General features: G+C 44.5%; 1 protein-coding gene across 1 annotated transcript; it reads left to right on the forward strand.

Annotated features, from left to right (window-relative positions):
• Nucleotides 1-7,265: 7,265 nt before the first annotated feature.
• KCNH1 (potassium voltage-gated channel subfamily H member 1) lies at nt 7,266-53,813 on the forward strand. Its single transcript, XM_059724255.1, has 3 exons — nt 7,266-7,320; nt 48,502-48,701; nt 53,352-53,813. Exons 1-3 carry the CDS (start codon nt 7,266-7,268, stop codon nt 53,622-53,624), a joined length of 528 nt encoding a protein of 175 aa, XP_059580238.1. The 3' UTR covers nt 53,625-53,813.
• Nucleotides 53,814-72,089: the final 18,276 nt, after the last annotated feature.

Raw genomic sequence — 72,089 nt, forward strand, 5'->3', positions numbered from 1 at the left:
AAGAGGAACTATTACTGCCTAAACCAGCAGGTAGCTGCTTTTGGAGCTGCAGTCAAACAGATTCAGCTCGGGTCCAAAGTGGGCCAGTGTCCTGACACAGCCAATTGTCACCATGATTTTTTCCTGCCCTGCCTCCCAGCTGTGGCCCTGGTATAACTCCTTGCTGCCTGTTCCTGGAGTGACTCCCCAGCCACCAACATGTCATTTAAAGGCCTGTCTGCTGGCTAAATGTAGCATCTCCTCAGGTGGAATGTTGCTTTAACCATGGTTTGTTTAAACTGGAAATAAGTCACCCCTTCTGCCCTGCAACAATTGCACTGACTTTTTAAACTTATAGCAGGTTGAATTTGTTTCTTTAATATTTACAAAACACTTCCTCTCTCTGTGTTAACAATATTGAAGGAGCAGGTTTTTGATGCCTAGTATATGGTACCCTTGTCCTACACTCCCAGACAATCCTGGGTGATAGCTACCAACAAACAACTTGAATCATATCTGTTTCTCAGCTGGTTTGAAGCGATGTAGATCCATTTAATAGAATCATGGAAAGATACAGCTAGAAGGAACCTGAAGGGGTCACCTAGTCCCTCTTCTCTGGCACTCCCTCACAGTCAGGGATGATTGTCTTCCGTGATTATCTTAACTGTGTGTCCAAAGATGGCTGATGAGGCCTATCTGGGATTGACTGACTCTACTGCAGCTTGGACGTGTGTTTCCGTGCGAGGTGGGTGGCTCTGGATTCTTGATTTGGTCTGTGACATGCTGTTTCTGCCACTCCCACTTTTCCATCCCCTGTTGTTGTCATGAAGTTTCAAAGTACTGAGATCCCTGCAGCAGACTTTTCCTCCATTTGCAGCGTTATAGGCAATAGTCTCCCGTGAGTTGACATCAATGTCGCATTTTTTTAAGTTGGCCTTGAGGAATTCCCTGAAGCACTCTCTCTGCCCTCCTCTTGAACATATGCCTGGGCTAACCTGGGAGAATAAAACTTACTTCTGGAGTCAGACATCTGGGTGACATGGCTGGCCATGGCTTGCATACCATCATAGAGCAGGCAGAGAATGGTGACAAATTTTGGTGGGCATCTGTACTTCAGAAGGATTCTCCATAATGCTTCTTGGCTGACAGAGTTGAAAGTTTTTGTGGGGTCAAAGAAGGCCACGTAGAGAGGCTTATATTGTTCCCAACATTTTTCCTGCAGCTGGTGAGCTGTGAAGATCATGTCGGTTGTGCCTCTTGATGCCCTAAACCGACACTGAAATTCTAGGAGGAGCTCTTCAGCAAGTGGAAGGAGACAGTTCAGAAGGGTTCTTGCAATGATCTTTCCTGTGGTGGACAGCAGAGTCTCGATTTGAAAAAGTGTTCAAAATGCCCCTCTATGTGACATTGGTCAGGCTGCAGTTGGAGTACTGTGTCCAGTTCTGGGCGCCGCACTTCAGGAGGGATGTGGACAACATAGAGAGGGTCCAGGGGAGGACCCTCGCATGATCAGGGGACAGCAGGGCAGGCCCTACAAGGAGAGGCTACAGGACCCGAACCTGTTCAGCCTTCGCAAGAGAAGGCTGAGGGGGGATCTGGTGGCCATCTATAAACTGGCCAAGGGGGACCAGCAGGCAGTGGGAGAGTCCCTGTTCCTCAGAGCACTACTGGGAGTAACAAGGAATAATGGTAAGTTGACTGAGAGTAGATTCAGGCTAGACATCAGGAAGCACTACTTCACAGTCAGGGCAGCTAGGATCTGGAACCAACTTCCAAGGGAAGTGGTGCTCACTCCTACTCTGGGGGTCTTTTAAAGGAGGCTAGATAGACATCTTGCTGGGGTTGTTTGACCCCAGCATTCTTTCCTGCCCATGGCAGGGGGTCAGACTTGATGATCTGCTCAGGTCCCTTCTGACCCTACCAACTATGAAACTATGAAATTATGTTCCTTCCAATAGGCAGTGATAGCTCCCCTTTCCTTAAATCATGTCTCCTCCATCATTGGGTCTCAAGGGGGTTGGTCACTGAGTGCTTAGACCGTAGATGGCTTTGATGGCACTGAAGAAGCCACGCATATCATGGACATCCTGCCCTCCAATCAAGGAAGGATCATCCCAGTGCAAACCATCTCAGACAAATGTTTGTCTAACCCAGTAGCTGACAACCTTTATGGGCTGGAACAGTCTGGCTCTGGGTTGACGTGGACTGGATGGCTTTGGTGCATCAGCAGCAGGGGCCTTTCCCTGCACCCTCGCCATGACCAGGCAGTTGAGTTGCACCTGTGCTGCCCCCACTTCTACCAGCTCCCCTGCTGCAGTGTGGGTCCTTATCTGTGCTCCAAAGAATGTTAAAATACTGATCAGAGCAGGGACTGAAACCTAGGCTTGTCCACTCCAAGGAGTGCTCTAGCCACCAGACTTTAAGTATTCAGTTTTGTATTCATTTTCTGTCCTACTGAATGCACAATAGCTCTATGAAATGTGGAAGTGGGAGATATGAGGTTCAAATTCCAACCTCCCTCACCTCGGTTGTATTCTAATACCTTTGAGTTATTGTGTAAAAAGTGGTCCGGATACTGCCACCGCTTCTTCCAGCTGTTTGGGCAGAGCTTAATCTATTGCATGTGTTTGAAGAATGCCTACTTGATCAGGCTTTCTGAGCAAGTTAGATAAAGAAATGCCTGGTTTGTGGAACCTGGGGGGGCTAGGAAACTTGTCTATCTTTGCATACCTTCAGCATTATGTGATAACTGAAGTGAGAGAGTTAAGGATGACAATTTTGGACACAAAGGGCGCTTCCCAACAAGCATGCACATGCAGGGGCTCACGTTTCCTGCAGTACAAATGGTGGAACAAACATGTCCTTGGGCACAGATGTCACACTATTTGTCCCCAGGCATGCCCCTGCACGCGTGCTCTGGCACAAGGCAAAGTGACTCAGGTAGGGTAGGGGAGGCTAGGGCCAGTACCTGTGCTGGCCCTAGCAGCCTTATTTGGGGTCCTCGGGATCTCCCAGGGCAGCAGCAGTGCCAAGCCAGCTGCTCGGAGCCTGGCCAGCAGCTAGAGCATGGCTATGCCTGTCCAGGCTGCCTCTCTGGTGGTGCATGCTGCTGTCACATGCACCACACTGTTTTTTTAGCAGTGGGATCTCCCAGTGTCAAAAACCCCTCACTACACTGCAAATTAGCAGCATGGCAAATGGGTGCACATGCACCATGTACAATTTGTAGCATCTCAAACTGCTTTGAGGTGCCACAAACTGCACATGTGCAGTTGTGGGGATGTGCCCTAGGGCTCAGATTCACAAGGTATGTAAACACCTACATTTTATACATTTCAGTGTTGAATACTTTTTTGCTTTCCCCTTAGATGATTGCAGGATCAGTGAGGAAGGACTTTGGCACCTAATAATCTTGTGGATTTAGTCTAAGTGATTTGTGGTGGACTAGCTCTTTAGGCAGAACCCAGTGCTTGTACTTGCTTTTCTGGCTATCCTATCAGTGTTTGGCTTAGCCTGAGCTCTGTTACTATGAGTTTGGAGAAATGGAAAGGTGGAGTGGGAGGGTGTTTATGTAACTACACCTGTTTGCAGACAGACAAGTGCATTGCACTTTATTCAGGTATATAGTGCTTATCACTCATTTAAAATGCTCCCTTTAGTCTGTGCCCCTCCCACCTGCCAAGTGTTCTCTGCTTTTCAAACCCTACCTAATTATTGGGGCACAAATCCCCTTCCTTTGTGATCGTGCTCCTCTCCAAAAATACCAGGGACAATGCTGTGTTTTGTCAGTCATGGGCACCGTGGCTTTAGCTCTGCAGGTTTGGTGATATGCGAGTAATTGGTGATGTCTGTGCTTCAGTTAACCTCATTATTCATAGATTCATAGATGCTAGGGTCGGAAGGGACCTCAACAGATCATCGAGTCTGACCCCCTGCCTAGGCAGTAAAGGGCGCTGGGGTCAGATGACCCCAGCCAGATGCCTATCTAACCTCCTTTTGAAGACCCCCAGGGTAGGGGAGAGCACCACCTCCCTTGGGAGCCCATTCCAGACCTTGGCTACTCTAACTGTGAAGTTCTTCCTAATGTCCAATCTAAATCTGCTCTCTGCTAGCTTATGGCTATTATTTTTTGTAACTCCCAAGGGCACCTTGGTGAGTAGAGCCTCACCAATTCCCTTCTGCACCCCCATGATGAATTTATAGACAGCCACAAGGTTGCCTCTGAACCTTCTCTTGCGGATGCTGAAGTGGTCCAGGTCCCTCAGTCTCTCCTCAGAGGGCTTCTCCTGTAAGTCCCTAACCATATGGGTGGCCCACCTCTGGACCCACTCAAGTCTATCAACATCCTTCTTGAAGTGTGGTGCCCAAAACAGGATGCAGTGCTCCAACTGCAGTCTGACCAATGCCTCATGGAGGGAAATTATGTTCTTTGTCACTGTGAGATTTTAGCCTTTGGTAGCACCTCTGTCTCTTCTGAAGTGACATACAACAGTTTAGTCTCCCAAGGGCTGAAATGGATTAGTTCAATCCAAATTTTTGGACTTAAATGATGGGTGAAACTACATGGCCTATGATATACAGAGGAGCAGGTTGTTTAAGTCAACGCTCTCTTCTGGCCTTAAGTTCTGTGGGAAATGTGGACCAGTCTACAACTGACTGGGAATATGAAGCAACCAACATGCATCTTCCCTTCTGAGGCTATTGTCAGAGCTGATTTGAGTTAGTGCCTCGGCACAGTGGAACTTTCTAGCACAAGGCACGGTAAGGCAGGGGAAGTCTCGGCATTGTGAAGAGTTCTGGCGTGGATAGAGTTCCCGCCGATAAAATGCAGATTTGCATAATGTGATTGGCTGATGCTAAATTATTCCCATGTGGCGGCTGGCAATTGGCTCGGTAGCTGTATAAAAGGTTAGGGGCGTTTCCGCCCTAGTTGGAGAACTCCACGATTCCCCCTGGAGTGGAACTCCGGCAGCTTGATCACCTGCCAACGACTCCCTGTTGGCAAAGCCTTGCGACGTATCCTCCATGTTGCATGCCCGAGTTAGACCCAAGCTACCCGGTCTACAAGAGCTCCTCAATTACTGATTAGAAAATAGAATTGTTGCAACTATGATTGCCTGCGCTGTATACGACTCTACAGTGTAAGTAAAACTACCTCTGTTTTCCAATTGATACGTGTCTCGTTTGTGCCTAATTCCGCTCTGGTGATAGAGAGTGCCCATCTTCCCGTCACGGGATCGCAGCCACAACCCCAGCTAGCATTCCCAAGGACTCCTGGTCCTCGATTCCCCCTCGGCCCCCACATGGCGTCACGAACAGGATCAGCGGGATCGGGATTAGGATTGACAGGATCGGAGTCAGGATTTGGGGAAGATCTAATGGAGCAGGAGCTAGTGAGAAGTTGCCCCTGGCGTAGCGGGAGACGCCACATGGCCAGCTCCGAGGAACTAGGTGCCCACATCACGTATCACCAGGTGGGTGGAGTGGGTGAAAGGTTTATCGATGGCTACCTTTCACTGAAGTTAAAAGGAGAAGAGGTATCGGAAGTATGGGAGGCACATCTGCACCCCGAGGCGTTCGGGTATGTGATGGGCAGTGAGAGAGTGCAGTTCAGGCCCCGGGAGAGAGGGAACACCGTGCCCCTCGCCAGATGGGAATTGGGCGATGTGAACCCGGCTCTCAGCCAGGAGTTCGCTCGCTGCGTGCAGCTCGCACGGGAGGGTGAGGAGCCAATGACGGCTGATCGGTTTAATCCCCCGCTGGCGCTTGGGTTGAGAGGCCATACGAGTGTAGCCCCGAGGGATAAGAGGGAGAGAGTATTGGATGTGTTGCTTCGCGCTGTGACAACTTTGCTGCGGAGGAATGCAGACCTGGAAGCCCGACTGCTTGCAGCCGTTCCAGTGGCACGAGAAGCAGCAGAGGAGAGAAGCCCCGAGTTGACGCCACTCAAAGATGGCGTCGAGGAAGGAGCGAGCTGCCTGGAACCGGAAGAGAAGGGAGGAGCTTTGGGGGAATCGGCGGGAACCCGTCCGGCGACCCCGCCCACCTACGCAACGTCGCTTCCGGCAGTCCCGCCTCCTTTCCACGGGGAGGGGGCAGTGAGCGGAGAACATCCGCCCCTCTCCACAGATGCAGTGGCAGCTTCGACAGCAGCTACGTGTTCTGCTGCAGCAAGTAGCCGAGTGTGGGAGACAATCCACACCACCCATCACACTAGGACCTGGACTGAGCTATAGGAACTGTGTAAAGAGTCGAAGATTAAGCCCGATGAGACCTTGGCTGTATGGTTAGGACGTCTGGTCATGGAGTTTGGATTCAACCTGCTTGATCTAGAAGAGGTTAGTTTCTTCACTCAACAAGCCTCGTGGAGTGGAGGACATGCCACCAATATAGAGTGGCTAACGTATAACACTCACTGGCCTGTTCCGCTCCCAGCACTTGTCGTGGGTCAAGTGGATCACAAGCCCCACGTCTGGCACGAGGGTTGTCCGGTGAGGATCAGTGCAGAGCAGATCCTACTGGCAGTGATAGGAAGCTCGTACAGTTCCTGGAGCCCCAGGGAGCACGCGCTGGGACTGACACCGACCCAGCAGTGGAGACTGTGGCCGCATCGCCACCTGCGAAACCCTGGAACTGTTCCAGTAACTTTTGACAGCATAGAGGCTTGTGCTGAGGTGTATGGAGGGAGGAACGATGTGTGTTGGTCCACCGTCCTTCGAGCCCTCCTCAACCCGTTAGCCGGCCAACTGGCCTGCAGCCTTTTGCGACAGCTTCCGCGAGTCCAAGCGCTCATGAAGTCAGACACAGGGACTTTGAATGACCCAGAGCAAGTGTGGCAACCGCCGCAGAGGACGAAAGAGGAGAGGATTATGTTTGGTTTCCTATTGCACCACTTCAGACTCACGAAGCAACAGCTGCGGATCCTGGGAGATGAGGGTCAATGGCAGTTGGCCCTTGAGTTGGGTTTCCAGTATCCGAAGGATCTAGACGGTGACTCCAGAGCGTCCTCATTGTGTTAGGCGTCATTCGTGACGGTGCACTTGGGGGCGTGCAAGAGCCATCCGGAGCTGAGTCAAGTTCAAGCACCTGTGTCACGTGCTTGAAGGAGAGTGGGGAACCAAAAAAGAGATTTGATTACCTCTCCATATGCATAGTGTTATATAAGTTGATTAACAGTGTCTAAGAATTCCTTTTTCTACAGTTGTTACCCGAGGTTCGAGATACATGTCAGAAGCGGATCCAGAGAGAGAAAGAGACGCAGAGGTTGTCTGATGTGTGATTCCGCCATGACACCTATTGAACTCCTCGTCATTGAACTCTTTGTAACCATTATATTGATGTGTATGTGTGTGTATGTGTGTTGGTTATTATTTGGTTCAGTCCGTAGAGAACGAACTACTGTCATTGTATACTTTTTAAAAAGGAGCGATAACTTGGATGGTGTGCACGTGCTTCAAGTCCCAACTGTGTCTTCGGCAAGGGGGCATGTCAGAGCTGATTTGAGTTAGTGCCTTGACACAGTGGAACTTTCTAGCACAAGGTGGCATGGTAAGGCAGGGGAAGTCTCGGCATGGTGAAGAGTTCCGGTGTGGATAGAGTTCCCGCCGATAAAATGCAGATTTGCATAATGTGATTGGCTGATGCTAAATTATTCCCACGTGGCGGCTGGCAATTGGCTCGCTAGCCGTATAAAAGGTAAGGGGCGTTTCCACCCTAGTTGGAGAACTCTGCAATTCCCCCTGGAGTGGAACTCCAGCAGTTTGATCACCTGCCAACGACTCCCCGTCGGCGAAGCCTTGCGACGTATCCTCCGTGTTGCATGCCCGAGTTAGACCCAAGCTACCCGGTCTACAAGACCTCCTCGATTACTGATTAGAAAATAGAATTGTTGCAACTACGATTGCCTGCGCTGTATACGACTCTACAGTGTAAGTAAAGCTACCTCTGTTTTCCAATTGATATGTGTCTCGTTTGTGCCTAATTCCGCTCTGGTGATAGAGAGTACCCACCTTCCCGTCACGGGATCGCAGCCGCAACCCCAGCTAGCGTTCCCGAGGCCTCCTGATCCTCGATTCCCCCTCAGCCCCAACAGCTATGATGCCACACCAAAATCAAATATATGCAGCAGAAATAATTTAGTTTTCTGGCATAGCTTCTGTAACAGGAGGGACGTCAGGGTCGCCGTGCTCTCCCCTGTCGCCTCCTTTACCATGCCAAGCTGTCGTCTTGCACCCTCTGATTCTTGCCCACCACGTCTTTGATTTTATTTATTTTTATAGGGAGGCTGCCTTCCTTTTTCTTGGTCATGGTTCTCTTGTCCCAGGTGTTCCGTACGCCCCCAGGCCTATGGGCTATCCGTGGCTCCTACCACCCCAATACCACGCCCCAAGCCTCGCAGATGGAAAAGATGATGTTCTGTCTGGGTCTACACCCCCTCTGGCACTCGGGCCCTTCGTGGCCCTGTCTCTCTCTGGGGCCTTCTCGGCCATGCGGCCCTCTCTCCGGGCTCATCGTACCACTACCCCCTCTTTTGGGGTTTCTCAGCTGCCCCTCTCTGGAGCTGGGGTCTGTACACCACAAACACTGTGTCCTCACTGGGGCTGGGGTCCTCACACTACCGTGAGTCCCTCTATGAGGCCTCCTCCATCCCCTTATAGCCTCACCCAAACCACCGGTGTAATCAATAACAAACATACACAGTAACATAAACACCAGCCTCTTGGCAACAATTTAAAAATAAGCCACTAGCTATAACTATGCTCAGGCCTACCAGGTTTTCTATCCTACCGCGGTGACCAACACTGCTCTGGCATTCAGGCTTCTCTCTTTTCTGGCAGGGAACTCCTTCATCCTTAGCTGCTGATAGGACACTGCCTCTGGCCTCCTGGCTATGCTTTATATAGGAGCCAGGCCCTGCCCCTTCTCATCAGCTGGCTCGGCAGGTGTGGGTCATTATTCCCCACTAGTTGCCTCAGCAACTGGCACCTGAGGGATTATCCTGGCTCTCTCAGTAGCAGGCACCTTAGTGCCCTGCTACAGCTTCATTAAAAACAGAATGTTCTGTGTAACATAGACACTAGCTGGGCACGTCCATACATGCAAACGTATGTGCTGGGACATGCAATTTGTTGTGGAGCGAATTGTGCTGCTAGGGGCAAAATAACTCTGCCTGGCTCCTCCCTGATCTGTAGCCAGGGGGAGCTAGAGCCCAGGGCCAGCACCTGTGCTGGCCCCAGCAGTATAAAAACCTGCCCTGGCCAGCAGCTCAGGGCTACTTGCCCTCAGGATCATCAGAGGCCTGGCCACTTGGTATCTGGGGACACTAGCCCTTTGTGTCAGCTAAACTGATGGTGGATGGGTCGGTATCGACCTGGAAGGGCGTGGGCAGTGGGGTCCCGCAGGGCTCGGTCCTTGGACCGATACTCTTCAATGTCTTCATCAGTGACTTGGATGAGGGAGTGAAGTGTACTCTGTCCAAGTTTGCGGATGATACAAAACTGTGGGGAGAAATGGACACACCAGAGGTCAGGAAACATCTACAAGCAGACCTGGACAGGTTGGACATATGGGCAGAAAACAATAGAATGCGATTTTACAAGGAGAAATGCAAAGTGCTGCACCTAGGGAGGAAAAATATCTAAACACCTACTGCCTAGGAAATGACCTGCTTGGCAGCACGGAAGTGAAAAGGGATCTCGGAGTCCTAGTGGACTCCAAGATGAACATGAGTTGTCAGTGTGACAAAGTCACCAGCAAAGCTAACTGCAGTTTATTCTGCATCAGCAAATGCATGACAAACAGAACCAGGGAGGTAATACTTTCCCTCTATCGGACACTGGTCAGACCGCAGTTGGAATACTGTGCGCAGTTTTGGGTGCCGCACTTCAAGAGGGGTGTGGATAACCTGGAGAGGGTCCAGAGAAGGGCCACTTGTATGGTTAAGGGCTTGCAGGCCAAGCCCTACGAGGAGAGACTAGGGCACCTGGACCTTTTCAGCCTCCGCAAGAGAAGGTTGAGAGGCGACCTTGTGGCTGCCTATAAATTCATCATGGGAGCGCAGAAGGGAATTGGTGAGGCTCTACTCACCAAGGCGCCCCTGGGGGTCACAAGAAATAATGGCCATAAACTAGCAGAGAGCAGATTTAGACTGGACATTAGGAAGAACTTCTTCACAGTTAGAGTGGCCAAAATCTGGAATGGGCTCCCAAGGGAGGTGGTGCTCTCCCCTACCCTGGGGGTCTTCAAGAGGAGGTTAGATAGGAATCTGGCTGGGGTCATCTGAACTCAGCACACTTTCCTTCCTAGGCAGGGGGTCGGACTCGATGATCTATTGGGGTCCCTTCTAACTCTAACATCTATGAATCTATGAAACTGCTGAAGCAGCACCTCAAATTCACTTTTTAAAATACCCCCAAATCCACATTTTCCTACAATTAGAATGAAAGAGAGAGAAAGAGAAGGATTGATCAAATGGACAATGTTTTATTGCTATATTTACAATCTTAAAGAAATTATGGTTTTGATTACAATAATTAAACTCTTGTCCAGGAAAGCAGCTGTTTAATCATTTGCCTTCAGGCCCCTCAGTGGGGGTCATTCCCAAACCTGCTTTATTGGTTTGAGAGAAAGGGTGGTAAATTTGTGATAGTCACCAAAAAGACTTTTGCCTTCATTTTAAACTTTCTTTAAAATTAAGTTGTAAAGAGAGAGAGAGAACCCCTCCCCCAATCTACTGTAGAGTTCTAAATACTATTGATCAGTCTGTGATGTTGCTATTGTTAGAAGCTGCTGAAGGTGTAAATCTCCAGGGTTGGCAGGGAAGGATAATCAATTTTTCTTTTCATTGCAGACATACAAGCTACATTAGGGGTAATGGGTGGTATGGAAGATGTGCATGCTTTCTGAAAAGAAAACAAACTTCTTGGCACTTCTTCCTTGTAAATGCATAAGTTATTCTGGGAAGAACTTGACTCCCCCCCCTCTTCCCCCTCACCCCCCTTTCCATGAGTGCATGGCTTTCACCAAAGTTAGGAACACATGTCTGTGGACAAATATACCATTTAAACTGCTTTAAAGGGAGGGAGAGCTGCCCCTTGACATTGTGCATCACCTTTTACAATGTAATTGTTATATCTACAAGCCCCTGTTGCTGTACAGGTTAGCTAAACCACTCTACCTTTGACCCTCAATGAATCAGGGTTAGAATTGCAATGGTTTTGCTATACTAGTGTCACTGTAGGAGGTTGCAGATGTAACCTTACAACATAAGAGCTTTATATCAGTATAATTTGACATTGATACATTTATCAATCTGTTTAAATCCAAAAGGGAAAACAACATTTGGAAAGCCTGCACAGAGGGTCAGTGCTCTTTATGAACTACATATTCCAACTCTGAGTAACTTGTACACTAACAGGACACAAGATGGAGACAGGGTTAGGCCAGTGAAAGCACCACTGTGTGGCTCTATTGGGTATTCCCTGCCACTCTCATGAAGAGGAGTGTGGGTATGATGCTGATAGATGTAACGTTTGTATCTACATAAAATTATACCAGTATAAGGTGTTACCCTGTAAGTGTTAGGTCTGCAACCTCCTGTAATGATTAAAGTGTAGCAAAACCATTGCAGCTTGGACCCCATTTCATCCAGGGTTAAAGTTACAGTGATTTAGCTCGTGTCAGTATAAGAGCATGCTGATGGAATAGCTGATGCATGCTTTTGAGTGGCGGCTTTCCTCCCTTTTTAAAGTGGCTGAAAGTTACATTTTTCTATAGCCAGAAGCTAGTCAAATCTGCTGTACCATACAGAGGGGCTCTGCTGCTTCTCGTAATAGTGAGGGGAAATATTCCTTCCCTCCAACCTGAAGTAAAGCAGGTTAGATAAAGCACTGGAACAGGTTACCCAGAGAAGCTATGGAATCTCCATCCTTGGAGCTTATTAAGACCTAGCTAGACAAAACCTTGGCTGGGATGATATAGTTTGGGATGGTCCTGCTTTGAGCAGGGGGTTGGACTAAATTACCTCTCGAGGTCTCTTCCAACCCTAATTTTCTGTGATTCTACAGTTCTAAGTACATCTCCAACACCCAGCTGTGCACTAGTAAGAACATTTGGGGCAGTTGGAGTACAGAGACATTTTAAGCCTGCTCTATATAGCTCATTAGAGATACAGCATATCTTGCAGTAGGAGACCTTTCTGTTGTGCAGTGTTTTCCTGAAGCAACAATAGAAAGAACCCAAAGTTACAGTACAATATGATTTTACTTGTTACACACCTATGTTATTCTAAACAAATAGGCTTCTGTTTTTCTTTTTGTTGGGTGCTTAAGACAAGTTTTGCTCTACAGCAAATGCATTTGAAAAGGAGCTTTTTATTGGTCAGGTTCAGAGTTCAGCTCTTCCTCAAGCAGAAACCAGCCCCTGATGCCCAAAGCAAAAGACAATGGAGCACTACTTTCTTCCCTTGCAAGCAGAGAGTTTTGATGCAGTCAGCTGCAGTAGATTATAGGATTGTGAGCTCTGTCCCAGTCTGATAAGAGTATAAAAGAATAAATAAATTCACATATTTTATTTCATAAGACCTCAGACCACTGATTCTGCATTTGAGCACCTTGGTATATGACATTTATAAATCTTTTATAGGTAACGTTCTGTATATATAAAGGGCTTCATCTATCTGTCTGTGTGCCTGTCTATCCACAGTGCTTTTGGCCAACTGCTATTTTATTGCCAAGAGGGCAGGCAGCAATTGGCTGCGCAGGCCAAAGTTTGAACCACTGCTGGGGAAGTTTGTGGTGGTGGTAAACATGCCCCGACCTCCTGAGCAGTGGGGCTTCCCCATGCCTCCCTGCCTGAGGGCAAAGGGGGAGGCGGTCATGATGGCTGTGCCACATTGCCGCCTGTCCCCAATATCTCCCAGAACAGCTGGCAGGGAGGGAGAGGAGCAGGGTAGGAGGAGGCAAAGTGGGGGGGGTCATGATGGTGGCTGTTGTCAGGGCTGGGCAGCAAGAAGGGAGGGAGGGAAGGGGAGGTGGTGGGGAGGGAGGAGGCTTTGTGGGCCCAGGTGGGTGTGGGGTGGGGGGAGGTGAAGGCAGGGGTCATGGTGGCAGCTGTTGTAAGGGCTGTTGTCACGGTGGTGCCCCCCCCAGCCCTGACAACAGCTGGCAGGAAGGGGGAGGCAGGAGGGAAGGAGGGGAGTGGGGGGGGAGGGGAAGTCCTGGTGCGAAGTAGAAGCAGGTGTGGGGAAGGAGCCCCTGCACTGGAGGCTGGAGAAGGAGGAGGCGGTGGAGGGAGTCTTTACATGGCTGGCCCTGAAGGGTGAGCAGAGGGCAAAGGGGGGGGGGGGCTATGTAAACACTCCCTCAAATCTGTCATTCTTCACGGGCAATTAGCTAGTTATTACATATATGTTTTGCAACAGATTTCTCAATGCTTGAAGCATCAAAGCTTGATCTTAATGTTTGCAATAAGTCAATAATGTCAAGTGGTGGAAAGATTGGTGTTGGGGTGAGCTTGAGGAAGTTACATGGAGACTAGACCTACTCTGATGCATTGTGCAAAGAGTAGCACAGAAACTCTACCTAGAGGTCAAGATGAGTAGAAGGCCAAGAGAGGCCAAGTGAGTTGCCTGCCCATACACTATGCCTCCAGTGGGAAGTAGATTTTTGGGTTGGAGGGGCTATCAAGCTCCCTTAAATATTAGTAGCACATACTAGAACGTAGATAATGAGGACTTATTATGTGACAGTGGTAAGGATAGGGTCTGAGGTTGGTTTGACTTTTAAATTGCCAATTTGAGTTATGATTTAAATCTGCAAGATTTAACTAGTCAATTTTAACCTTGTCTCATCCTTGTATTATTCTGTAATTTTCATAATGCAATGTTGATTCTCATTGACTAGTGTCCAAACAAGTTGATCTACACATGAAATAATCTTTGGGTCTTGTTACACAGTAATTTTAGGCAGCCCCTGGAGTTCTTAACCTCTGTATTGTGTGCACATTAATACCTAAAACTAGTAGTAAGCACTCATTTGGTGGCTTAAAATGATGCCACTCCAGGGTAGGATTATCTCTGATCCATGTTACCCAATTCCTAATACACTAAAGTGTAGCCACTCTAGAATACACTTTACTGTAAACACCCTGCCTGCCACACCTTCTCTGCTGGCCTGGATTGGGCTCACTGCCCTCCCGCACACTTCCCACCACCCCAGATCCCCATTCACAGCCCCCCACACCAGGAACGATGCGTGCCTTCTGAGGCTGGGGGGCATGGCAACCACCCGCAGGCAGCAGCGGTGGTGTTGGAGGTGGGAGCATGGTGGTGGGTAGCGGGGACTGCCCACAGGCGGCTGTGGTGACATCAGTGGCAAGGGTGGGCCAAGTGGGTACTGCCCGCAGGTGGCCATGGCAGTGTTGGTGAGGTGGGGGGGTGGCAAGTGATGGGCAGAGAGTGAGGACTGCTTGCAGCCACCGTCCATACTGTCGGTGGCAGCGAACGGGAACTGCCCACAGCCACCGGTGGCCACGTCGGCAGCGGGGACAGTGACCGCCCGCAGAAGCCAGTGGCGGCTTTAGTAGCGGCCAATCTCAGGTGGGGCACGTGCCCCCCTGTGCCCCCCCATGTGTCGCCTATGCTCCCTACCTCTCTCTCCACTTACTTGTGGCTGCCCACACTGTCTGTCCTGGGGGAGCTGGCAAATAAGTGTCAACCTGCCTGCTTGGCTGTGGCCACTAGCCACAGTTGCTGCTGTCTGGGTGGGCTCAGCCCAGAGAGGCGCAGCAGCCCAGCAGTGGTGGTGGGGGCCAGGCACACAAGTTAACCCTTCTGTGCCTGCCCCCTTGAGACAGACAGCCACAAGTAAGTGCAAGAGCTCAGGGGTTGGCTGGGGGGTGGGGGAAGCCCTGGGCATGGGGAGGAACTAGGGAAGTCTCAGGGGGTGGGGGAAACCCAAAATGGTGGTAGGGAGGAGGATTCTGACCTCTCAGTCCTCCAGGCCCCCCCCCCCCCCCCCCCGGCTGGCCTGAACATCTGACTGTTCCAGACTGGAGCTAGCACTAACACTGATCAATGTTTGTGTGGCTCACTGTATAAGGTGAAATAAGGCCCTCCTTTGCTTACAGTTTGGCAAGACCAGGAAGGTGCACTACATCTGTACACATTTATTTAATCAGTTATCTAGCTTAACATACTTTTGAGAATCTTAATTTTCATATTTTGATAGGAAAAGAAATGCATGTCACCATTTTTAAATATTAAACTTTCAATCATGATTTGTGTCAAATGTCATTGGGATAAAGTGAGAAGTAAATAAAAATTCATACAAAAAGCATTTGAAATTTGTTTTTAATTAAATGCAAGCATTTGAAGTATGTGACAAAAACTTTTTTTTCTCATCAAAAGGTGTTTTGAATTAACGTAACCAAAGCTTTATTTTTTTGTTTGTGAACTGCTGGGTTCTTTTGTTTTCTGACTTTAGAACAAATAGATCTCCTTTCACATACCTCTCTCTTCCATTGATTGGGGGAAAAAACACACTCTTCTGCTTTTTCAGTCTATTTTCCAAGTTTGAATGAATAAGGTTGTGATCCATCTGATGAAGTGTGCAAGCTGCATATTCTGAGAGAATTCAATGTGCAGAAGTCAGCTTTTGAAATATGATTATTTATTTTTCTATTAATATTTTTATGTATGTATATTTTTCCCTCAGGAAAAATGTTATGCGCTTGATGTGTTTATAAATTAGTAGAAACAAATGCAGTGGTTTTTAATAGGAACGCTTTTAAAAACAATTCTCTTAGCTATGACGAGTGTAATTTTGCAATTAGTTTAGGGTCAAGCAAAGTGGCATTTTATTATGCAAGTACTTGAAATGCATATAGTCATAATGAAAGCTCTATAATAAAATCCTGATTTTGATATTAAAAAAAACAACTTAGGATAAAAATCTGGAAAGTTTAGTAAATCCTGAATGAATAGTGAGCTGAAATTCTTACCTGCCCTCTGTCTGGCTTTGTATGGCAGCATGGATAGTTCTTTTTTAGTGTTTGATCCAAGGCTCAGTGAAGTTAATGGGATTCTTCTGTTGATCATGTCTTCAAAGAGTGCAGAAGACAAGGTAATGCAAAGTTGCAGAACATTTGGGATATCTGTGGGCAGTTCCATAGCTGGTATAAACTGGGTTAGATGCACTGATCTCATTGGATCCAAGTTGTTTTACACTAGTGAAGGAGCTGGCCCTTTGTTTGCACTGAAATGAGTTAGTTGTGGGTTCTGTCAGATGGCAGTGCACAGTTTGGCGTGTTACCTGGGAGGGATGTGTGCTACTGAGTTCAGATTGGTGAAGTTATATGTGTGCAATAAGTTGTGACTCTGTCCACTAGAGTCTTTAGAACCAGATGTTCAGAGGTGGCATTTATTAGCCTGGAGCCCAGTGCTCAGAACTTCTAAGGAATCAAGCTCCAAGTGCATGGATTTCCCAGGGACCTCTGTGAGTGGTATGGTCACAAATTGACAACAGACAATAATGTACAGAAAGCTTTCTTTTTTTGAAGGTAGTTGTTGAAATTGCCCTAGAGCTTCAGAAAGAGCCAGAATTCTGGTGTTCTGACCTAAGTTTTAAAATCAAATCCACTCAGCATTTTATCGCTCTTTTGTTACTTTTGTGGCAAGCTTTGATCCAGTGCCATACTCTAAAGGTAGGGTTTGAGAGCAGAGAAAATACTTTTCTGCTAACTGTAGACTGGTGAAAGAAAGAAAAAGAAATTAGACAGGGTTCATGTTTCAAGAAAAGAGGGTTCTGCAGTAAATCTGCTAAAAATGAGAAGTAAGGTGAATTATTCCTTATTGCTGTGATTGTAGGTATGAGTCTAAGTACAAGTTACAAATTCCAGGGGGTGGTTTTTGTTTTAATGAAATACATTAGAAAATACAGCTATGTAGCATCCATTACTTTCTGACAAAGCTCCCAGCACATAACCACCATACGAGGGACAGTGGACTCTAGCTAACCTCATGCAACATTTTCTAATTATTGAATGATGGATATGCTTGAGTTGGAAAGAAAAATATGACCTGATTTGTCTGAAGTGAGCTGTGGGGGGAGTGGGAGCTGGAGTAGTGGAAAATGACCAGAAATGGATCCAAAAACATTGATGTATACATAAGTAACATACACAGAGTCACAGAGGCACACAAGAAGCTTGGGGCAGAAGAGCAGAAATTCTGTAGCAGGTGGGATTCAATTTAATTGCAGAGCCAGCTAAGGTCAAAGCAAACAGATCTGGAGCAAAGGGAGACAGAATCCTGGGCAGATGGAGAATCCTGACCTCAACTCGGAGAATGAAACAGAAGAAGGGCTTACTATTTTGGTCTGAATCTGTTCTCCTGTGTTTGATTGATTTATTTTAATTCAAGAGTAGTTGTATTTGGAAACCCCGTACAAAACCTATTTGTGTGTGTCGTATGCATGTTATATCATCATATACTTAAAGACAAAATTAAACCAGAAAGGTTACATCTTTGAGTTTGTGAGGACCTTTCAAGAGTTACCGAGGAGACTTGGGGAAGTGGCACGAGTTTCAAGGACCTCTTTAAGTCCACTGCCAGCAGAGGTGGCAGGTATTGGGTGCACAACTGAAGTGTGCATTTAGAGAGTTTGTCAAGCACCAGCAAGTGAAGACTCTGTGGGATTCAGCATTTGGATTCTGACATGCAGTGCTGTAATTAGGGTAGGGCAACTGAGACACTGACTCTGGGGGAAACAACATGGGGGTGGGGAGAGGGGAGTAGAAAGAAACCACTGCCACATGATTGTGCTAGCAACACAGTAGTAGTTGGAAGTTGCCACTGCTCCCAAGTGTCACAGCTGTCCCAGGTGCCTAGCTGCATTCTTACACCTCTGCCTGCATGGTAGGCTTTGTGTCTAGTAGAAAGAATGCAACTAGATCTGGAACTGTGTTGTGGACAAAGAGATTAAAGTGGGGGGGAGGGGGAAGATACCAAAGAAAAAGCAATAAAAGAAAGGTTACCCTACCAAGAAGGGTCCATGTCCTTCAGAATGAATGAGCATGGAGTTTTTTTATAGCTATGACTTATGAAATTTCTTTTTGAAAAGATGTTCAGATCCAGTATTGGGATCTACTCTCCTAGGGCCAGCTTCTCCACTGTCTTGTGTAATAATTTACACCAGTGTATAACATCACTGTGCCATCCTTTGTAGCATTTTGCATTCAGTCTTTGTAGGCATAATCAGGTGGAGTGTAAGCACTTCAGTTGAAATGTAACTGTCATTAATATAGGCTTCATTGGAGCTGCATTGGGGTGAATCTCATCTTCAGTGATTGGTGATGGACAGAAAGGGTTAATAATAAAAGAAGAAAACCCCTTTCAATTGTCTGGATTCTACCGTATTTCAGCCAATGGCAACATTTCTGTTGATGTCTGTGAAAAGAAGGTTGGGTTTTATAAAACACTGAATATTACTGGCTACAAAGAAGGCAAGATAAATTTGCACCTCATAGACTAAGTAAATTAGAGCTATATATAGCATAAGCTTTTATGAGCTGGAACTTACTTCAGATACAAAAGGCAGGAAGGGAAAGGGAGAAGGGGCAGTGCTGGGAGAGGCAAACAAACAACCGGTAAGAACAAAGGAGTCACACAAGGTAATCCAGGTAATGGGATAAGAATCCTTAGTCCCTGTTTAAAGCACACAATATAATTCAGTCTGTGGATGATTTCTTGTTCTGCAGTATCCCATTCAAGTTTTAAAGGCTTTAAATGTTTTCTATCTGAGAATAGCTACCCTGAGGCCAGCAATGGAAGGTTAAAGTGTTCTTCCACTGCTTGTGTGTCTTTCTCGAGCTGATGCCAGATTTGTGTTTGTTCATTCTTACAGGTAGGGAAAGCCTTCACTGTCCAACATAGATAGCAGAGGGGCAGTATGAGATGGTGTTGGTATATGTGATATTGGCACAGTTGCAGATGAAGGGAACCTTGGATGTTAAAATCCGTGTTATTCAATCCAGTGATGTTGCAGTCTATATTTGTGTGGGGTCACAGCAGGCTTCTGGGTTCATTGCACAGTCTGGTATGTCCATGAGAATGGAATTTAAGTGGCCTGTTGCTTGAGAGAAGTTCTCTCCCCCTTCCTTCCTGCCCCTTGTATTGAAATCATTCTCTCCATTCTATATATTGCTCTGTGTATGTCCTTTCATAGCATCTGATGAAAGGAACTCCAGGTCAAAAAAGCTTTATTCCCTCTCTCTCTCTCTCTCTCTCCATCTCTCCATCTACATGTGCAAATGCTGCTGGCTGGGATTATTCTAGAGTATACCCACCCTAGGCAGGCGTCTACACTTGCAGGGATTGGGGAGAAGATTTGCTGCTCCTGGCAGCAGTCTGCTCCCATCCCCTCCTCCTCTGCACCAGCCTCCTGCAGCAGCCAGGTGAAGCTCTAGCACCAGTGGGGCAGCTGGCAGTGAGCCCCTGGTTGAGCAGGGATTTCTCTGTCCAGATACTGCAAGCTCCATGGGGGGGATTGGGGCAGGGGGCTGGGACCTGCCCCTCCCCTACAGCTCTTTCCAAACACCTCAATTGCCCAATCAGGGCACAGTGCTGGATCTGTCCCTGACTGGGAGAGTTCCTGGCCAGCCCTGGGTTGTGTGCATAAGTCTGCATGTGCAGCCCAGAGCTGGCTGGGGACTGCCCAAAACAGGACAGAGCTTGTTCCCAGTCACCCCTCTGCTATTGCGGAGCAGGAGCTGGGAGCTCCCTGCTACTGGAGCAAAGGGACATTGTCCCTGCCTGGGCTCCAGTGGTGGAGCTTCCCCCTGCAGCAGGCAGCTCCTGGGGGCAGGGAGCAATCTTCTGCCCCTGGCTGACTGGGAGCAAATTTGCTCCCAGCTGGCCATCCGCACATGGTGTACTGCACAATACTTGCTCAGTAGTTAATTTGCTACTTGATTTTTCAGGTAGCAGGTTAACTGCTAAGTAGAAGAAATTACTGTGCAGTAAGGGTCATCACATGTAGATGGTGAGGTTTACTGTGCAATAATTAGGTTTAGTGCACAGTAAAGCATCTTGTATAGATGCACCCTATTAGGTGCAAACCTACCCTGCCTTCTGCTTGCCTTCAGACCAACATGGCTACCTATGTCTCATTGACTACAAAGCCTTGGATTATTTTATAGTTGGCTTGCTTCATGTCTAGATGGTCTGGCCTTTTTAGGTGGTCAGGGACCCCAGCTCTCCTGGTTTTAGTGGCACTGGAAGGTGTTTGACAGCTAGCAGTATCAAGCCCTAGCTTTATAAGAAATGTTTTTCAGAACTAAGAAGCTTCTTTAAACTCATGGAGCCTATGTGGTGAATAACTTTCTAGAAGGCTGAACAGCAGTGAGCTTAAGAATCAGAAACTGATTCCTTCCTATATGGAGAGCCTGTTCCCTTATGACTGGCTGTGACGATTACATAACTTCAGAGTAGAACAAAGTTGAATGGCATTTGCCTCAAGCATTCTTCTGCAGTGCTTTTTTAATGAGCTCCCACACTTCCAACACACAGCTTATTCAAAGCTTCTCTTAGTTCTTTGACTTTTAACATGTGTTGTGATTCTCTGGCATTGTGTGTGTCTGTCTGTGTGTGTACTAAACATTGGAATGAGGTTGGCAAATGTTTTACATTAATTATAGGGTAATTCTATTCTTATATTAGTCCAGTTAAAGCTGTGGATATCACTTTAAAAGGATAATGCAATATAGAATAAAACACCTGATGAGAACGCTAACTAAGTCAATGCATTCATGTGAAAGTGCATTCTCAACATAGCCCTTTATGGTTTGATCTGGTATTCCAGTTTTAAGGATGAGGAAACTAAGGCAGAGACTAGGCAAGTGAGTCTGTATCAGAGGTAGGTTTGTGTTTCATTTATGTGCTCAGATCCATTGTTGTGCTTTTCTTTGTCAGGATTTAGAAAGGGAATTAGGTGATTGAAATACAGTAGCAAATGGGAAAGAGCTGCTTATCTTAAGCCCATCAGGTATGCCCCATGCAGTAGAGAGATCCATGTGGTTGATCCACATTCATGAGTCTGCTTTATTTCTTTCACCTTCTCTATACTTGGTAACCTCTCTTTGCTTCAAATTCTAACTTTCCAAACCTGATTAACTTCAAACAACTAAGGGGTGAATTTTGTTTTTTCAGGTTCTCTCTCCCCTACAGCTTCCTTTTACCAGAGACATAGGAAGCGATAGTCCCAATATAGGAAGCAGATTTAAGGTCTTGTACCTTGCCATCCATCAAGGCTAAAAAATGAGTTAGAATAGGAACAGTCCCAAATGCAGTAGGACTAGGGCCAGGACACAGACAATATGCACAGAAAAGCCAATCTCAGTAGCAGAGCCTTGGAGGGGTGCTGTCCATGGTACCAAAAGGAATGGGTAGGCAGCATTGGTCTGGGCAGACTGGGAAAGGTATGAAGATGTTGCCAAGAGCTCTCTGACTGCTGGATCTATTACCCTGGAGTATTCCGCCATTCTGTAGCCTAACAGAAGTATTCTACCCCTCCTCATTGTCCCCTCCCCAACTGCTTATTTGAAAACCTATTTGCTTCAACTCTGCATGAGTGAAATGATTTAGATCTTAGTATTTCTGATGCATATCATTCTTCCTCTGTCATGATCTCAATTTATTTGGTGTTCAGGACCCTTGCCTTGATCTGGAACATTTGTTCATTTAATATTTATAGCTCATTCCTAAAACTTTTTCCCTTTGTAGCAGCTGAAAAACAGCTTTTCAGAAACTTTTGGCTTTTTAATAATAATAAAAAAACCAAAAACATTATGTGTTAGCCTTCTATGGAGGCAATATGTTGTTTGTACTATCATTACTTCAGCCAGTGAGTTTCTGTGCTTTGACCCACATAGTCTAAAGTGTCTATCATTGCTATCATAATGCTGGCATGCGTCTCAAGTAAAGCTTTTAAGGATGCTCATTAGTCACTGCACAGCCTAACCCTTCTATCTTATTGATTGATCTTAGTGAATGTGTTTCTTGCTCAAAAAGTTCCTTCATTAAGGAAGCTTCCAGTAAGATCCATTTGTCCTGAGGAAAAAGAGATTCATCCAGGGCCCATGCTATTTTGGTTTCCTTCTGAGAGATGCTTACCCAAATGCTTGAACAGAACAGGGGCTGGTTAGCTTCTAAACTCTCAGGAAATGATCCTGCATGGACAGCATGGAAGATCAGTCTGTTAAGACAGGCAAGGGAAACTTACTTTTGAGGCACTGGAAAAAGCAATAGAAGACCAATTGTTACCTCCCTAATACTGAAAATGCACTGGGTTCGGGGCCTGGAGGCATGGCTCAGACCCACTGTGTCACATCTCTTCCATTTGCTTTTGCTCCCCTCTTCCAGTCTCTGGCACAATACAAAACCTAGTGAAAGAATCTCTCCTTCAGAGAGATTACAGACACAATGGAACTTTGATGGTTGGCCCTTTTAGATATTAAAAATTTATTTAGGTAATACAGACTTATAAATAGGTTAGAAAATTTTCGTTATGCAACTTAACAGGCACACTTGTAGTAATACATGCAAGTTGGCTTATAGAACATAAGAGAATTAGGGGGTTTTGGAGGGTTATTTGACTTGAAGTTGAGCTTTATCTCTTCTCTTCTTTCTTCTTATCAGCAATGTAATTAGATACTGATTCTGTACAACTGATACATGACCCTACCTCTTCTTTAGCTCATTCCTTATACCCCTTTAGGTCCCATCTATTTGCCTGCATGAATTTTTGCTTTTCCTTGCTTCTGGTACATTGCCAGATACTGTTTTCCCCTATTAATCTTGTTGCTACCACGTGGTTTATTTTGATTCAGGTGATTTAGGCACCCACATGCCAACATGTGACATTGTATGTGTTAGCCATAGGTCCCATATGTTCCACATGATCCATATCTATTTTCTCTCCTTTTTTTACCCTTCTTCTGCCAGACTCTATGAACTGGCCTTACTTCCCCTTCTCACCTGCAGTCCCAGACCCCCTCTCATACTGTTTTCCAGCATTTTCTCCTACCTGTGTTTCTTGTCCTCCTACCATACAATTTAGCTTTGGCTGTCTTGTACCTGAGGCCAAGAAAGCCTGGCAGCCTCTTCAGAGTGACTGATTGAAATTTTGTAGGCTTTATGATGCAAAGAGACTTCTAAGTCCCTGAGTCCCCATAACATATCACTTAAAAGCAGGAGGCAGATGAATATTGAATAGAAAGGTTGAGGAGGTGGTGGCGGGAGACAGGTCTAAAAAGACGCCAAAGGAGGACTAGGAGAAGTATTAGAATAAAGGAACATATGATAGACTAGCTATAGAGAGTCAAAGAAATGGGAAGGTATATGGTGGGTAGAACCTCAGTAATAGGATCCAGAACCCCTAAATATCAGGGATCATATACAGCCTTGAAGGTATTTTTATTTAGGTGTAGGACATATACGCCCAAAAGATTTTGTTGCTTCGCACGTAGCATATTGATGTTGGAAGAAAAGGACATGCTTTGAATGAAAAAGAGCCTCAGGAATATCAAGTAATCTTGTGAGGAGATTCTTTTAATAATCCAGTGGCTACGTGTTGGTTGATTATAATGACAGATGAAAGCAAAGTATGCTGCCTAGAGTCATTAGTATTTGACAGCACATGTTAACTATTCAACAACAACTCAGTGTTGTTAGAAGGCATTGTATCCTTATTAGATGTGTTGCTAAAACTAGGACCTGAATATACAAGTTAGGAAGCACAATCTCTTAACAGCTCTTCAGTTTTATATATTCAGTCTTTAAAACACAAATGGGCAGATTTATTACCAAAAACTGTTAAGTACTACAGTGCATTTCTGCATTTTCATTGCTCTGTAATTTGAAAATTTCAGCCCTAGTCAATGACAGGAAATATATTTGCCAAAGACACTCGTTCATACATTTGTCAATTATTATAAAAAGAGTAATTTCTTGTCATGGCTTTTTTAATGGCTGTGAGAAACTTGGGATGATAGTATGGAATTCTGTTTATGGGATAATGTACATAGTGGAGAAATCCAGAGACAATACACAGCCTACATGGGTGATTAAATGCAGAAGCAAGGCAAGGACATTTGAAAACAGCAACATCTCCAATTGCCAGGTGTAGTCCATTGTCATGAATGTGGTTGCTGTTTTACTGAGAAAGAGATGTTTCCCCAATTACAGCCTAAAGTTTTCTTTAGCCATTGGGTTACAATTCAGTATTGCAGCAACAAACAGGTGGATTTGGATAGGCAGGCCTTGAAACTGTGAAATCTAGATTCCTTCTTTAAAAGCCAGGGAGGTCTGTTGTGCCCATCTAGCCTGACCTCCTCTATCACACAAGCCTTAATGTTTCATAAGGCAAATAAGTCTACTGATGGATCAAACTCTAAGCATCATATTTAGGGGCTACTGACATCTGTAGTATCCCTGCTCAGCTATTGCAAAACCCTGTAGGCACAGAAAATCCACCAAGGCCCAAATTCTATTTTTTGTATTAGGCATGTAAGTACACTTAGATGCTTATATGTCACCGTAATCCACCCTGCTTGATTTAAAAGGTAATAAATCTGCCCATTTGTGTTTTAAAGACTGAATATATGAAACTGAAGAGCTGTTAAGAGTGGGCCCTCCCGCTCCTTGCTGCTTCTTTGCGACTCAGTCTTAAGGGTAAAATGGCAGTGTGTTACAAAGGTAGTTTGGATTTTTCAGGAACGAATAGTGGAATACAATTGCACTTGGGTATCTAAGTCCACTTGGACACACAGGGCATGTCTACATGTGCATTTAAGTGCGCCTAAATTTAATGCTCATTAGCTTTAATGCAAATTAAGTGGTTTTAGGCAGGTGTCAACACGTGCAGGTGTTAAATTGCATTAACGCTGTGTGTGGACTTCAGGTATCAAATTTAGGTGCAAATAGTCTAAATTTGCCATTTTTAATAAGCATTAAGGGATTGCATGTATAGACGTGCGCCCTTAATACATATTACCTTTAAATGTGCATTAAGTGTCACATGTAGATACGTTCACAATGGAATAGGATCTTGGTCTAGGGCCCCCTCTACACATTACAGCTAATTGTGTAATTAACTGATCATTTATGCAATTACCTTGAGGTTAGCCACACATGTAAAGCAGCTATCATACAATAAAAAGCTCCAACCACCTATAAAATTAAACATTGAAAATGTGTATTGACTTTATAGCTGGCTGCTATCAAGTTTTAATTTGCTCATGTAGCAGGGTCTCCCCTGCAGCCACAGGCGACTGGCAGCGGGGCATGAGGAACATGTGCACCCCTGAGATTGGCCCCTGACTTGACGCCGCTCAGGATGGGGCAGATTTTTGTCGTGTGGGCTGGGGGTGTGTTGGGGGGGGGGGGGAGACACTAAGCTGTGGCAGAGAAGTATAGGAGTGGATATGGGGCTTTTGGCCTACCCCCGGGCCCGCCCACAAATTGTGTCCCCCCACACTTGGGAGGCACCAGTCACCCCTGGCTGCAGCTTGGAGCCCCATCAGCTGATGGAGCTCCCAGCTTCATGGATGCACTGTGGCCAGCATAAAACCTCTGGGCCTTGGGAATTACAGCTGCCACAATCCCTATGGCTCAGGGGTGTGTGGAACCCCAGGACCATGGGTATTGCAGCTGATGCGATCCCTAGGGCTTGGGGTGCATGAAACCTCCAGACCCTACGGTTGAGGGTATGTGAAACCCATGGACCTTGGGGATTGCAGCTGTTGCAATCCCTTGGGCTCAGGGGTATGTGAAACTCCCAGGGCCTGTGGATAACCACACGGTGATGACCCCTGCCTTGTGGGTGTGGGGAAACCCCTGGAGCTGGAGGACCGCACTACTGGGGGTGGGGGGAATTGCCCTGCAATGATCTTCTATCCCCAGGGGTTTCTTGTACCACCAGGGTGGAGATCTCTGCAATGGCATCCTCCCATCCTGGGGGTTTCACGTGGGGCACCCCTGCAGCTAGTAGCCCCTCGAATTGGGATGTGTGGGTCTCCCAGACATGGGAACTTGCTTCTTGCCAATGCAGGGAGAGCCCAGGATGAGGCTCCCCCTGCACTGGCAATAAGGTGCAATGGGATCTAAGGCGCAATCCTACACTTGTGCCTCCTGCCATGTGGCATGGCAGGAAATGCGGTTTAGATCCCATTGCACCTTTATCTGCACATACAAAGGGAGCCTACAGGCATCTTTACATGTGTTCCAGGGTGGGCGGGTGACACTTTAATTAAAGTGGTTCTCAGGAGCCGCTCTAATTAAAGCGCCCACAGTGTCTTGTGTATTCAGCATCCTGCACTTCAAAATGACAGCAGGGGTGCTTTAACTAAAGCTCATTTGACAAGCTTTAGTTAAAATGCTGCCACTGCCATTTTGAAGCATGGGAACACTGATTACACATGATGTGGAAGCTGCTGGAGCATGCTAATTAGATTAATTGATTCTGCTGTGATGCGTGCTAATTGGCATGCATTAACAGCCTCCCCCCCCCCCCAACTAACAGCTGTCCAGCACATTTATAGGTGGCCTAGGTGTCTACATTTTTTTTTCTGCCTACATCATAAAGCTGGAGCCCAAATCCATGCCTGAGGCCTGCTGGGATTTTCATTCTCCTTCTTGGGCTTCTTCTGTGGAGCTGCTGCGGTGAGTGATCTGAGAGCCTAATGGATGAGACTGTGCACAAAATATAGCTGCAGACAAGACTATTTGTTTGCCAATGTATATGCACATGTCCATTCTTCTTTACTTAGGAGTCCAGTGGTTAGGGCACTCACTTGGAGTTTTGGAGGAGTTGGATCCCTACCCCTTCTCCAAAGAGCATTTATTTATGTATTTATTCCTAATGGAACAGCTTCAACCCGAGGGAGTCCTGCCCCAATGGCCTGGTGATGAAGGAAACTCTCATGAGAGGTGGAAAATCTGGGTTCAGATCCCTGTTCCTTATCATGTAGAGTGGGGAAAAAGGGTCTTCTACATCCCTTCCCTGACTGACAGAACCTGTGCATGTTGGAAGTCCTCTTCTCTCGATATGACTACATCCAGATAAGGTGAAAGCATCGCATGCTATAACCAACAAAGCTTTGTCAGCACAACTTTGTAGTGCAGAGACCAAGACTAAGTCAGGGATGAAAGTTCTGTTTGGCAGCAGGATAGTGAAGAGTTTAAAAATTACAAATCAAAGTCTCTTTATGACTGTAACCCTTAGTGATTCCTTTATCAAGCTTCATGACTTCCAGTTGAACTAGAGCCTCTTATTTAGATCTACTCATTCCCTTTCTTGTATTAACTTCATTCCTATTTTCTCTTCCCAAATGGATAGTACAATTCTGGAAGTATGGTGAATACAAATTTCTTACATTATTACTTTGGCTATATGAATCTGCATGGTCATCCTTTTGTGACTTGCAATTGAAACAATTTTGTAACATACTAGGTTCACTTTTAATGACTTTGTGCATCATCCTAGGAATTAAGTTTCATCTTTACAGCATTTTAAAATAAGCCAGCCTCTCTCATATGGCATGTCTTTGTCTGTCTTTGTAATGATTTATTTTTAAGTTGGGCTCTGATCTTACAAACGCACATTCTTAACTTGTCTGCTGTAAGTTATTTCATGGACTTCGTGTTAAATAGTTAAGTCAACTCTAGGCTTAGACGATTGCGGGATTGGGGAGATGGGGGACAAAAATCTATTCATTACTTTCTAGGTGAGCAAACTATCCATCATCGCCACTGTTTTGTTTTTTTTATCTTTCAAAACCAAACCAGATTATTCCAATTGCTGGGTTTTTTTTCATATACCCCAAGACTCATTGCTAATTTGGCTTTCCCTCTTCAGTAGAACAAGCCACCAACCAACATGCCTGTCTGTCAATTCTTTCATCTCTTCCCATTTCACAATTCCTATACATAACATGCATCTATTGATTTTGTTTTGTAAGTACATCTCACAGTGATTTGTGTGGGAAGGTTGTGACTCAGACCCAAACATTCAAGTAACATTTATCCTTTTAATTACTATTGAGGAGCCTTAAAAATAGGAATATTTTTCTATTTCTATCAAGTTAATTGGCTTACCAGCTATATTAAAAATATTTCTTGATTGGGTGAAAAGTATTAAGTATTTTAACATTGATAATATGTTAAAATATTTAATACTTTTGGATTTCCATTTTGAATGTATTTATTGTGATTCTTCAGCCACTTAAACTCTTATTTCTACAGATATAGGCCTTGGTATCCTATAAGTATCTGGCAAAATAGAATTGTTTACCTTTTTCTTGTTTGCCACAGACTTAGAAAAAATGTGTACGTGCATGGCTAGATTTATAGGCATCTTGCAACCCCACTGTGTACAAAGTATCTGTGGCCCCAGAAGCATGCCTTACAAAGGCAGCCAGCAGCATGGTCCTTGTTAAATCCTAGATGTTTCAGAATTCCAGCTTTGCCTAGTTAAAGTTCAGACATTTTAAAGGCTTATTTCACTACCAAGGTGAGTTATGAATGAATGAATGATCACTCACTCACTCACTCACTCACTCACTCACTCACTCACTCACTCACTCACTCACTCACTCACTCACTCACTCACTCTATACTTAAATGCAATGGTGTTTTTAACTTGCTTTTCAGGAGACCTCAGCTGTATAGGCTGCATCAAGGCTAGGTATAGATGTTCTGCTTCTACCAGGAGAATCACTGTTCCCCTGGAAGAAACCAAAAATATACAGACATTCTGGCTTTTTTTCCTGGAGCAAAAATGGCTGCTCCAGGAGAAAAATAATCTGGCAACAACCAGGATTAAATCACCCCCAGGAGTGTGTCTCCTGGGAGACTGAATGTCTATACACTTTCCCCTTGTTTGACACCTCCTGGGAGGACTCCTCTGCCTTCCTGAGACCACAGTCACCCCAGTCTTGAGACGGCATGGGGGGCAGCTACTTCCCTCTGTCCTGTAGACTGGGAGGAGAAGAGAGCAGCAGCCACCACTCCCTGCTTCTTCCCCAAACTGGGAAGCTCCCTGTTTTGGGAAAAGATGGAGGGCTTTTCTGACTCTGACTTCTCCTTGCTGTCCCTGCCATCCAACTGAGTGGCAGGGCAGTGATTTAAGTCAGCAGCAGGGAGTGGGGATAGGGGACAGGCTGTTGTGCCACAGTGGCAGGCTTGGAAGACTTGATGCTGCTGTGAAATGCCCCAGAGTCATCCTGCACTGCTCTGGGTCAGTCCAGAACAGTGTGGGTGAGACAGGCTGCTATGCCCCTGCTGCAAGACTCCTGGGACACATTCAGATAAGCGCAGCTGTGTGGTGTGTGGCACCACAAACATGCCTGCAGGCAGCTCCGCATACCACACAGTCAGGTGTTCTCTTCACTGCAAGGGTGTGCTGACCATGTGTGTGCTGTTTCCTGTTTTTTGGGGTTTTTTCTGCTGTTTTTTCTGATCCTACCGTGCTGGCCCCAGCCTCTCCTACTGCCCCTGGAGTAATTTGCCGCACAAAAGCATACTTGTCACTGGTGTTCTCTGGGGACAAGTAGCTGTGGCGCAAGGTCTACCACTGCTACTTGTCCTTGGGGAACCAAACATCTGTGCTTGCCTGGACGTGGCTCTGGAGCCTTGTCACAGTGACTGAATGCTCCCTCCTCTCCCTGCACTCCTTTGGATCAATGGAGTGGAGTGCAAAGAGAAGGGGCCGATCTCCTGGGGGAAGAGAACTGGGAGGGTTCCCTCCACAGGAGACTGCCTTCTTCCTTCTAGCCAGCTGATTTGTGGCATGGGGGGGCATTTACCTGGGGTGGGAACCCTTCCAACCTGTCTCTGGCAGCTGCTGTTTTTCAGCAGTTGTCAACTGCCACTTAACAGCCTACACCCTTCCCAGGCAGGGGAGTGGGCATGCTGTCCATTAGTGAGCTCCCTTAAGGGTGGGGCTGGTCTAGGGAGCAGCCCTTGACTGCCCTGCAGCTGGCGAACTTGTTTGTAAAGCTCTCCAGCCATGTGGCTGGAGGAACATCTGTATAGTCCAGTTCCTTGGCTGTTTTTCTACTGGAAAAAAATACTTCCAGTAGAAATTAACACCTGTACACAGTCAACATACAACCCATCAGGAACTAAAATAACTCTCAAAAGGAGTTAACTAACATGACCTGAAGTTATTTGCACTCTGTAAAGTAGACATAGGCCTTGTCTCCACAGACTCCAGTGTGTCCTCTCCAGCAAGAATGTTGGTGTGCCATCAACTTACACGGTGTGATATGTGAATGGAGAAAAGATGCTTGAAATGTTTATGATGATGTAATTATGCAAAGTCAACATTATCTCTCTGGCCAGTGGCTGACTTCACCTTGTTTACCTCCTAGTAAAACTGCAAGGCTTTTTGTTCCCGCTGTGCTTGATTAATGTGCATTACCTATCCCACTATAAAAGTACATCTTTTTGGGTTAGTAAAGCCTAAAAAAGGACTTGGATGTTCCTAGCACAGAAGCAGCAGACTTATGTTTGTTCCTCTGGATATTCAAAGCTACTGTGTCCTCCTATTTAGTTAGTGCATTTCTGAGTTGGGGGTCTGAGCCTGAATAATGCTCAGTGTCTCTTAGGATTATGCCCTATGTGAGTGTTTATTAGGGGTTTCTTACCTGAAGATACTGACAACTGCAACTGAATGTAGGGTGTGCATCTGATCTTGCAGTTGGAGTGGAAGCAGCCCTCTATCTTGTAGGGATCACTTAACATTTAGCAGATTGGGCTATTAGATTTAGTAAATCTATTAGATTTAGTGGGTCATTTGTAAAAGGCTATAAATTAGCTCCTTTAGACTGAGACTGATGAAATAGACTGAGTCTGGACCAATTGACAGAGAGTAGAGTTGGTTATGTCTGTTTCTGCATGCTTTACTTTGCAGTGAATGCTGTTACGGTAGTCCAGACTGAGCAACTGTTATGACTCTGGCTATGGACTGCACACTGTCTCATTGCAGCAATAATGTAGAAAGGTACAAAATGTTTTCTAAACTTCATCCCCAAGAGATGGGGAACAAGTTGTATTGCCAGTATTCACTGTGCTGCCAGACACATTAGGACTCAGGGGACTTGTAACCACCACTTCAAACAATGCAGACCAGTAGCACCCCGAAAGAACACTGGCACTGTCTACTGACCATACTTTAAATGGAAAACTAAAGAATTAGAAAGAAAGGGAGTGTTAAAAGTATTTCAGGCCCACACATCTTTTCTGCCTGTCTCCTGCCAATATTTGCAGTATTGCGATTGCATTTTTTACTATTTGTGTTTTTAAAATGTTTTTCCCCCTTCAGTTGTTCTATGGAAAAGCTTTAACAAATCATAGGGGAAACTTACTTTTCAAAGTAAACAGTCAAACAGAGCATATGCAAGAAATTTTCAAATGCACAGAAAAATGGGCTTTTCTTTAAGTTTTCAGGTTGTTTGAATTGTAACTTTTTAGAATACTGCTTTAAATATATAAAGTAAAATTTTGACTTTTAAGTTAATGATGGTCTTCTATTTTAGCTTAACTTGTTGGGTATAGTATTTCGGAGCAAAAGCCTTATAATTGGCATGGGTCTTCCAAAACTAGCAGTATTTGGAAATTTAAATTTTACCTGAGTTATTGAAAATGGCTTATGTATTTATTCTGTATAAACTGTGTAAGAAAAAAGATGCCCTTAAATGACTTGGTCTTCATTTAAGTGGTGATCCTTTTATTAGTGCTGGGAAATGAAATGTAAATCTCTTTTAATATTCAAGACAACTTCATTTTTATTGTTCAGAAAATTCTACAAAACAGGTAAACAGTGGCCTTTTTTTCCTGAATCTTGGGGGATATAATTTGATCTTTTAGCATTTTAATAAAGTACTGGGAAGGATTTGTGTGCTATGTCTGACTGAACACTATGGCTTTAATCATCCTTTCATTTAAAGGATTTGTCTTTTCCACATAGTTTGTCACCTTACTTGGAATTTGGCCTGGGCAGACAGCTTAACAACTTCACTTAAGAAAAGGACTCAGGGGCTTTTAATGGCAATAAGTAGTTAGGACCCCCCCCCTCTTATTTTATATGAGATGTAAAAAAAAAATCTCCCCAATGGGTACTAAAAGCTCTCCTCCTGTTGTGCCCTCCTCTTTGGCTTTGCTCTTGCTCGGAGCCCTGACTGGCACAAGCAGTAAGTGGAGAACCACTTCATTTCACATAGTGCCAGTTGTGGAACCCTGACCTTCAGATTTTTGGCCCCTGTACAAAGTGCACCATACCCAACTGGGGAGCCCACCCAGGAGAGACCCCATCTGGGGCTTAGAGGCTGCAGACTAAGAGTGATAGCTAGAGAATGGAAGGGTTCTCAACTAGGAGAAATGGCAGGAGGGAGAGAAATATGGGAGGCATGAGTGATGGTATAGAGAAGCAAGATTGGTAGCTAAGTTTCCTCTTGTTGTAAAAGGGTGTAGAGCTGTAGTTGTACTCCAGTACTAGATACATTCTCATCCTGTGTGAGCTTAGTTTATTCAGTGGAGGTATAGACTGTAAATTAGGACATGTAAGGTAATCAGCCAATCCTGTAGACAGGAACACACAGATTTCACAGTTGGTCCTGGTCTTGGTCCTGGTCTATCTGTTGCCTATCAATATTCAAATTGATTTAATCTATAACCAAAAGCAGAGGGAAAATAATTATTTGGGGGGGTTGAGTGCATGTGCATGCGCATGTGCGCCCCCCCCAGCAGGTAAATTTGTGGGGGAAGGGCCATGGTGGGGGGTGAGGAAGTGGGGCTGCGGCTGGGGCTGGGGCAGGCCCTGCACAGCTGTGGTGGGGTGTGGGATGGAGCTGTGAGTGGCTTGTCTGGGGGGCGCCTGGTGTGGGGAGGGGGTGGCAGTTCCCATGGGGGACATGTGCCTGTGATCTGTGTGGGGAAAGGGTGGGCTGCTGCTGCAGGCTGGGGCTGGGGCTCCGCTGGGCTCTTCCCAGCAGGGGGTTGGGCCGCGCTGTGCTCAGGGTGAGCAGTGGCAGTGCTTGGAGGAGGGGTTGCGGGGGTTATGGCGAATTTTGGGGTGGCTGCAGCCCTCCCCATAGCTCCCCTCCCAGTGATGCTGTTGCCCACTCTGAGCACAGCATGGCCCAGCCCCCCACCTCTCGCTGGAAAGAGCCTGGAGATACCCTGGCCCCAGCCCACAGTGGCAGCCTGCCCTGCCCTATGCAGATCTGGGGTCACATGCCTTCCTGTCCCTCCCACGGTGCACCCTGGATGAGCCACTTGCAACTCAGTTCCACACCCCACCCTGGCTGTGCAGGGCCTGCCCCAGTCCCAGCCCACCCTCTCTCACCGCTGTGTGTGTGCCCCTCCCCAGCCCACCCCTGCTGCAGGTGCCGGAAGCCTGCAGCTGGGCTGCCTTGTGGCCCTACTGCTGCCCCATGTTGGGGGGGGGGCTAAGACCTGTTAGCCCCTCCTTCTGCCACCTGTGTCTAAAACAGAGTTTAGAATTCAATGAAAGAAGTATATGCTTACTGTTGCTTTGTGTGTCTAAGTATAGAATGATTTTCTGTTGTAAAACTTGATGATTCTGTATTGTAAAAATTGCACGCAGACTTTCCAAAGAATATCCTATAAATGCAACTTTTGATGTGGGGAGGAGGGAAGGGGAGCTGGGAGCAGAGTCTTTGATTTATTCACTTCTTACTGTCAGGCTGAAAAAATGAAATGAGATTTCATGGTCATAGGATCAGAGCATTTTGTTCCCTGTCCACCTGCAAAGAAGGACTTTGACAAGACTCTATGCATTGTTAGGGAGTGCTGCCTCTGGGGGCTGCCCCTTACCTCTGACTCTGGAGAAGATGTCTCTTCTTCTTCCACTCCATGTGTGTACTGAAGGGATCTGGCTGAATGGGGTTGTTTTTAGGTAGACCAGTTTCAGCAGGACATCATTTTACTAATGGCCCAAAGTCTCCCTCTCTACTTGTAGCAAGTGTTTTGATAGTGAAGGGTTGAAACAAGATGCAAGTCAATTTTATACAATATGCTATGTAGCAGTGGTGCTTAACCTCCAGCTCTCAGGCCAGATCCAGCCAGCAGATCCGTGTCATCCAGCCTGCAAAGATCCCCACAGGTCTGGAAATTTGGTGGCAGGGTTAATTGCCATTCTCCTGCTGCCAAGCTTCCAGGTGTGTGGGGAGCACCATGGGTTGGATGACATGGTCCTGTGCATTAGGTCACTAGTCTCTAGTGGGGCCAGTGCGTGGGGTTATTCAGCAGCCAGATCTGACGTGTGGGCATCAGCTGGCCCAGAGGGGGGGTGTCCCGATCTGGTACATGGGGTGGGGCCCAGATTGGTCCCCTGCCACTCATCTTCCTTACCACTGCTATGGAGAACTTTACTAATACATTCTGTTTTTATATGGAATAATGTCATATGCAAGCCCATGTTGAGTGACAGCACAAATTTACTGACATTACCCCCAGCTTGTACTTCCTCCCAGCCCTTGTCTGCAAATTTGTAATCCTGCTTCGTGCATCATGACTGAAATACAACTGAACCTGCAGTGGGCTCCTTGAGCACCACAGTCCACCCATGTGGAGCTCTGTGGAAAATGGAAGACTTAAGGCCTGATTCTGCACAGACTTATGCAGACATCTAACTTAATGCACTGTGAGCAGCACTGTTGAAGTCAATGAAATTAGTTACAGAGTATAAATTTAAGCATGTGTGTTAAGTCATTGGAAGGTTCAGTACTTAGCTTGTAAACTCTGAGGCAGAGACCATTTCTTCTAATATTGGTTTTGTAAGGTATCCAAGGGCACTTTCAGATGCTGTAAAATAAAGTTGTCCCTTTGGCCTGAGTAGTTTGCTGAAATTCAGGGTCTAACAGAGCTGTTTCCATTATGATGAGAAAGTCAGGTGTATTATTTGGTATAATCTGGTTTATTTAAAAGATAGGTATGTGCAATTCTGCCTCCCTGAACAACAGTGAAACTACTAATTGCAGAAATCCCCACATCTACTAGTCCAGTGAGCTTAGTGTCCAAGAAGCCTTTTCTCTTTTCTTCCTTTCAGGGCTACACTTGTAACTCCTCCTGGCTTTTCATGGTCAGTACATAGCCTGCAGACAATCTCCTAGCCCCACGAACCCTGAGTCCATAAAGCTTAGCTCTGACCTGCCATGTTGTCTTGCCTTGTGAGGTCCCCACACAGCCACTGACTAACAAAGAGATTTGATTAGTTCTTTCCTTGAGCCTGAAACAACTTCCTTGTCCCACCCACTGGTTTAAAGAATATCTGTGATTTATCTTTGGATCCAAGAGTTCCTGCTGCCAGCCATTAGCACCTTTCATCATAATAATGATTAATACTAAACTGCAGTTATCCAAACAAAGCAACATGATACATGCTGTGAGGCAGGATCTTTGCCATTTTAATTTCTCATATGCTTGCTTGTTCACAAAGCCCAGTCGTCTGCAATATTTCTTTGGTAGATTCAGCTGGGACTTGGTCATGGCAAAGTCTCTTGCAAAGTGCTGTGGGGTCTTTGATTATTGCAAATGATCTAAATCTTGGTTTTATTTCTTGTCCAGAACACTGTCCCTCAGGGTTGACATAGGGTGTCACTGTCCCACACCCGTGACACAGAGTGTCATTCCAAGGCCGCAGGTCTTGGGGGTCATGTGTCATTATTGACTCAGAGCAAAGGGTGCCACTTACTGAATTACCAATGCGCTCTTGAAAGAAAACTGGCAGGCTAGTATTAAAGCTGTTTATATTAGCTTTGTTTTGTGCTGTTTTAAGCTACTATGGCTGTTGGTTTGGGTTTTCCATCCTATGATTATTTTTACTCTGCTTCTCATTAGCCCCTTCTGGTGAAGGCAGAACAAAAGCCTCTAGTTAATGGTTCTCTGTGCACTGCACAAGTGTTCATGAGAGTACACAGAGTCCAGAAGGCAAACCATGGTGGTTAGTTCTTATGAGCTTTGATGATAGATCAAAGCAAAATTGAGGCCCTTGATCCTGAAAACTTTTTTGTGCTTAACTACAGTCCAGCATTTAGCATTGATGAAAGGGTCAGAGGTCCAGAAAGTTTTTTTGCCAGACCTTCATTTGGCTTTCTTTTCTATATTGAATCTGAAACTAGCTACATTAAAATTTTTGTGGTAGCATGTTTTTTGGTGATGGTTGGCTCTTTCCTGAACTGTTGTCTTACTTTCAGTGTCAACCTTCCTTATTTTATGGCTTCAGGAATGGGTCTGAGGAAAGTTATAGGAAGCCATGAGTGGGTTTTGTTCTTGGGATGTTCTCACTCTTCTGCATCTGCCCCAGTGCACTGCTTGTAGCCTACTTTAAGTACACAGATGTTGCTATAATTTGAGCTTTTTGGTCTTTTTTTTTTTTTTAAGTGATTTCTCAGGACAGTTGTTTGTGTTATTGACCCATTTCATTACATTGTACTGTTAGTTTCCTCTAAGTTAGGCAATATCTCTTCACCTATATTCTGTTTTTCAAGCCTTATCAGCTAAAATGACTTAATGGGCATATCTTCTTATAGGACATATCTTCTTACATGGGTATATCTTCTGTTGCAGGGGGTCAGGCTAGATGATCTGTTCAGGTCCCTCCTGACCCTAGCTACTATGAAACTATGACAGCTATTTTCATTGTGGTGAGAGTGCAGTGTGGGCTTGGGGATCTATGTTGTAGCCATGTTGCTCTGAGAAATAAACAAAGCTCTTGGGTCAGAGGCAATTATCTTTTATTAAACCAACTAAATAGTAGCAAAAAAATCCTTTCTTTTCAAACTTTCAGGTACATGCATCCTTCTCCAGGCTGAGGAGTATTCAAAGATTGTAAAATTTCCCCTAGATAGAAAAGAAACTTTGTTTTGCACAGGGGAGGTAGAGGGTAGAAGTTTATTGCCCTGGGTTCTGCTTTTTTTTTGTTTTTATCAGCAGCAAACTTCACCCATAGCAGGACAAATAGGATTAAACTCCCAGGGGGGTCTTGATTCAGAGAATGCAACATACTTACCTCCAGTCTCTCCACCCTCTCTCTAGGAAGGTGAAGAGAAGAGCCTGTCTTCCTTCCAAATAAGACTCCTGATGTGTTTTGAGAGGCCTACCACCCTGGCTTCAAGTTCTATCCTGCCAACCCTGCTTTTCAGACTCTCACAATTGATGGCAACATGCCAATTTCCCTTACCCCCAGTAGTGACTGCTTGCCTCTCTCTTTAGGGTTTTGCAGCCTAAAAGAGAGATTGAGCTAGCAGTGGAGTGAGGTGGGGGCAGCCTGTAAGTGCAGGATGGGAGAATGTGGAAAGACAGAAAAGGTGGAGGACCCTATTACCAGCATTTAGGATTTTCTTTCCTGTACTGATTGCTCTAGCACTTTCCCTTAGTTTTTAGAAAATGGATATTTTCCAAGGAGTTGAATTCAGCAATTCACGTTGAATAGATTGATGACAGAGTAGCGGATGCAAATTCCTAGCATACTACATGAAAATATTGGGTAAATATGGGATAAAACACCCATGATGAGTCCTAAAAGTTATTTTTTGTTTGCTTACCCTGAGAAGGGACCTGAGAATTATGTATTTATAAATTTAATTAATCTGAAATAAAGACTAAGAATTACAGCAAAGAAAATGAAGAAGGCTTGGATTGCAGTATGCAAGTTTACTGAGAGGTACTTAATTCACAATAAATCAGTGTTAACATGAGGTAACAAATATAGATTCATAGATTTTAGGGGCTGGAAGGGACCTCTCCAGGTCTAGGCCCCCTGTGCTTGGGCAGGACCCCAGCAAGCTGCTTTTCCAGGCATTTTTTGAAGATATCCAGAGTAGGTGATTGTGCCACTTCTGGGGGGAGTCTATTCCAGACCCTGAACACTCAACTTGTAAAGAAGTTTTTCTTTATGTCTAATCTAAAGTGGTCTTCTAGCAATTTATGACTATTAGTCCTAGTCTTCCCCTGGGGAGCCCTGGTGAACAGACATTCTCCCAGTCCCTGGCATGCTCCCTTTATATATTGATAGACTGCCACCAAGTCCCCTCTGAGTCTTCTCTTCTCCAGGCTGAACAGATTCATGTCTCTCAGCCTCTCATCATATGGCCTGCTCTCCATACCTCTAACCATACGCGTAACCCTCCTTTGGAGTCTCTCAAGCTTCTCTACATCCTTCCTGAAGTGTGGTGCCCAGAACTGGATGCAGTACTCCAGCTGCGGCCTCACCAAGGTAAAGGCAAGGCAGAGGATAACATCCTTAGTTTTGTTTGAGATGCATTGGTAGATGCATGCCAGTGTTTTGTTTGCTTTGCCAGCTACGGCATTGCATTGGTGGCTCATGTTCGTTGTATAGTCCATCAAGACCCCCAGGTCTCTTTTGGTTGTGGTGCTAGTAAGTGTAGCACTGGTGAGCCTGTATGTTGCAAGTTGTTTTTCCCCAGGTTGAGCACCTTACACTTTTCAGTGTTGAATGTCATCAGGTTTTGATTTGCCCACCTTGCAAGCCTGTCTAGGTCAGCCTGTACCCCCTGCCTATCCTTCAGCATGGCTGCAGTTCTCTATAATTTGGTGTCATCTGCAAACTATGCCAGTCTGCTTTTAACACCCAAGTCCAAATCATTAATGAACATGTTAAAAACATCTTCTAGTTCTGTAACTTCCTAAGGAATTGTTATCAGTGTTGTTTTAGAATTATATATTTTTTTAAGAAAATCTCTTATAAATCAGGAAACCAGACTTCATGTGGATCAAAAACTATGCGATTGTCTGCAAAAGTAGTCCTAACATTTGAAATGTAAACTGTTACTTAATGTCTTATTTGAAATCCTTTCTCAGATCACAATAATTCATAGCTAAGCCTTTTCCTTTCACCCATAGTACACAAAAATGCTCTGATCCCAAATAAAGATAACCAGAAGTAATCTAGAATTCTAATTTTGATCAGATATATTTTACTTTATCTTAACCATGTTAAAAACAATGTGCTTGTCCAACTTATAATTCATACATCCACTAATTTAAGCTTCTTTGTTTCCTTTAATAAGATATCAATATTACATAACATCATAACTGTGTTATCTGAAAAATCACTAGGCTGTAATTGCTTTAGGTATGTAGGCCTCTTTTCAGCCACTTTTTTCATTCCATTCAGTTTCCTGTGAGACCTAATGTTATGCTGATCTATTAAATACATTGTACAATCTCAGTATTCTCTCAACCACTTTTTCAGCTCAAAATTATTTCTGACTATCTAGGCTGAACCTTGTTAAAGAAATATACCTGGAACAAATATATACTTTAAAGTCGTTTACTTAAATGACTTGTTAACTCAAGTATGTACTCTTTGAAAAGTATTCAGTATGAAACCACTGGGTCAGTTACAGACTTTACAATTTGTCAAGTAGATCTGGTGTGTGGATGGGATTGCCAGATTTCAACTACTGGACAGAGGTAGAAAGTTCAGTTCAGTGAAGTTTTGCAAATCTGGGAGGATTCAGAAGAGTTGTCACTGCTGGACATCAGTCTCATCTGTTGCTATATAGTTTTTATTAATACAGCTTATACACGCACTAAGTGCATGCGCTAAGAGCTTTGGATGAGTGCATTTTAAACAAATCATAATCAACCTGATGATTCATCTCAGGAACAGCATGAAGCACTTACATCTATAATTGTGAAGAATGAGAAACTTGGAATTACCCCAGACAGAAGCTTCTTTCTCTTACTGTTCTGAAATCAAACTCTCAGAGCAGTGTCCTTCCCTGAGATAGCCACACACGTGCTGGCATTTGGATTTATTTGTTTTTATATCTTATTTGGAACAATATTAAATGTTAAAAATTATTTGGAGATTTCTCCAACCTGTGCGTGATCTTCATGACTCATTTGTGCAAATAACTGGCTGTAGAAATTACTGTGCTGTAATTTTTTTACATTATTAAAACACCGGAGTAAGTGAAATGACATGGACTGCATTGTTAATGCGTTGACCCATTTTTGCTTTGTTCTTTGTCAGAGAAGATGCAAGTGGAATAGAAAAAGCTCTCCTGTCCTGTCAGAGGTCTCAGTGATGTTAGCTGAAAGGAGTGCATTGGCTTGTTTGACCAGTCTAGCTGGTGAAATTATAGGTGGATGATATTTAATATGCATGCTGCTGGTACTTTATAAGAAGTTTCTCTCTGGCTCATGTGAGATTAATCCTACAATGGATCTGCATAGAAAACTCTTCTTATGATACAGTGGGCCAGATTCTCCCCTGTGCTGGCTCAAAGGGAGTTTCCTTCTTCTATTAAGGACTAGTAGGGTCCTGGGGCAATGTTTGGTAAAATCTTGGGTAAACTTTCAGCACTCTCCTAAAGTATGTCCCCCTTTCAGGCATTTGCCCACTCCAAGCAGGTCCCCTATCTGGCTCAGTTTCATCTTCTCCTTGTTCTGATCCACTTCTGTTCTTCCCCAAAACCTTCCCTCCACCCAGAACTGCTGATGAGGTGATTCCGATCTAATACGAAGGGGCTGCCAGAGAATAACGCGTTAGGCCCAGTGTCTCCAAAGAGCTTTTCATGGAGCAGTGCAACTCCTCACTACTACCAATGCAAGGCAGAGGCTTAATGCCACAACTTAAGCCTGCAATTTGAGTGTTTAAGAATGAGTGGTGAATTTGAAAATAGGAGCCTGTTTTGGCTGCTATTGTAAAAGTCAGAAGGTCTAACTCTGAACTTCTTTGAGGGCTTTGAACATCTTATAATACAGGGGTGTCAAAAATAGGACCTGCAGACCCACCCTATGGAGCTCCATCATCTGTAGGGGCCTGAGAAAATGATAACTTCGCAAACTGTGCAGAAACCATGAAATTAGCCCCACACTGCGATTTTTAAGGGTCGCGGGCATAGGCAGTGGGAGGACAGGGCTAACGGGGCTTAGCTCCCCCAAACGTGGGGCAGAGCCAAGGGCTGCAGGGCCAGCCCAGTTGCGGGCTCCAGGTGGCTACAGCAGTGGGGGAGGGGCACGCACAGACAGGTAGCCTGCAGGCGGCCCAGATTGCAGCCAGATGGCATGTGGAGCACTGCCCACCACAGCACGTAAGTTAGGAAAGGGGCATGGTGGGGGTGAAGATCAAAGCCCCTACAATGAGGGAAGGAGTGGGACAGAGGCAGGGGCTAGGGTGAATGGGGCCCTGGGGGAGTCATCCAGGTGTGTGGTGGGGCTCCCGTCACTGTGCAGATCTCAAGAGAGGCCTGGGGAGGCCTCAAGAGAGACCTGCCCTCCAGATGTGTGTGGGGTGGAGGCGGGCTGCCCACTGTGGGTTGGGCTGCACTCTGTGCACTGCTGTCATGTGCCTGCTGCCACTGGCTCCCAAGGCACCGGCAGCAACGTGCAGAGCCCAGTGCTCAGCGGCAGCTCACCTCTGCATGTGCTCCGTGGGCCCCTCCCGAAGTGTGCACAGTGGCAGGAGGCCCCCTGCGCCCCTGGATAAGCTGCTTGGGCTCCAAGCATCCAGCCCCTGCCCTGCCTCTGCCTCTGCCCCCCTCTCCTCCATGCTTCTTCCCCTTCCCCTACTTACCTGCTGTGTTGGGAAGTGCTCTGCACTCAGTCTGGCTGCAGTCTAGGACACCTGCAGGCTCTGTGTCTGTCTGTGTGTGCCCCCACCCTGCCACTGCAGCTGCTCGGAGCTTGCGCCCAGGCACTGCCCTGCCTTTGGGGGGGGGGGGGGCGCTAAGTCCCATTAGCCCCAGGCTTTTGCCACCTATGGTTGTGTGCCTGCCGCCCTGCTGCTTGTGCATGGGGAAAATAACATTTTTCACAGAATATTCACAGAACTACCAGGACCCATTTGCCAAGATCAATGGTAGTTCCATGAATATTCCATGAAAAATTATACTTTATCCATGCATGTACTCTGAATTTTCAACAAGAAATCCACAATTTTCTCAGGGCCTTAATCATCTGGGCCCCAGTGCTGCCTCTGGGTCTGGAGTTGACTTACACTCGGCACATGGTGTGTGCCAGACTGGCCTTGCACACAGAGCCCCAGATACACGTATGCAGCCTGGGTCACAAACGGTTTTAATATGTGGTGCAGTCCCAGACTACCTGTGGCTGGTGCTGTGTGCAGTGCTGGTCCCAGACTGCCAGAGCAGGCACCACTTGTGCTGGATCTGGCATACAGAGTGTGTGGTGGTGAGGTCCATGGTCTCGATCAAGCCCACAGGACCGCCCTTGTGCCATTTATCTAGTCCATGGACCAGCCCTGTACCACTCATGCAGGCCACAGGACCAAATTAGTTTGACACCCCTGTTATAATAGATTCATTTCATTAGTCTCATAGAAAGAAGCAAGGGCACAGAACTAGCTAGCTTATGCAGAGACCTTACAAGCCAGTTTTTAATAAACTAACACACTCTCCCCCCCACCCGCACAACAAACTCCAACATGTGAGAATCCTCTTTTTTGCTGTCTTTCATTCTAATAAAATGGTTAACTAATGATAAATTAAGGATCATAAGGTTTGGGATTTTTAATAAGGAATTCATGTATGCAGGATTAAATTTCTTCTGGCAAGATAATTGTAATATTGGAGCATAGTAGCTGCAATTAGCAATGGAAATTGCTGTTAGATTATGCACATCATACTAATCAAAATGAAATATTGGGTACTGTTTGTCACTTGACCTTTCCTGCCATTTGATTTTGCTGGACAGTTATGTGGAGAAACTGGAGTTGATGTTTAAGGTGGGTGACAAAAGGGCTGCAATTTCCAGACCTTAAGCCAGAAGGTTTTCTTGGCTTCTCAATGGACAGCAAGTAGTGCTGCACTGTCACCCTCACCTCAGCCTCTATTAAAACCCCACCAGTGAAGGCTACTCGGAAACCCATGGATAACCTTATGTCTGGCTATCCCTGCCCTGCTCTGTTCTGCAGTGTATTGACTGAATGCAGACTCCCCACCAGAGCATGGCTTGTTGATGCCTGGCACAGTCACAGTCTCCTTCCAGGTGGTCTTCCTGATGCTGGTAACTCTGTGATCAGTATTATGTCAACAGAAAAGCTGTTATGAGTCAGAGCTGAAACTATGATGCTGCAGGGCTTAATTCATCCCTGAGTAATAGGTAGCAGAATAGCACATAGTAGGAAAAGAGGAAAATGATTTAAATATCAAATATTGGTGATTTAAGCAGCTTTTATATTGAATGTGTTGATAAAAGCATTTTTTCCTTTTCCTCTATTATATATGTAGACTTTTATAGTGCGTCTTTTTAGGTACAATTTACCTCAAGCTACTCTCAAAATTAAATGGGAAAATTCTTTGCATGTCACCAAACAAAATTCATGTGTAATTTATTTTTCTTTACTCTTGTTTACATGCTACATTATGCTACCATGAAAGCTAGATTTTTTTCAAAAGGGGAAAAACATGAGGCGGGGAAAGAGAGAGAGAGAGAGAGAGAGGAAGTGGCAAACTAGGGTTACTTAGTTTGGAGAAGACAGGATGGGGCGGGAATGGATTTTGTAATAGTCTGCAGGGGAACGGACTAGGAGAAAGGGACTCAAACTGCAGCAGAGGAGATTTAAATTGGAGATTAGGAGGAACTTTCTCACTCTGTGGGTGGTTAAGCACTGGTACAGGCTACTCGGAGGTTGTGGAATTTTTAACTTTGGAAGCTTTTAGGAGCAGGTTAGACAAGCACTTGGTTGGGATGGGTTAGTCAGGGATGATTCTGCCTTGAGCAGTGGGCTGGACTAGATGCCCTCATGAGGTTCCTTCCATCCGTATTTTCCTATGATCCTATGAGCCCTGCTCACCATTTGGGACTGTTCACCAGCAGCTGACATAATACAGTTCTTTTTTGTGGTTGAGGTAGGGAGCAGGGCAGAGTCTGAAGTGTCCATGAAGGAGGGCTGCCTCTCCCACATATAGCTTGAACCAAAACTTTAAAGGGACTCCCCCAGTATTCCCTTATGGAGGGCACAGAAGGGTGAAGCCCGCCTGGAGGACTGGGTCATAGCGGTTCTGCCTCTGTTGAGGAAAGGGGTTGGTTCTGTAAAAGCAGATGTGGATCTTAACTGGAGCATTGTACCTGAGCCTAAACTGATATCCAAATTTTGAATCTAGAGTTTCTACTGAGCTTATTTGGGAAAAGTTAGAACTGCTCTTTGGACACTCATGTTCAGGAGTCTTTGTTTGATTGGGCTCTTCCACTGTAGAAATGTTTGGGACCCTGTTGAGCACAGATCTGAGGTTTTGATTTGGATCCATCACCACAAGGCAGTATTCCCTTCTACATGAGTCAGGTTGGATGAGACTCTGTTCTGCCACAGTAAGGGAATTTTTTTGGCCTAGAGCTACCTTTGCTTGTGTCTTCAGCATTAAGATCATTCTAGGTCAGGCTTAATCATACAACATAAGTCATAGCTATGATTATAATGATGTTTCTAAATTAGTCACACCTTCACAAATACTTATAAACTAAAAATACATGAGGTAAATGGTTACTATGAAAAAAACACTCCATTTTTGTGCAGTAGCTTCTGCTCTTACACAAAATACTTGATGTATTTGTACCAGTGGCAGAGAATTCAGATGGCAGGTGTTGGAATTGAATATAATCCATTAAGCAATGTTATTGGATATTGATTAGCTATCCTATTTAAATGTATCATTTTGCCTTTACTTCCTCTAGTTATCTTTTAACATGTGACATATAATATAATATTACTGTTGCTGTAAATCCCAATGCACAGAACAGCCAGGAGAGAGAAAAAATACTTGGTACTATTCCTAATCTTGAATGGGAAAAAGCTTTATACCAGGCTCTGTTAACTTTCTTTCTTTAGGATACGTAAAAAGAATGAGAGAAAATATTACAAAGGACCAAACATCTTAACCTTATTATTTGTTCAGTGCTAACTCAAAGAAAACTCACGTTGACTTTTGTAGGAGGAAGAATTTAAAGCAGAACAATGAGGAGGACCAAGGGAAGTAGTTCTTAGTTTATTACAATGATGTCACTCAAATTCAAACTTCTCTCTCACTGTCTCTCTTTTTTACAATGTACTTCTACTTATGCTGTACAGGATTAAGTCAGCCAATAGATACGTCATCACATTTAAATGGTTATACTGGGACAAATCTTGAAGTGCTTTCTTGGGCTGTCTCTTGTGCTTCTTACAGTCACTATGAATCCTAAGAGGAGCATGACAGAATTAGAACTGAGTTAGAACTGGACCTCAGGATTTGGACTGCAGGATTTTATGTAAATAATTCATACGATTTATGATCTGCGCAACTCAGCCAGTGCACAGCCCAGAGCTGGGAGGAGAGGGAGGGGACATGGGGAGAGCCAACACAGCAGCTTCCCTCAGGGTCCCTGTTGACTACCCTTGCCAGCTCTGGGCTGCCTGTTGGCTGAGCCACGGCTGTGCAGGTCCTTATAGAAGTGTCCATGTTGGTTCCTCTTGTGCCCGCCTCCGCCTGCTCCAGCCAGAGCCGAGGCTAAGCAGAGAGGCTGTGGTCTGACAGAGCTGAAGCCTCAGTTCCCGCTCCCTTCCAGCTCTGGCTTCCCCCATGCCAATGCTGGCCCAGCTGTCAGACCTGCCATGACCCACTCTGGAAGCCTAGGGCTCAGTGTGGGGACGGTCTGCAGTGACAGCAGGGGATTGGAGACATGTGCCCCACAGCCAACCAAAGATGGCCCTAGCTCAGCTGCCGTCAGCAACATCCGACAGGCAGGGAGCTGTGCCCTCTGACTTCTTGTCTTGGCCAGTGCAGACATCTGTTTCCTCCCCCATGTCCCCCCACAGAAGGAGAAATGTCCTGTTCTCTCCTGATCCAATCCATGCAGTTTAAAGAAACCTGCACAGATTGAATCAATCCCCCTTCGGGCTTTTTGACTGTCTGTACTTAGCCCAGAAGGTTACTATAGACCTCCTATGAGGTCTTGAAGTATATTAAATGGCTGAATAGTAGTCAGCTGTAATCCTGACTTAAATAGTTGTTCTCTCAAAGGAGTGGAGGCAAAAAATGTGAAGCAAGAGAAGGGGACGAAAAGTGAGAAAAAACACAGAAATGGAAGAAATATGAGGAGAGGGATGTGGGTTAGAATCCTCTTCTCACCACCGATCAGGTACCTGCTGCTTGCGTCTGCTCACTGCTGGAATTCTTGGGCACCTATACACATGCATTGAGGCTGCTTCGACGTGCTGTAATTACAGTGCATTGGAGTGGGCTCGATTAATCGAGGCTGCTGGAACGTGGTAATTACCACGCTCCAGCAGACTCCAGCATCACATATATCAGCATCCCCGCACTGTAAAATGGTGGTGGGATGCATTAACTAAAGGTCATTTGACAAGCTCTAGTTAAAGCACCCCAGCTGCCATTTTTCAGTGCAGGGATGCTGATACACACAAGATGCTCTGGGTGCTTTAATTAGAGCAGCTCTTTATAAAATGCCCTTCATTAGAAAATGTTGATTGTTGAAAACTCTTCATGGGAATGTATTTTTTTTATAGGAAGTTTTCTCAGGGGACATTTGGGGCAATGAAAGAGGCATACCTTCCTAACGGTCTTCTTTAGCATTGGGCTCCACTACTTGGACCCCAGAGTGTGATTTCTGGGGGTATTGTCCATAGGATTAATTCTTCAGGAGGAATGAAACAGCACTGCTGGACAGTACCAAACAGCAGCAGCATTGACTCCATTCTCCTGAATAGCCAATAGTCTAAGCATTAGGCCATTTGTATAAGATGTGAAAGACACAGTTTAAAGTTCCTTCTCTCACTGATTTGGAAAAGAAACTTGAATCTCGGTCCCCAACATGCTGGGCGAATGCTTTAATCACTAGGCCTCTCTGTCAGTCTCTTTCTAGCTCAAGGAATATTTAATTATTTACACAAATTGGAGCAGCTTCTGGAAGAAAAATCAAGAGAGAAACTGACTCTACATTGTTGGTGAGAGTGCTTGTTTAGGATGTAAGAAAGCCAGTTTCAGACTGCTTCACTGGCTTGGGTCATAAAGCAGCTTAAACCTAGCTCTTCTCCATTCCAGGCAAGTTCTGGAAACCCTGAGATATCGGGTATGCTGAGCAGCGATGCAGGGAAAGACTCCCTCCCCTCTCTTTCCCATGCATGGAAACTGAATTCTGAAATGCTAGAAATCATTCTCAGAATTTAACTTTTCTTTTCTGGCCAACCCTCCTCTGACTGACTGGTCCCATCACTTGTCCAGTTGACTCTGGCAATTTCTTGGCTTATCTCTCACTGAGCTGCTCCAGTGCCCAGTATGATCAATAATGCTTAACAGGCCTCTGTCCCATTCAGAGCTACACTTTGATGGGCTGGGCAGGGAATGGAGAGGAGAGCCAGGATCCCAGCGCTGGAGTGCAAGTACAGAGTCTGCTACTCATTCCTCTCATTCCTCCTAGTGCCCTGAGCAAGTGGATTTTTTAAAGTCCTGTCTGTAAACATTATGATGGGATAATTTTATTTCATTTTACAATTTTTTAATAAATAAACCATTTGGCCACTGAAACTAAACTGACTGCAGTCAGAAATCCTTGCAATCAGAAAGCTTTTCTAATACTCTTCTCTCTAGGTGCCCTTGTTCTTGTTCTTCTCTAAGATCTTAATGTTCTTCCACTGGAGAATATTAAAACATAATGCAGGTTTTTATGTATTATTACTGTTGCATCTATAAATCACTTACCCATGGTAGCTGTAAATTATATTTTCCATCTTCCATACAGTTGTTGCCACACTGAGTTGGATAATGATGGCTTGACTTACTGCTCTAGTAATGTACTTAAATCTAGGAAATCTGTCACTGAAGGCATTTTAACATGGGCACTATAAACTGTAGCTGAAATTTTAAAGCATCTGCTGTCAAGTTATGTGTCTTGAAGTCTTGTATCTTATACTTAGTTTTCATAAGGTTTTTGAAGTTTCTGAATTGTTTCTTGGGCAAAGACAAATATATGCAATGTTTCATGAGGTCCCTTCCCTTCTGAGCACCCACCATCTTAAATTATGCAGAAACTCCAAACATGCAGTACTAGAGCTGACCCACAAAATCATGCTCTTATGTATTAGGCCTTGCCAGCCTCAGACAGAAAAGTAATTGTATACATTCCTATGGAACTGCCATTCCCTACATTAAAGGACAGTGGGTGCATCTGCACGTGATACTGACTGTGCAGTAGCCAAATAATATGTGTGGCTGAATAATATATTAGCACAAACAGTGTTAATATGCTATTGCACAGTGTCATTAAGCTACTGTTCGGTAACATCACTTAAAAGGTGTTTGCTGGCACTACTGTGCATTTATTTTGTACTTGATTATACAAGTACAAAATAAATGCGCAGTAACGTCTCATGTAGATTTGCCCAATGGCACTTAGACATTAGAAGATGGATAGACCAGCATTTTCCCTTTCTTACTTTCTTTTAATTTTGTTTACAGCACTTCTGTATGCAACCATTTTTGGCAATGTGACAACCATCTTCCAGCAAATGTACGCCAACACAAACAGGTACCACGAAATGCTGAACAGTGTCCGGGATTTCCTTAAGCTCTACCAGGTGCCCAAAGGTCTGAGTGAACGTGTGATGGATTATATTGTTTCTACCTGGTCAATGTCCAAAGGGATAGATACGGAAAAGGTGAGTAAATGTACTTTAGAAGAAGCAAGTGACCTTCTGAAAACTTTCTGAATATGTCAAGCTGTTTCATTATATTGAAAGGGAGAAACTTACTTGAATCTAGATAAGATAAGGTGCTTCAATCCATACTAAGTAGCAGCTGCTATTTATTTTTATTTCATTTAAAAAAGTAATTCCAGTGATTGTCATATTTTGATATGTCAGCAGTAGCATACTATTATGTTATTTCTTCTGTTGACATTTAATGAGGCAATGTAAAAATAATAAATATAGAGTAAAAATATCTCAGGAAAAAAGATACAGTTTCAGGATGAAATATTAAAAAAAACCCAATGCTACCTTACAAAATAAAATTTCCCTAAAACTATAATTAAAAAAAAAATCATTTAGAAAATTATGACAGTTTCCTGAAAAATGGAAATTTGCTTGCAACTATGTGCAAGTACAAAATGTAGGATCTGCTGCATGATGGGAATATATAAGGTTTTGCTTACAACATTGGGGTCAACCTTTTGACAGACATGCCACAAATTAGTTCCATATCGGTTCCAAGTGTCCCTCTGATTCTCTTTCACGCCTGACCTGTTACTTGGCTTTCTGCTCCCAGCCCTGTGGTCCTGCTTTATCTGCTGCTCTGCTTTCTTCTTCTTTCCCTTTTCTCTCTGCCCAACTTGCTACTTTGCTTTCTGCCCTTTCTGCCACCCTGCTGCCTGCCACACACAGAGGATGCTCATGCCACTTGTGTCACATTAGCCACCCTGGCTTACAACATAGCTTTAAAATATAGACAGAGGTTTTTAACATAGACTAGATTTTACCTTTATAAAGGATGTTTACAAAGGGGATTTGGGATCTTCTTGGTATTAGGAAAAATATTTTCATCCTAATTCACTGAAATACTACAACACTCATCTTGTTTATCAAGTTAACAGATTTATCAGGTTAACATCAGAACAGACAAAATATACTCATTGTCTTCATGTGGGTTGCTGCTTTAATAGAGAGAGTCTCCATTTCTCTTTTGTCAATAGAGAGATGTGTCACTGCGTTCCAGGGCAGTCTGTTTGGAAAATTACAACAGTGCTCCAGTCATCAGCCTTCTCAATAATTGCTTAATTCAGAGGTCAGCAGGATACAGTGTATGGGAGAGGTTTGGACCTTTGAGCCACTGCATCTGGCCCATGGACCTGGAGGGCTTTGCCTATGCCCATACTAGGACCAGAAAGTGAAGAGCTGTCCCAGGGCCAGGTAGCTTGCAGCTCTGCCTGCTTTGCTGCCACTTCCACCCATCCTCACAGCTCCAGTCCAGTGTGGTCCAGGTGGTTTTTAGCAGCACGCTAGCAGTGGGGTATTTGTGCTGGGGCCCAGTGGCTGGGAGCTGCTCCTGTGCTGTCACTGCTTCCCGTAGCCCTCCGCTGCCAGGATGCAGCACTGGTGCAGTTTCCAGTTGGAAGAGAGCTGCCCCAGAGCTGGGTATCTGCAAACTGCATCCACACTCCTACTGCTTCTGCCCTGTGCCCCTTCCTCTCCCCACTCCTGCCCAGCAGCTGTGGCATGAGCACAGCTTCCAGCCAGTAGGGAGCTATGCTAGGGATGAGTAATTTCCAGCTGTGCCCATGCCACAGCTGGGGGGTGAGGGGATGGAGAGGGGCAGTGGGGAGATGTGGTGGCAGCACAGATGCAGTTTGCAGATACCTGATTGTAGTGCAGCTCTCTGGCAGCTGGAGAGTGGGGGCTGACATGGCAGCAGCATGGGGGCAGTTCCCAGATGCCTGGCCCTGACATGGATGTGGGGAAAGCAAAGCCTCTGCCAGTGGTGTGTTGTACAATTTCCTTTTTAAACAGGGGGAACCCAGTATGAGTACAGAAGCTAGATCCTGGGCTCCCCCTATTTAAAAAGGAAACGCATCATATGTAACCCTAAGAATGCCTTTGGAGACAGCATGACGTATTAAATTACACTTGACTTGTCACCTTCTAAAATTACTTTAATAAATGGGAAAAGTCTTCAGTGATTAGGACATCAAAGAGAACACATGATGTAGACAAATTCAGAGCTTAAGACCTGGTATTTATGGCTGAAAAATAAAGCAAATTGAGAAAAAACAAATCAGCCGTCGCATTTTTAACAAGGGCTAACCAATATAAGATTGACAAATGGCTGTACCAGTCCATAAATTCTCAAGTCTCAGCTCCATTGATTTTTGCATTCATATACAAGTTCTAGAATGCCACATAGTGAATAAAACATGATATTGTTTCCACATGCCTGCAGAGCTTCCAGTGCTAGTGTATAATGTCATGGGCTAAGGACAGACATTCAAAAAGCCTGAGCCTGAATTGATTCAATCTTTGCAGGTTAGGTTAACCTGGCTAGGCTGAACTGGTTTGTAACTGCAAAGGCATCCCAGACATGCAGGCACATGCCTGCAGTGGCTCCAGCTAGAAGCTGGGGGGCACTAGAGCAGCCTTCCCATCCGTTCCACAGCACTGAGCTGGGGGGGAGGGGCGGATGGGTAGACCCTAGCAGGATGCTTAGATTAACCCAGCAGGGAATTGATAACAGTGTTTATTACCCTGTAACTCAGTGTTTATCACCCCATTACAAAAAAACCCCAGAGGGACATTACCAGCTACCTGTAGAATCAAGAGGCAGAATCAACCTGTTGATTCAGCAGGGACCATAGCCAGCATGTGGTCTGCTAGCTAATACACAGACACCTCCTCAGCAAGGCAGAGGGGAGGGGGGAATTCCTGCTTAGCATGAAGTGGTAAGGGGGAGAGGGGGAGCAGCCTGCAATCTGTGCTGGAGCTGCAGCCAGGGAGCAGAGGGGAAGGGCCAGGCCTGCTGTGGAGCAGAGAGCCCTACCCAGCCCAGAGAGCATGCCAGGATGCTGGGGGAGTCTGGTTTATCTTAAACCAGCAAGGCGTCGCAGACAGACATTGCATAAACCGGTTTAAGCCAAATCCAGTTATGTCTGATACTACATTCAATCAGGTTTATCTCAAACCAGTGTCAGCCATTTTCAAACTGGTTTATGTGCACTGAACATCTGTTCTGTTACAGGTTTAAACCAGTTTCTGATCACTTAAACCGATGAATGTGTAATGTCTGTCCCTATGCAGGCTGCTACCAGTAAAACAAATATTTAAAGATGAGCTTATTTGCATAATCAATCTTTGTAGTATTTTATACATCACAATATATTGCTTGACTTGGTGCTGACCATGTTATTTGTTTGGGATTGAATCAATAATGAGGAGCAAAGGTAAGTCTGCCAGTTTCATGTATGTCATTCTAATCAAATTTAACAAAAAGCGTTTAGAAAATTCTGAAAGCAAACTGTGACAATCCCCTTCCACATCTCTTTGAGGTGTTAACACTGATATGAAGGTACCATGGTCCCAGTAACTCACAAATAGCTGCCTTGGGCAGTACTGTCCTACAGTGGAGTTAATTCGTTTTCTGCAGCCTAATAGCAGTGCACGTGTAGACAGCAATGCTTTACTGTGGAGCTAATTAGTCAGCTCTGCAGTAAAGTGTCTCTGGTAGATGTGCCTGGTGTCTCTGACAGTCATCCAACTGTTTCCTGTTTTACCCCTGCCCATACTGCATGTGAGCTTTGCACTGAATCCATGATTCTTCTTTCTTCCAAAGAGAAATACATGCAAGTAACACTGGAGCTCACTGGAGCACTTCAAGCTGCTCCTTAATTAGGTGAATTAGAGGGAAATGTTGTGAACCCCTTGTACTCAATTAGAATATTTATCTCAAATAATGCATCTCTTGATTTCAGCTTCATTAGAGTTTGTATCATCCAGGAACTGTTGTAGCATTAATTCCAGCTCATGTTGTGCATTTCTGGGATTTTCAGTAGTAATTTTAAATGTGTACAAACACTGGAAAGGCTTTAGTCTCCACCTCAACCCTGTCTGCAGCTTATCTCCCAAAGTAGAGCTGATATTGTGCACAATAGGATAACTAAAACAATGGCACCATTTTATGGCCGTAAAAAGACATGATACAGAAACTTGCTGCGATGGAGCACCATAAATGTTATCCACCATAGGTGTAAGTCCACTTCCTATATGACTAAAGGACTGTGTTCATTTCTGTCAGGGTGTGAGGAGCTTGTACTTCTTTGTGATTAAACGCTATGTGTTAATGCATTTTTTATTATTTAGTTAAACGAATCTGAGTCTCTGCTTCCCACACATACTCCAAGTAGGTAGAGCACAATGTGTAATTTGTGCAGGCTTTTCATTGAATAGCTTATTAAAAAGTGAAATATATCCACCAAAAACAAGCCTCTGGCTTTAGCTGGCATTCTATTGAAGGCTTTCTACATTACTGTGCTGTTAATTTTACTGTTTTAAAAACCTGTAGCATTAACATATTAATTCAATATCCAGCAGAGCATGTTGCTGAGATAAAATATTATTTTCCTTCTGGTATTATAAAATAGACTAAATTAGTATTATGGTGCTTTTTGTACTGAAGGTGGAAATCTGTGAGAAGAATGCAGTAGTTCCTAAACCCCGTATAGTAAAATATGTAAATATATAAAGTGGGTGACACTGTGAAGGTGTATAGCCAGTCTAATGACCTAGGACTTTTTCACACAAAGTGATTACCTAATTTCCTTTTAGGTTTTACAGATTTGCCCTAAAGATATGAGAGCAGACATCTGCGTGCATCTGAACCGCAAAGTTTTCAAGGAGCACCCTGCATTCCGGCTGGCAAGTGACGGTTGTCTTCGCGCTCTAGCTATGGAATTTCAGACAGTCCATTGTGCCCCAGGGGATCTCATCTACCATGCTGGCGAGAGTGTGGACAGCCTTTGCTTTGTGGTTTCAGGGTCTTTGGAAGTAATCCAAGATGATGAAGTTGTTGCTATTTTGGGTAGGTCTCATTGTTTATAGCCTATTTGTGCCCTCTGTCTATGTGTCTATCTACACAGATAGCATTAGATTAATTCTTCACATTCCTAGAGCACCTTTGATTCAAGGATCTCTGCATGCTTTATAAAGTATAGAGAGGTAGCCAGGTATTAGTGTCTCTGTTTAACAGAAGAAAACAAAGTGACTTGCTTAGGCAACAGCCTGATGTAGAATCACAAGTACATCCTTCTGCTCCATGTATGTCAATGGAAAATAACCCATGTCAATTGTGACTCTTGTCCAGAGTACCCATCAGCAGCAACCCTGCTGTCATTGAAATAATAGTTCATCAATAATTTCAGTGGTAGAGACATGGTTAGACTGATTCTGTGTGCTTTAGAAAATAGTACTAAAATCTTAAAAGCCAGTATAAAAAATCTTCAGTTTCCAGAAATTTTATAATAAAATGAATGTTATTTATCATTTAAATAACAACTAGAGGAGGAGAAATGACTTGGAAGAAAGTTTGAAGATGCTGCTATGATGCTTCTACCAGATATACTTTGCAATAAACAAACACTATGATAGTTCACAAGTAATGCTGGATGGGAAATGGTGGTTTAGATTTCAAACATTTCTTGTTTGACACTATGGATGCAATTAACATATTTCAGTTTTTTCCACAAAAATGGGGGAAAGGGCAGGGGAAGAGGGACTGAGAGAGATCTACTTCAAATAGCCAGTAGCTTGGTGTTCTGGTCACAAACCTGGGCATGAGAATTCTAGGTGAGTGCCCTAAATATCAAACTGTTGGTTATTTTTGGATGGATCTGTTTCTTTTGCTAGAGGTGCACTACTTTGTATAAATAATCAGAGAAAGTGGATGCATCTACATGTTCATAAATGCTCATTAGGCTCCCCTAATGTGCAGTAGTGAAAGTGCACACATTTTTAGTGAGGCTTAATGCGCAGTAGCCTAATTTTACTGCACATTAGTGGATTAGCACAGTTTTTGTGTGATGCTCTAATGCACAGTAAAATAGGTTACTGCACATTAAAGCACATATGTAGATGCACCCAGTGAGTATAGTACAGTAGTTAAGACCTCACTTGGACCATAGATGACTCAAATTCATGTCCTTGGTCCAATGCATATTTAATTATTTAAAGAAAATTGAGCTGTTCCAACAAAAAGACTGGTGGCAATGCCACTCAGAATTGCCAGTGTATATGGCTGAGATACTCACTTGGGATTTGAGAGAGTGGCAATAGCAGACTTGAACCTGGGTGTCTCATATTCCCTATCAGTTCCCACATTGCTGTATCTTTTACTGTTCTGGGGTCTCTCTCTCTCTTTTGTGACTTGAAACTCCATACTGAACCTGAGAAATTTTAACAATTTTTTGTTAGAAAAATACAGAAAAATTCCTAGCAAGCTGCACTTACAGTCCCTTTCAAAACAACATTCTGTCTCCAGAGTCAAAACAATTTAAAAAAATTGACATCTTATTTTTAACTAGAAGCATAACATTAGGCTGGAGGCCTTAAATTCGACAAAAGTTCACAGTGGCCTGAACAACATTGTGAAGTAAAGCTTGGAGAAAAGACTCAGCAGATAAATCACAAGGTGGCTAGAACACTAAGAAGGTGGTATTTAGCCCTTGATTCTGTCAGATGTTTCTGTGATAAGGTGCATTCTCATAGTAGCTTAAGTCAGAATCTGTCACTCATACCAGCCTCAAGAAAAGAAAACAACCCAGTAACATTAATCTTTCAGATCAAATATACCCAGCTCTCCAAATTAAAAAAAAAATCTGCTGGGAAAATAAGCTAATATACTGGGTTTTGTTCTCCCCTGCATTTGAGCTGACCTGCTAAGTAGGACAGTTTAATAGGGGTCTCAAGAATCAAGCTGATAATGTTTTATTTACTCATGTGCAAAATGTGTATAAGTGAACCAGGTACAAGGCAAGTGTGTATGTATAATAGTTTCATCCTGTAAGATAGAGAGCAAACTTTTCTGCTCCTAAGGTCATACCTTCAGACAGCAGATTCCTTTTTGCATGTTGACTGCATTAATTAATATAATAAATGTAAAACAAAGTCTTAGGTTGATGTATCCTATAGGTCACTTTTACCTTAGTATATTCATTGATAGAAGGCAGTAGATCTACTATCCCACTTCACTCCATTAATACAATTGAAAAAATTGAAACAGCCCAACATTTTTTAATATAAACCCATTCCTGCATAGTAGCACCATGACCTGCTCTTATTTCATTTTTAATACCTATCTGTAAACTGTTCATCTTAGATTCCTGAAGTATCAGGGAAGTAAGGAAACCTGAGCCCTCAATGTTTTAACAACTGATATTGCCTCAGATTAAGGGCATGCAAATAAGAATGCTTACTCATTTTCAAAATGATTAGAAATACTATATTAACTCAAATTCAACATGAAGTGCTGCTCCCCCCCCCCGCCAAGTCAGCCTAGGGAAATAAAACCCTCATCTTAGATTTACGTACAAAGTGGTGGGTTGGGGGTTGGGGGGGGGGTGGGCGGAGGAAGGGCAGATGGGTGCTGTGGCTCTGACACTGACCCTGAGCTAGGGCTCTTCCCCCCCCCCCCCAAACTTGCCCTCTGCAGCTTCTTCCCCTCTGCCCCCTCGCACCCTTTACTGTCAGGTGCAGCTCGGCTCAGGCTGGATTCCCTCCTGGGCATGGGGTACGTGGAAACTGTCCTCTGTCTGGACAGTCAGTATCACTGATGCTGCTGCATGGCTCCTGCCCGGACAGTCAATAACAGTGACATTGCTGCATGGCCAGCAGAGCCTGCACTTCCACATGTTGTACTCCTTGAGGGAACCAAGCCTGAACAGAATCTGGTAGTCAGGTAGGGGAGGGAGGGAAGCAGCAGAAACTGGGGAGTAGAGGGAAGGGACAGAGATTGAGGTGAGGGGGAGAGGCTGTGTGGAGCTAAGGCTGGGGAATGCCAGTGGCAGTGTGGGGCAGGAAGTCTGCAAGGGGAAGAAGTGGGGGGCAGAGTGCAAAGGGGCTACCTGATTTCTCAACCCCTCTCCCTCCAGCCATCTGACCACCCCTGTCTACTGCATTCCCAGCTGTAGCAGTGTGGAAGTGTATGGATTCAAGACAAACCTCCAGTCATAGGTTCTGTACCTGGAAAATTATAACACATTTATACATTTTCCATAGATAAATTCCAATTATTGGAGGCCATCTTATAGTCAGGGTCAACTCAGATTTGAGTAAGTATGGTATTCTTTTATATTATTACGGTTCTTATGGGATAATATATAGATTGCCCCCTTGGCATTGGCTTTTCCTCTTTAAATAAGACTTGTGGCCAGACCCTGCTCCTACCAGAGTCGATGATAATATAAGAAGGAGCCTGTGTTTTACCCGTGAATCTAGGAAATAGAGAAGTCAGCAAAGGTGAATTCTATTGGTGGGCATGCCACCACCTGGCTTTAAGGATTGGCAAATCTTCCAGACCAGTGTTTTTCAGATTGCATGCCATGGAGCCCTGGGTCACCGGAGGCTCTGCAGAGCGATTGGAGGCCAAGGGGCAGTGCACTGCTACACTGCTATTTCCAGGCCAGGTTGCCTGGCTCCACCTCAGTCTTAGGATAGGGGTAGAGTTTCCAAAGCAGAAGAAGTTATGTTAAAGGATGCTGTGACTTTGGGAAGTTTAAAAACCACTCTTCTGTGCAGGTCTCAGCCTGTTGAATGTGAAGCCCTTCATGGGAGCTTCTTCAGGCAAGTGGCTGAAGTAAGCTTCACAGCCACTTGTGTTCCAGTTCCCCTGACTCATTTTGGAATATCGGGTCCTCTGGCCTCGCTCCACTTTTCCCAGGATACCGCTGTGTAGGGTATCCCTCCCCCACACCTCTGAATCCTCGAACAGCCAAGTTTTATGTAGCAGAGAGTTTATCCAACCTGGTTTTATTCCTCAGACTATCTTCTCCTCCAAGAAGGCAAAACATCACCAGTTTGACTTCCATGTAAGACTCCATAAAGCCTGAATAAGTTTCTCTTTTAACCTCTGTGCAAGTTAGTTTCTGGATCCATAAAATGGGTCTGATAATTGCCTACTTTGTACATGTGAAGCTAAACTTGTAAAGTACTTTGAAATTCTCAAGTGGAAGAAGGCACTTCTGAGGGGCAAAGCGTTTCTTACTGCAGGGTAATGCATTTCAAAAAACTGCTTTGCATATAAATTTGATCTTGTTGACCTTTCCCAGTGGGAGTTGAGCAGGAGTGTGTGTGTGTGCACGTATGTATAAGCACCCCCCTATTTATCAATTTTTTAAAATGAAAATTCACTTGCAAGAAGCATGTAAAATTGTTCTATTATATCTGAAATGGAAGGCTGCCTATTTGATCATAACTTGTTTCTTTTCACTGAGGTTATAGCACAGTGTGCATCCAGTTAACACTTCAGGGAGAATTTCTAGAAAAAAGGTACTTTAGCCACTGTTTCAAAGAGAGTGGTACTGTGAGAGACCTACTTCTGAATTGCTGTCTTTTGTGACTGAGAAGAATGAGTTATGAGTTGTTTATGGGCTGTTTTGCTGAAGTGGTTCATAGATCAGGTGGTGCAAGTGGATCTTCTGATGGTCCCTTTTGGTCCAACAGTTATTACATGGTTGCATGCTGTTGTAGGGAACTGTACTCAGTGACCAGTGTGTACAATTTCTGTGCTCTGGAGAGAAGAGTACAGCAACAGTGTTGTTTAGATTTTATGCCAAGTCAACCAATACATCGTGCTGTGTGAGTTTTTAAGGTAATTCTAAATTAACATGTGCATTGTAAACTGAATTTCTGATCCTACTAAGGCTCATAGAAGTATTTAATTTTACACTCTGAGTCTAATTCCATTGAAATCTATTAAGAGTTGAAATCTGCATAGACTTATGCACCTGCATAAGCGTTTTATGGAATTGGGGTCCTATTTTATTGAATGTTCTATGAGACCATTAAGACATTTTAATATTAAATTTTGCTTCAACCATGTCACTCCACTTATTTTCTTAAATGAAGCATACATTGGTAGCAAAAATAGTTAGAGACTAAAATAAAGCCCTCAAAACAATCCTTTATTCCAAATTGCACAAAAAACTTAATTGCCGCTGCTGGTTTAGGCACAAAATAGACTATGCCACCTGATTTATGTCACAAATTGCAACTAAATGGCAGTTTTGAACATCAAACTTCAAATAACAATATGTAAAATACATGAAATTTATGAAAAATTCTGTAGGATAGTTTCAATTAACAAACCCATTAGAGGACATTTTAATTTCTTCCAAGATCTCCTAGGAACAAAAAAATGACAAATTAACCACATAAATTATTCAAGGTGGATTTCTTTTCTTAGCTTTAGCTGTCACTTAATAGAACAAGCTTGGCAATTTGGACTGCAGGCTTGCATCTTCCTTTCAGTGGCAGAATAAATTGCATATCTAAATTAGTCTGTGCATAAATGCTGTACCACATTATCACAAACTAAGCCAAACTGTCTCTAATCCTCAAAAGATTTGAACCCATTCATACTAAACATTTTCAAATACTGAACTTATTTAGTCCCCAAGAACAGTACATTGAAAATGTGCTGCAGACCCCATGCATTTAGAACATGGTGTACTCCTGCATAAAAATATCATTGTAAATCAAGTCTATTTAATACTCAAAATGACAGGTGTATTCTCAGTTCAAACTTGTATCCTCAGAACAAATATATTGACTTTGAGTGATACAAGGACTGGTGTGGAAGAAAATTACATCCAAAGTAGAAGAAAAGAAATGGGCATTTTCAATGGCCATCGAATTAACACTACACTCCATGGTAATTTAAAGGGGATGTAAAGATATATGGAGAGCATTAATCTTTAAATTTTTATTTCTTTGTAATATGTGCAGCAAATGGTGAAACAGTTGACATGTTTTAGATGAGGGTTTATGACTTATTTTAGTCAAATTCATATAGCCCAATAATTATACAAAACAGTTTATAGAAATACAGAGCCAGAAATTGCTTGGGACAGGGAATATATGCAAACTTTAATATTTTTATGGTAGTTGGGGGAGCTAGTGGAAGGGGAGTAACAGGAAAGAAGGCAGCTGTTTAAACTACTGTTTTGTATATTTGAGGTAGTTCTGTGGGCAGGTAAATGCAGTGTACGTATAGCTAAAATGGTAGGAAGATAGCCATTGAGCTTTTACAGATAGTGGTGGTATACATTTTTTTTAATCTTCAGGTTTCTTTTATCCCATTAATGTATCTCTTTCATGGCAGTGCAACTTTAATGCCAAATTTATTTCTTTGGAGATGTGCATAATATAGTCATCTACTTGAGTAAGGGTGCATGTTAAAATGTCTGAAGACAGAATTTAGCCAATCTTATTTTTGGGTTTTCTCCATTTTTTTCAAGGTCTCTGACCAAATATTTTGTTAAACTTTTTATATCTTGCTGTCCTTTAAGCCAGGTGTGAATCTACCATGCCTTCTTTAACTTAGGCCATCATTTTATTAGAGTGTATCAGGTAAAGGATTGACTGAAGATAACAAAATTGTTTCCCTGAAAAGTATTAGGTCTGTGCCACGTGTTATACGTAACACATGATTAACCAGTTAATCAGCCTTAAGTTGTAACCTGACCACGCATTAAAGCAGTTGATGGCATCATAAAATGAGGAATAAGCCACAAAGTTATTCCACAAAAATGTGTAATAACTTTGTGGCTGGTTCCTATCACGCCATTAATTGAACGTGTATCTAGGTCCCAGCCCCCTTTCCCCCCCATGACTGGGAGCCCTGTCAACTAATGTGGTTCCCAGCCATAGGGGCCACCATGCACTCCCACAGCTAGGAGCCCCATTAGCTGATCTGGGCTCCCAGCTGCCAGAGCTCATAGGTAACCCATGTGGCTGGGAGCCCCATCAACTGAAGGGGCTCCCAGCCATAGTAGTTTGCTACTTATTGCCAGGCTCCCCCTGCCCTTGCAATAAGGCATGATGGGACCTGATGCTTGATCCCACAATTATGTCTCCTGCCATGCACATGTGGTAGGAAGTATGAACATGTGGATCACACATGAGATCCAATTGCGCCTTTACCTGCATGTCTGGCAGGGGCCTTAGAGGCAGCACAGTTTGTACACTATTTCCATTGCAAGGTCATGCAATATTTCCTGTTTTTAGTAGCTTTTGATTGTGCCATATGTTTACCAGTCTGTACTGGATATCTGCCTCAGGATGGCTCTTTTCAGTAAAAATTGTTCAGAATATAGTTAGAGAAAAACAATTAGTTTTGGTCGTGTTAAGAAAAAGAAGCCTCTTACACGTGCTTGTTTGAAATTTGCTATTAAGCAGGGGGCTGGTTTTAGTATCAAGGATGCATCTTCTGTCATCCTTTGAAAATATGTTGAAATTTAGACAAATTATAAGCCTTTGGGGGTGGGGGGCAGAAATGCAATTTGCACATGCTCAGCAGAGAATGGTTAAAGTAAATTTGCTGTCAATTAATTTCAGTTAACGCACCCAATGAGTGCATTAATTTGTTTTGGTGTTAATTTTTTTATGTGTTAATTGCTGCTGGTGCTGGGGGAAAAGCAGCTCCTCCTCCATGCTGGTGTATGCCTGCCTGTGCTGCTGGGGGAAAAATGGCCCCTCCTCCCTCACTGTTGCCAAGCCACACACACACACATGGCCAGCAAGCAGCCAGGCTGGGAGCAGAGTCAGCAGCTGGATGCAGGTAAGTGTATAGGGAGGCAGGGGTTGGAGGGCCAGGGCTTGTGGACTGTCTAGGGTTTGTGTATGCGTGTGAGGGGGGACAGGTGCCACACCGTCACAAATTCCCCTCCCCCCACACACTTGCCCCCCAGCCATACAAAGTACCTGCATAATTTTGAATTTTTCTGTGCATAATGAGAAGTGTTGCTTGCACATCCCAGCCAGCCATACAGAAAGGAGGAAGGCTCAGACATGGGTCTCTCAAAATTAACAAATTCACCTGTTTTATAGTGGAGGAAATACTACAGGGGATAAAATGGGAACAGAGTATGATAAAGTGATGTTTATAGATATTGACAATGTTGATATTGTGCCATCTTTCCTTTATTGTTAGATAATAGACTGGTTTCTTCAGTGAAAGTGTGTGTATATATATATATATATATATATATATATATGTGTGTGTGTGTGTGTGTGTGTGTTATCAGCAGTTACTGAGTAAAGTGTAGATGAAATAAAAGCTCTGTGTTTGGGGATTTTTTTTTAAATTGTATAATAGTTTTTCAGGGTACAGTTTCGAAATTGTCCTGGGTAATTCCAGTAACAAAGAAGGAAAGGAAAGGAACTCTAAGCAAGGGCAGTTTTTTGTCTAATAATAGCGGAATAAGATAAGTTTGTTTAGCAATATCTAAAGATACATTTATGAAGAATACTATGCATCTTCATAAAAACATTCACAATTATTCATCGGCATTCATAAATGAAACTACTGTCAATCAGAGTGATCACATGGTTATTGATTTATGAAACGAGCCCTCAGGCAAGCCATCAGAAGTTTAAGGGGAGTTGATTATGGCTTAGACCATTATCTTGTGAGAGTAATGGTAACAGAGAGATTTTCTGTGATAAAGAAGTGAATGCTACAGATGAGCCAAAGATACAAGACAGAGTGTGTGAGGAATCTAGAGAAGGAAATACTTGGTATATAATAAGAACAGGTTTGAGGCTTTGGAATATTGTTGAAGTGTTTAGAGTGGAAAATGAGATAATCAGAGACTGCTGCCAGGAACCAAGGCCAGAGTTCGGCTATTTTTTCAGATAAAAAAAAAAGATAGTATTCTTGATCACTTTCTCGAAAGGAAGAACAACAAAGGATGGCTTGATTAAGATCATAGGAAAGTGATTGAAGATTGACATGCAGCAAGCATTGTAAGCCTTCAGAACAGAAATCAGCCTCATGCTGAAGAATATGATAAAATCAAAAGAAATGCTAATACAAGCAACAATACCTACATGGCTTGATGGACGAGAGAGAGTAAGGCTGGTATTAATAAACTAAGAACATTTTACAAATGAATTGTTATAACAGGGACAAATGAATGAATATTACAAAGGACAAAAATGGAATTCTTATTTACAAAGAATATAATTTCTAGAAAGACAGTACTTTAATGAGCTCCTTCGTGGTAGACTAAAAAGATGAATGAGAAACAGCAGTTTTTTTCAGATAGATTAACTGTTTGTAGAAGAAAAAGTTTTGAAGAGATTCAAATAGTACTTAGAATGAGAAGACTGTAAGTGGCCTGTACCAACTTCCGATATACTAGTGTAACTGGCTATTGGAAAAGAGACAAGTTATGAAATAAAGGGTAGGTGGAGATTTAGAAGAATGGCAAGAAAAAATGGCATTTACAACCACTGGAGATAAAGCTAAATGCAATATTGTTAGTTGTTGGGGAGATTTTGGACAAATTTACATGGATATCAAAAAGTTAAGACAGTTAAAATATTTGGGAGCTTTAATAACAACAGTTCTGTATGGGAGAGAATTAAGACATGGATGTGGAGAAGGAATGACTATCTTTGTTTGCAGGGAGTTTTTATATCCAAGCTGCTACCGAGGAACACTAAACAATAGATGTATAAGACCCTTTAAAGCTTTATATGTTAAGTGGCTGTGAGATCTGGGTATTTATTAAGAGGAAAGAACTATAATGAAAATAAAATATTTGCTGACCAGTTTTGTATGTCAGCAAAAGAGAGTGATGCATGGAGAAGATGATGTAACAAAGAACTTAGGGAAGTTTATAATGAATAAAGTATAATAAAATTAGTGAAATTCCAATAACTTAATTGGCCGGGGCATGTAGATACTGTGACAGACTAGCTAAATATCTGTTGGAACACGCTTCTTACACAGCTTGACATCAGGGTCAACCAAGGAGAAGATGGAAGGATGATATTTTGGCAAGACCTAAAGAGATCTCAACATGAATTACCAGCAATGAGAAAAGATGAGCTCAACAGAAAAGGACAGGCAAATGGTGAGAATGGACAAAGGCCTTTATGGAGTAAATACGGCAGATATCTAGCCTTTACTAAACAGACAGCCTTTGAAGCTGAGAAAAGCCAGGAAAATAGTGGAACCAGTCTTTACTCAAGGCTATATGCTATAAATTATTTAAAATAATTACTAAATGTAGAGGCTACACTAAATGTAGTAGGGCTATACCTGTCCTTGATATTAAAGAGAGAGGCCAACATTTTTCAGTGTTGGATGCCTAAAATTAGGCACTTGAATTCAAATGCGCTAAATTTTAAAATACTCCCTGTTCCACTGAATCCATTGAGAGTTGTGGGTATTCTACATGTCTTGAAAATTGGACTGTGTTTGTTTAAATGCTTAAATTTTGGAGCTGGCTACTAGAAGTGCACTGATATATCAATGCCATATCGGATTGGCACTGATAAAAGGAAAATTAACATTATTGACTATCAGCCTTTTTTTGGCCGGTGTATCTGATAATGTACCAATAAATATAACATGCTTTCTGGCCAGGGCCTTGGACGCTGTGTGCATGTGCACAGCCCCAGCATACACGTGGCTGGGAATGCAGCCAGACAGCATGAAGAGCAGTGACCTGCAGGTAAGTCTGTGGAGGGGAAGGGGCATTGGGGGGTGGGGGGGACAGATTTGGCCCCCACAGTGAAGGAGGGAGTGGGGCAGGGTCTGGGAGTGCTGCCCAGTCAGGGTGGTGAATGGGACCCAGGCCTGGGGCTGGGAGTGTGGGGGTGGGAGGGAGCAGCTCCCTGCCCCTGCATGCAGCCCTGGGGGAGGCATGGTGGGAATGTGCCCTTCAGATTTGTACATGGGGTGGGGGCAGATGCGGGCTGCTCACTGCAGGCTTGGGGCTCTCTGCCCTGCTGCCTTTGCCCCAGGAGCCACATGCTGGCCACATGTCCATGCTTATCTGTCAGCGGTGGCAAGTTGTGCCTCAGCTGCTGGATCAGAAGGGGACATGAGGCTGGTGTGCAGCTCCTGGCAGAGAGCCTCAGGCCTGCAGTGGGCAGCCCTTATCCAACTTCACTCCACTCAGCTCTGGTTAAAAGTGTCCCCACACTTAAAAATGGTGGCAGCAGTGCTTGAACGAAAGCTCATTCAACAAGCTTTAGTTCAAGCATCTCTGCCATCATTTTTAAGCAGCAGGATGATGATCCCCTGGATGAGCCACCTGCAGCTCCGTTCTGCTCCCTGCCCCAGTCCCAGGGTCCCATTCATTGCCCTGGCTGGGCAGCACCCCCAGGCTCTGCCCCACTCCCTCACTGTGGGGGCCTCAGTCTGCTCCCCCCTCTCCCATGCCCCTTCTCCACAGACTTACTTGCAGAACACTGCTCTCCAAGCTGCCTGGCATTATTCTTGTAAATCAGTTATCGGATCAGTATCAGCCAATATGCCTGGTGAATAACTGGCTATCGGTATTGGCCAAGAAAATCTTTATTGGTGCACCCCTATTAGGTACTTAACTACAAGCCCTCATACTTGAGAATTTTGTTGCTAGTTTTCAAAATGAGCCCTCCAGTGTGTTTAGAAAACATGCATTTATTCATATCAGTGGGAGTTTGCTAATGCAAACGAACTGCATTCTTAAATACCCGTTTGTGCATTCAGCCACGGACGGATCCAATGCAGTGGAGTGGATGCACCTCTTTTGATTTCTGCTCCACTCAGCAGCTGTGCTGAGGGAGCCTGACTGCCCAGCACAATATTGGACTGAGCTAGAGGGAGAGAGGTGGGAGAGAAGTGAGTTAGTGAAAGGGAAAGGGGGTGAGGGAACCAGGTGAAGAAATTTAGAGAGGATAAGGTAGCCATTTTCAAACCTCAGGGAGCCAGGACTGTGGAGGGGGATACCCTCCCAGCCCTCAGCCTGTAGTGGGGCCAGCACAGTGGCTGCCAGAGGGTAGAAGAGGATAAGCATGCTACTTGCTCCTCCCCAGCCACATGTAAATGCCCTCTTCCACCCTCCAGCAGCCCCTGCATTAGCCTTTCTGAGTGGTGCACTCTGCTGTGGGTGGGCAGGTGGATGTCCAGACATAAAGCTGTACTTTTCAGCCTGGCTTGTCCGCCTGCTTCTTGCATGCTCCCAGGAATGGTGGGAGGGGCCATGGGGTCAGGTGGCTCTAGACCTGCCATGCGAGTCCCTGGAGGAACAGCTGTGGCAGTTTGCAACCCCTCCACCTTCTCCCCTCTGAGTCACATGTTCTGTTACCCTCCCTACCTGCCCTTCCAACCTCTTCAATGCTCCCCCTGCCAGCTGGGTGTCCCTGGACTCCATCCATTTTGGCCCCAGAGCTGAAGGTCAGGGCAGATAAATAAGGCCATAAATTGCCCCACTGGTTCCCAGTCCCCAGCAGTGACCTGGAGCCATGTCCAGGTGCTGTACCGGGAACAAATGTGCATGAGTCCAGGCAGAGCCTGGGGGGAGCAACCTGAAGGGGTTCTACTTATATTACATTTTATGTTATATTATAATATTGTCATTCAATTAATTAATGCCACACCCATTAATAATGCAATGACTATATTATAATATTCGTACTGTACTTATCATAGTTTTTTAAATGGAGTGGCACTAAATTCTGAAATCTTGTGGAGGGGTGCCTTGAGTTGAAAAAGGTTGATTGGAATAGATTAAGTGGGGAGCCCGGAATGGGGGGTCCAGGGCCAGTTCTGCTTCTGGGAAAAATCCGATTTTTCCCTTCCCTCCTTCCATCCATGTGGCCAGTATGGCTGCCTGCTACCATAAGGGAGGAAACTGCTGACACCTGTGTCAGCAGGTAATCTGATAAATAAGGTTGAAGTTGGTTCCTGGTTCCCAGTTTCTTATTTGCAGTTCCCAGTTCCTTTTTCAAAGTTTTTCTTTCCAGAATTATAAATATGTTAGCAATAAATGAGACATGGTAAAGAGTTCCATATTTCATCAAAACTGTATTTGCTAATAGAAATGCAATATTATATCACATATCGAGATTACTATATTTACTAGAATATAAGATGACCTGCACCCAATAATTAGATTCTATATATGGAAAACATTATAAATTTGTTATACTTTTCCAGCTACAGAATCTAATTATTGGAGGTTTTCCTTGAATTGTCCTCCTCTCACTGGTAAAACATGGGAAAATAAATCTGGAGAGTCAAGTAGCCCCTCTGCCCCCTGCCCCCCCTGCAACTTCTTTGCCCTGCAGCCCCTTCCCTCCTTCCTTATTGTCAGACCCTGCCCTACCTGAGCACATGGAAGTGAGAAGCAAATTTGAAAACCTTGAAATAAACATACCTGTAGTAACTTGCATATAGGGAAACTACTGCAGCAGGGATGGGCAATTACTTGGGTCCATGGGCCACATACACAATTTTGGAGAGCTGTTGTGGGCTGGTCAGCACTCTGCCTCTGCAACAGCCCAGAGCCTGTGCAGCCTGTGGCTCCTCCCCACCACCACCACCGGTGTCCAATAACAGCTAAGCTCACAGCCCCGGCCCACCCTGAACCTTCTCCAGACTTGCCCCAGCTAAAACAAACCAGCTCTAGACCAGCCAGGACCTATGCACACAGCCCCAACCCTGGCCCTGGCCTGCCCTGCACCTGCTCCAGACCAGTCTGCCCATGATGAGCAGCGGTGGTGGCCAGGCAATGGAGAAAAGCAGCCGCCTCCCTGTCACCATTGCTGGACCTTTTTTGCTGCAGCTGCCCAGAGCCTGCACCCAGGCTGTCCTGCAGTTCCTCTCTACTACCAGCACTGAGCCACTGGGAAGCCCAGAGGCAGCGCTGGTGGCGGCAGTGGAAGGGAACTACAGGGTGCCTTGGGCTTGGGCTCTGGGCAGCTACAGCAAGAAAGGCCTGGAAGTGGCAAGGGGGAAGCAGCCACTTTTCCTTCCAGCTTTTGCCTGGCCTCCGCCACTGCCACTGTTGCTCATCATGGGTTGGCCATTCCAGAGTGCAGGGTGAGCTGGGGTCAGGTCTCTGTGTATGGGTCCCAGCTGGTCCAGAGCTGGTCTGCTTTGCTCAGGGCACATCCAGAGAGAGCACAGGGTAGGCTGGGGTTGTGATTCTGAGTCCCTGCCAATCTCCATGGGGCCTAGGCCAGGGGCAACAGTGGCAGCAGCAAGAAGGAATCAGTGCTTCCAGGGCTGCCTAGAACTGGAATCCAGCCATGGGGCCACCCCAGGCCTGCTGCGTGCTCGGGGGGTGTGTAGAGGACACACCACCGGCCGGATAGCGTCTGGGCCAGGAGGGACTAAGGGACCTGCCATGGGCCAGGTAAAGTCTCTCCGTGGGCTAGATCTGGCTCGCAGATTGTATTTTGCCCCCCATAAAGAATCCATATGCTAATTAACCCTCCACTCATGACTAGAACTGGGTGTTCTTATTCTAAGTCCTGGCACCCTCCAAAAATGTATATGCAGACAAGGGCAACCTGGTCTTTTCCATTTCATGGAAAGTGGGGTTACAATAAGCAGGAATTCTGGATAAACTGTTTAGGGCCCCATTCAATGATGCTTGCCAAACATTTAAGGCTGGTTAAAAAACAGAACTTACTGGAAAATGGGAATGAAAGGTGCAGCTCATCTGTTGGAGTGAAGAAGTAAAATGCATTCACTATAGTGGCTCACTATGACTCAAAATAGAGTGGCTGAATGCAGTGGGCATTACCATATATTGTATTCAGATGGGTTGCACTAGCCTTTGTGGTAGGCTTCCATCAGCACTGCGGCCTTTTTGCTAAGATCAAGTATTTTGGGCACCAAGGGGAGGGTATCGGGGCTGTCTCTGGTCCTCTCAGTGCTGGGCCTGGCCTGACCTGGCCTTGTATTATAGTACCTCCAGGCCCTTTCACTCCTGGAGTACAAGTGCCTGGCTTTTTTAAGGGCCACAAAAAAGGTTCCCATCAGCATGTTTGCCCTATATGGGCCATGTGTTTTTATAGTCATGCTCAGTGTTGGCTGCATTAAATCAACTTTATAGTTGGATTCCATTACTGAGTACATGCCACTTTTGGCAGCTGTTCAATGATAGACAGAAATGAGGTTTCCTTGTATGCAAATTTAAGATGAAGGGCTTTTTCCCCGATGTTGATTGGGGGGAAAAAAGTCAGCTTGTATTCAGGAAAATATGGTACATCACATCATGAAGATTGTGCTGAATAAGGAGCAGATTTGGGCTGATATTATAGGGGAAAATCCACCTCAGGTCGCCCCAAACAACACATCTCTGCCAATGGGGACTCTCCTGAAGCAGCCTGGGCAAGCCCTGCCCTACCTGAGGTTCTAGGCCTGTATGCTTTCTGTGCCTGCATGTTTTGTCCATTGCACTGAATTATCTTACTTGAGCTTAAATCGTTCCTCTTTTTTGTATTTCTTATTCCTCTTTGACATGGCCAAGGGTATTAACAATCCAACTTCTTGATCTGTAGAATAAGTGGCTTTAAAATGCTGTATCATTGAGGCCATATTGACAGGTTGAAAGAATCCCTTTCAACAGTAATGGAAATTGGGTACCTGGCATTTGGTATGGGACTACATAGCTCTGTAAAGATGTTGTCTACATCTCTTCTTAGCTTTCCAACAGAAACCTGTTCTGGTGTCACTTGTCTTTATCATTAGCTGTGATAGAGTATGATAGCTCAGTGGGCAAGGATGGAACAATCTGCATTATCAGTGCAAGCTGACTTACAAACAAATGGGATATAAATTGTTTGATTTCCATGAGAATAACAGGAAAATATGAAGTTTCACAAGAGATTGATTAACGCAACCTCACAATTCAGTAAGACAATTTTCTTTCATGTGCTTCCCTCTTATCTATTTCCAGGCAGCTTTGTTCTAACTGTGCCACTGTAAAAGGACTTTGTAGAACCTGTATACTTTTTTGTGAGATGGTAGCATTTCCTGACATGTTTGGAATTGGCAAGGGCTGCAGATGTAGCTTATGAATTCCATTGAAACAGTATACGTTATTGTGTAAATTCATATAATTTGAAAGTCATTATTGTAAGCAAGATAATTTTTCCTAAATTATGCAGCCTGTGTGCTTGGACCTGTGATGGAAGGATTCACTGCAAAATATGAGAGACATATTCCTATAGCTACCTTTCCCAGGTTCAGCTGGTTGGAATGAGCTGTTGGAATCTCAGCAGTGAAGACTTATAGGATTTTTGCTCTATTGCTAGGTCCATCAGCTAATCTGCCCACAAACTTCCACCCCCACCTGTGGAACCCAGTTCTGAAGCAGTTGTGTTTTCCTGTAAACCCCAGAAAGGAAGAAAATTTGTAGACTCTCTCAACTGTTGTATTCTTCCCTGGACAGATTTACTTTCACAGAGGGTCTTCACTGTCACATTCCCAAAGTGGCTGTTCAGTTTTGGATTGGTTTTAGGAGACCTGATTAAAAGAAGTTATAATTGACAATGCAAGATGCAGTGTAACATGCATTTGCTGCTTGACCAAGTCACGGTTTAACACTGGGATCCAAGAACTCCAGAGTTATAATTCTGCCTTCTGTTCAGACTCCCTCAATAAACTTGCCCAGTTTCTGTAAACATTCCACCTCCCTTCCATTTCTCACCTGTAAAATGGGGTAATTGTTTTTACATATGATATCTGTCATAGGTATGTTATTACTGTTTTTTCCTTTGGACCAGGGTAAGAGTGTCTGTCAGATCTAAGGAAAATATCTTTACTATTAGAACAGTGAGGCAGTGAAATAAGCTGCTCAGGGAAGCTGTGGAATCTCCTTGACCAGTGGTTTTCAAGAAGAGGCTGGCTAAGCATTGGTCAGGAGTGATGTAGGAGCAGCATTCGTACAATCATACAGGGAGTTGGGCTAGATGATCCTTGATGTCCCTTCCAGCCCTCTGATTCTATGATAACTCTTCTGCCCTCTGTAGAGTTCACCAGATGGCATTGCTCTTATAATCCATGGGGGAAAAAATTCGGCTTTGTTACTCTAGTTTTCATTTCAGCCAGATGTCCAAATACTATTAAAGAAAAATAGTGTTCATGACCCAGTACACAGGATGATGAAGCAAGCCGCTACAGTATATCACACTTTGACAGTAGAAGAATCACAATTACTTACTATTATTACTTCTACTGCTGCTATTAGAATTGAAGGAAGGGAACATAATGGAAAAAATTGTCATAATTATTCAATATGTAATAGCACAAAATCAGTTTAAGACATTATAATCTGTGGAGTTTGTATTCAGGGGTATTCAGAGTAAGAGTATGTAATTTAGACTTCACTACTTTAATTTATTTACCATCACTAGGGAACAAGCTCCTTTTGTAGGGTGTTGTACAGTTACTTAGGCTATTTAAGAACACAGGGCATGTATAGACGAAACAGGGGCCCTAAATTGAAGTGATGGGTTTTAAAAAACACCGCTTCAATTTAGGGCCGATTAAACTGCTGTGTCGTGCACCCACCCTGCTGACTTACCTGCCTCTCCAGCAGGGTGCGGGAGTTGGTGCTTCCCTCTGCGGCAGTGGCGGCCCCACCAGGCAGCACCTGTCCGCACGCACCCAGCTCGGGCGGTCCTGGGGGGCACTGCAGCCGTGGAGGGAAGCATCGGGCCCCTGCGCAGCTCAGGTAGGCAGGCTTCAGGGGCAGTGTCGGGGAAAGATCAGGCTCGACGCTTTTCTTAGGTGGAGCCTGTTTTTCTGGGCTGCTGCCAGGCTGCCTGGTGCACGAAGCCTGGTGCTTCACTCCATGGCTGTAGGGCAGCAAACTAAAACTCCTCAAAGGAGTTTGTTTGCTGCGCCCCAAGTCATGTAAGGTACATTTATTCCAGCCGCTGTAGGAAATTCGGTGGCATAATGCGTAATGTGACACTGAGGCATGCAAACATTGACACCATTAAAGCAGTGCAAAAGAATTTAGCTCGCTTTAAAGTGTCGTGCACACACACCCCTCATTTCGTCTACACACAGCCACAGATGTTAAGGGGAAGAAATGTAGCTTACTTGTCTTCAGAAGTTTTTGTTATTTAGAAAGTTATATCCTTAAGGAGATTAGCATCTCTCTTAAAATATGGTACGTCCACAGAGATATTTCCATATCAGAAGGACATTATATGCTCCATTTGCTTTGGGTGGAGAAATTCCTGCTGATTTAATTTTATTTAATTGCAGTGTGAAAGGATACAAACAGAATTGTTCTTTATAATGTTCTTTTGAAATTGCTTTAGTTTAGTCATTTAGCCATAAGCACATTATTCAGCTGTAGGCACTATGGGGTAAATTCTGATTCCAGTGGGCCAGATTCACCCCATGCTACAATGAAGTACAACTTGAAGGGGCAGCTGTACTGAAGAAATTACTTACCCTGCAGAAGGACACATGCCAGATAGAGCAGTCTTTCCCAAGACAATCCCTGTGATCCAACTGGAGTTTCAACATGAGTTTTTCCCTTCTTC

This window comes from Alligator mississippiensis, chromosome 1, assembly GCF_030867095.1.
Source record: "Alligator mississippiensis isolate rAllMis1 chromosome 1, rAllMis1, whole genome shotgun sequence".
Lineage (NCBI taxonomy): Eukaryota > Metazoa > Chordata > Crocodylia > Alligatoridae > Alligator > Alligator mississippiensis.

What these genes read in the sequence shown, in the direction of transcription:
- KCNH1 (XM_059724255.1), top strand. Translation starts at nt 7,266, where the DNA reads ATGACACCTATTGAACTCCTCGTCATTGAACTCTTTGTAACCATTATA. An exon ending in TGTAACCATTATATTGATGT is followed by an intron (nt 7,321 to 48,501) that starts GTATGTGTGTGT and finishes TTTTGTTTACAG; the next exon opens with CACTTCTGTATGCAACCATT. An exon ending in AAGGGATAGATACGGAAAAG is followed by an intron (nt 48,702 to 53,351) that starts GTGAGTAAATGT and finishes ATTTCCTTTTAG; the next exon opens with GTTTTACAGATTTGCCCTAA.